Genomic DNA, 72,089 nt, shown 5'->3' on the forward strand with positions numbered 1-72,089 from the left:
ATGGTTCTCCTAAAGTTTTAGAGTGGCAGGGAGGCTGTTCCCGAGGGAGGCCCCAGCCAAAGACAGAGATCTACCCCCAGCTTGTTTCTTTGGGAGTTAGTGGTAGAGGAGAGAAGAGGTCGAGAGGGGAGGTATTGGCAGAGGGATAGCTGAATGTATTTTGGACTCAGGCTCCAAAAAGCCTTGTGGACAATGCAGAGGATTTTGAATTCAATTTCTTGCATCCAAGGGAGCCAATGGAGAGATTTCAGAGCTGGAGAGATATGATCCCACGGCTTGAGGCCAAGGACAAGTCTCACAGTCCTGTTCTGGATTAGTTGCCGAGGACAGAGAGTAGAGGCAGGTACATTTAGAAAGAGGCTGTTACAATAGTCCAACCTAGAGAGAACCAGAGCTTGGGAGACAGTGAGCTTCTGGGGGAAGGAGAGGAATGGCAGAGTACCTCTGAGGAGGTGAAGTAGGAAGGTTGACTTTTTAGAGACAGCAGAGATCTGGGCATAGAAGGAAAGTGTGGAGTCAAAGATGACCCTGAGGTGAAAGGATGGTGAAGCTGTGCCAATCAGGAGGATCTCTGTCTTGCTAGCATTCAGACATAGATCATTGGCGGCACACCAATCTTGAATGGCAGTTAGGCAATCGGAGAGGGAGAGGAAGTGGCAGAGGGCAGCCTGAAAATGAGTTGAGTGTCATCAGCGTAACACTGGAAATTTGAGCAGAACAGGCCAATGCTGTGGGCGAGAGTTGACAGGTATTGGTTAAAAAGCCAGTGCGATAGATTAGACCCCTGAGGAACACCACATGTAGAGAGGGAGATAGATGATAGGAAGGACCAAAGTTGGACCTGGGAGGGTCGATCAGAGAGGAAAGAGGTCAGCCAGGCCAGAGCCTGATCGTGATACCCAGGTTGTCATGGAGGCAGTTGAGCAGGATTGTATAGTTGACCGTGTCGAAGGCAGAAGAGAGATCGAGTAGGATGAGGACAGAGGGAATGTTAGAGTCAAGGTTGGAGAGCAGATCTTCACGAATGTTCAGGAGAGCAGTTTCCGTGCTTCTGGCAGATCTGAAGCCAGACTGGTGGTCATGGAGAGAGCCAACAGATTCGGAGTGAACGTTGAGCTGAGAGATGGGCAGTTTTTCCAGGAGTTTATCAAGAAAGGGAATAATGGAAATTGGGCGATACTTACCCGGGCAAGAAGGGTCGGCTGTGGGTTTCTTAAGAAGAGAATGCACAAAGGAGTGCTTCAGAGGAGAGGGGAGGAATCCGGAGGCAAAGGAGAGGTTACAAAAATCAGCAAGGGCCAGAACAAGGGTATCAATGTGGTCCTTGATGGTTTTAGAGGAACAGGGATGAATCTCTTTTGATGAGGCTTTCATAGATCAGAATTGTCTAGTGACCTCATCAGGGGAGAAAATAGAAAAGGATGTGAAAGAGGGTGGGTGGTTGGTTGAAGTAGGGTCAGCGGGCACAGAATGAGAGGGGATAAGAGGGGGAGTGGAGGAGAGGGCGGACAGGTTGTCCTGGGTTTTGAGATAAAGTGAGAGGAAGGGCATTGCAGAGACCCTGGGAGGCAAGAGGAAGGGTAGAGACTGCAGCAGGGTTGGTCAGCTCCTTGCAGATTTTAGAGAGTTCAGCCCAGTTGTTAGATGCTGCAGAGACACAGGCTTGAATGTGGACTCTCTTCTTGGTGAGGACACAGAGTCGGTATTGCCTTTGGAGCAGGTGACAGGCCATTTAGTCAGAGGATGAACAAGAAGCCCTCCATTTCCTTCTCATCCACCCTACACTTAGGTTAAAAAAGTGTAGGTAGGTCAGAGTCATACCAGGAATTGCACTTGGCGTTGGACTTCAAACAGATCCTCATGACAGGGGCAAGAGCATCAAGAGTATCTGCAATACAGTAGAGAAGGGACAGGGCTGTGTCCGGGTGTGAGTCAGCCAGAAGAGGTGGGGGTGAGAGAAGGTGGCAGCGAAAGCCTCAACTGAAACGTGCTTCACGGGCCAGATATCCGACAAGGTAGGAGGCAGTGTTGGGGTAGGCTTGCCTTGGGGGGAAGAGAGTGAGAGATGAGAGGAGAGGAGGAAGTGGTCACTTCAGGAGAGAGGAGTGGTTAGTGGGATAGAGAGGGGGAGGCTAGAGGAGATAGACATCACGTGTGTGACCTGCAGAGTGCGTCGGACCAGAGGGGAGGATAGAGAGGGAGAGGGATTTGCAGAGGTTGCGAAAGAGCAGAGTTGAGGGACAGGAAGAATTGAGGTGGATGTTGAGGTCACCAAGGAGGAGGAGTTGAGTGGTTGAGGCCAGGAGGGAGGAGGAGAGGTCAGCCCACTCAGAGACAAAATAGTTAATTTGACCAGGTGACCGGTAGAGAGTAGTAACAGTAAGAGACTGGCTAGGAGAGATTGAGGGCCTGCAGACAATGCATTCAAAAGACGGGTACATCTGAGTGAGAATGATAGTGGCAGTAATCCACTCAGGAAAGATCAGGGCTACACCACCTCCAGGCCGGGTAGATCTGGGTGCGAAGAGGATCTTGTAGCCATCAGGGAGGAGAGTGTCAATGCTTGTGACAGAGCTGGCCATGAACCATGTTTCTGTAAGACCGAGGACATCAAGGTCCAGTTCTTCCAGGAGGTGTCAGATGTCAGAGGAGTGTTTGACAGCAGAGTGAGAGTTGAGAGTGGCAAGATAAAGAAGGTTGCCAGCCTTAAAGATGTTCCAGGGAGGGGTAAAAATCAGAGGTATCCCCTGCAGTGGTGTAGAGGTAGCCTGAAGTGGGGCAGAGGAGGAGGGAAGAGTTGGCAAGGTAGACCAGGAATGAGAGGCGGGGACAGCAGGAGATGAAAGGAAGTTGATGAGGGAGGGTACCGCCTATCAAAGAGGAGGAGATTGGCCTGAGGAGCTTGGACCATGACACTGCCAATTAAAGTAGACATTAAGGATGTCTCTAGAGGAGTCAAAGGAATCCATGAGGACTTCCCAGCGAGTGCCACAATTAAGGGAGGAGGAAGAGACAGGACAGAGCACAGAGATCATATCCAGGCTCCATAGATCTGGCAAAGTAACGACAAAGAGGATGTCGGTGAAGGTGTGTCTAGAAGAGGCGCTGGAATAGGTATCAGAGATTGGGAGACCTGGGGTCCAAGATATCCTTTTCAAACTTCTTATTTCCAGACTTAGTGAGAAGGGAAGGATAGTTGGTAGAGAAGCAGTTGGAATAGATGAGAGAAACAGAGAGCGCCATGGGTGGGAAGAGAGAGGAGGCAGTGGGAGGAGTATGCAACTACAGCGGTATGGAACAGTCACTGAGCTAGCAGTTTACAATCAATGGGCAAAGTGAAATGTAAAATACACCCAAGTTTGACTTTCAAGCTGAATGCAGAATACACCCAATTTTGACTTTCAAGCTAAATGCAGAATACACCGAAGTTTGACTTTCAAGCTAAATGCAGAATGCACCCAATTTGACTTTTAAGCTAAATGCAGAATACACCCAAGTTTGACATTGTAAATTGTCTTTAGAAAATCCCCCCACATGCTGTGCGATTCACGTGTACTTATCCCTGCTTTTCTTTCAGGTAACAAGGACCTTCACTGAGTTGGTTTTCTCGTGGTCAGATCAGGTGGAGTAACCCGGAAGCCCAGTAAAGATAAGTATGTCATGTTTAGCAAAGATTTCATGTCTTACTGTGCAATGAACATTAACTTCTGCTTGTACTGAGGAGCGGGTGTAGCTGCTCGTAGTCGATCAAGATGGAGAAAGGATCACTTGCAGGTAGGCCTGTTAAGTTCCTCAAATGCTAAGCACATGAGCGATAGTGGGCATGGCTTAGGTATCTTTGCTCACCAAAATGTCCCCTATGAACTCAGAAGACTCACATGATTATGTGGACTTCTGCAGAATGCAGTCCAGCATCCTGCCCCTCCATTTGTCCACCAGTGTGGTCCATATGGAAGCCCCCAGTCTCTGCAAATGCCTAAAAATGGGGTTTTATGTGACAAAGGTTAGTGGTTTGGTTTGAGAGAAGGGCAAGATTGGGGTGTTGGGTTGCAAGCATGACAACAATAATATGGTAAATTTGTCTTGGAAGGTACATTTGACCCTTTTGTGCATATCACATTACAGAAAGCAGCTTATGGAAGATTTGCCAGTGTTAGGAAGGAAGGGACGTATAATCAACCCCAGAAAGTGTAGCAGTTTAAAACCCATTCCTCGCAAAACTGGAACTGGAGAAAAACAATTGTAGAAATGACCTTAAAGTTGGTGGACTGGCCCACATCAACAATAAAACCTGGCTAGACATTTATGGGGGCAAATTATTACCAGCAACCATATTTAGGAATTCTCTAAAAACCAAATGAGAGATGCCTTTTTTACACTGGCAAGAGACATGAAGAGATGGAACCGCTCAGCCATCTCGATTTGCAGAGTTTGCCAAATGGATGATGAAACCCTGATGCATTTCCTCCTGCAATTGCCAAGATGTTACTTTTTATAGTCGAAAAAAGGTTATCGCCCTAGTAGAGAAGGGCTGCTGAATAATGATGATGCAGCAATGACACTCCTATTGGTGGATTTCCACCCAGGTATCACTTAGTTGACTGCTGCTTTTTTAAATTTATTTTATTTATTTATTGGTCATTTATATTTATATCCCTGCAGTCACCTTACTGCCCCACATCAGGTCCATTGAATCCCACTCAGCCTTTCGCAAAGTCATCAAAACTAACCTCTTTGTCTGACTGTTTTAACATGGATTCTATGACAATTTGCACCTGCATGTACTCTGTGTTACGCTGTAAACACTTTCTCTGAACTGAATAGTAACAAGTAATACTGGGCGGCTTCTTTGTAACCCTCAATCAAGCCTTCTTAAGCTCTGACATAGCGCCTCAATGCCTGCGGGCTGCCGTGCACTCTACAAATTTAAATAAATACATAAATAAATATATAGAGCCTATACACTTAACAAGCCTTTCAATTCACTACAACGCAGGGAGGTTGAGAAGCTTAACAAAGATTAACATTCTTAAGAGGGATTGGTATATTCAGAATGAGCAAGTGCTATGCATTTAGTGGTATAACATAAAACACGAGGAATACAAACCGTTACCACATATAACTAAAAATATTGCACATGCCTGACAGTCATTACAAAAATGGAAGAGCTTTACATGAAGAATGAGAGAGGGGAGGCGGGGCGTAGGGTAAGACGAACAGAGAAAATAAGTGCAAGAGACACATTGAAGGAGAGGAGGGGGTGAGATGGTTGGAAGGGGGAGGCTCACTGCACATCTAAATGAAGAGTGGCTGCAGATGTATAAAACAAAAACACCAAAATGTGATTGTAAGCAAGGCACACTAAACACATGAAAATGAAAAGTGGCTGCAGGTGTAATGTCAAGGTGAGTCGAATTAGGTGAGCTGCTTACTGACAAATAAATCTGCAGGGTGCCGTGAGATCTGGTGTGCTGGGCAAGAGGAGTCACAGACAGCCTCTAAGACCAGGTGACTTCAATGATGTGCTGCAGTGGAGGATGGAGAAAGTGGGGGGGGGGCTTACAGTCCAGCCATGCTCGGAAAGGCACAGACAGGAGCCTTAGGAGTGGGACTTGGGTGAGGGGGGACCGGCGTTCACCAGCCGTCTTCAGGATTGCCCAATTGGTTGTAAAACAGGCCAATCAACAGCAGCATCAGGCTGCCTCAGGTAAGGTTATGAAAGTCATTCTTCAGGCAGCCATATTGAAATGATGAATTCGGAAAATAAAGTATAGCCAGTCCACTAAGAAGAAATGCCCCAGTGCACACTCACACTGATCACATGATGGGGGAATATCAGTACTAAATGTGGAAGGGCAAAGATATTTAGAGCACATTAAAAGCACCCCACGAGCATTGAGCTCCAGCGAGGCCTAACTGCTACAGAATAGAAGGATGCAGTCCCTGAAGACACAGAGCTGTGTGGTGTTGGTGGAGGCTCTGAGAGGTCTGCTGACCTTCATTGTCCGGCTTCAGAGGGGAGAAGGAGGAAGTGAGGGATAAGCTTCGGGGAGGGGGGCCGGTGTTCGCCTGATGGTTTCAGGATTGGTCAATTAGTTGTAGAATCAATCAACAGCAGCATCCAGCTGCCTCAGGTAGGGCTATGAAAGTCATTCTTCAGGCTGATAAATTGAAATGAAGTATGACCAGTCCACGAAGAAGAAATGCACCCAGCGCACACTCACACTGATCACATGATGGGTAAAGATCATTAGTAAATGTGGCAGTGCAAAGATATTTGGAGCACATAAAAAGCGCCTTGCAAGCATCTAGATCCTGCGAGGCCTACCTGCGGCAGAATGGAAGGCTGCAGTCCCTGAAGACACCAGCGCCTCATGGAGTCAGTGGAGGCTCTGAGAGGCCTGCTCATCTTGTAGAGTCTCTGAGAGGTCTACTGATGGGACTTGTAAACAAAGAGAGAAATGTGTGAGGGGCTTTAAGGGTGGGTTTGACACATAATTACCTCTCCCGTCCCCTCAGATTTCATGCATGTTGATATAATGTGTGGGGCTGGGGGAAATTGTGAAATTCCACTCTGCCAGCCGCAGAATTGAAATCTGTAGGATTTTTATATGGTTCTCTGCAATCTGCAGTCCGCCACCAGTGTGTATTGAAAAGGGAGGTTTGCAGTTTCTCGTGCCATCTTGTGAACTGAAATTAGCCACTCAAAGTTTCTTATGCCAACGTATGAATCTAGCACGGATCAAAAAGAGCGACATAAAGTTTCTCATGCCACTGCGTGAACCGAGTATGAACCTAGTATGAATAAAGTTCCTTTTGCCACTGCGCAAACCAACCATTCAAAACAGTGGCACAAAGTTTCTTGTGCCGCTGCATAAAACTAGTACAAATGGAATCGAATAAGAAGCTGCGCAAAGTTTTATTGTGCCGCTACGTGAACCTAGCATAGTTCAGAAAATCATGAAAAAGTTTCTCGTGCTGCAAAACAAAACTAGCACGTATCTAAAATAAGCCTAAGCGAAGTTTCTCGTGAAAATAGCATGGATCCTGGAAAACCGTGCAAAGTTTCTGGTGCCAATGCATGAAACTTCCACTGATCAAAATAGAACAGTACAAAGTTTCTCATGCCGCTGCATGAAACTAGTCCTGATCAAAAAATGTCCTGCATGAATTTTCTTGTGTCGCGAACTTAGCACAGACTGAAAAAAGACATGCACGAGGTTTCTAGTGACACATCGTAAACCTATCACAAATTGAAAAAAAATGGTGAAGTTTGTCGTGGCATTGTGCGAAACTAACATGATTTAGACAAAAGCCACACAAATGTTCTCGTGTCACTGCACGAAACAAACACGGACATAAAAAAAAGACCCCTGCGCAGTTTCTCATCGAGCTACAAAAACTGACATGGAAACGAAACACCACGCTCCATGCAAAACCACACAAAACCGGGTGAAATTTCAATGGCGGCGGAACTGCAATGCTAATGTTGGGGGTAAAGGGAGAAGCCATTTTTTGCATGTTAAACTTTTGCTCACCCCTAGTAATAAATAGCATCATGGCCAGTGCAAATACTTAGGCCCTCATTCTGAGTATGGTGGTAGCCATGGAGCAATTAGCTCCATGGCTGCCTACCATACCGGTACCGCCTCCAGCGTTGTTCAATGGGGAATTACCGGTCCATTCCGACCTTGGAGGGACGAGTAAGTCCCCATTCAAAATGCCTTTCCCCATTCCCATTTGAGCCCCCATAGGGCTCAATGGGAATGGGAAGGGCGCAAATAACGGCCTCGCGAATGGCAAGCCCGTTATTTGCACCCTGGTCCCCTAACAGGACCCGTAAGGTATGTTTGGTCTGGCCAAAAGTACCTTACGGGTCCTGTTAGAGGACCTTGGAATCGGGCAGTAGGGGATTACCGGCACCGATCTCCTTACCGGTGCCCGGTATCCCCTAACGCCAAACTCGGAATGAGGGCCCTAATCTCGATCTGTGATTTTAAGTGTGCTACCTTGGAGGGTTTGTTTGGCACAGTGTACATTGCATCAAACATTGAGGGTTTTTTAATTTTATCCTTATATTGAATTAAACTGTTTTATCTTCTCTCACGAAAGGCTTGATTACTAAATACATCCAAATTTAAATCTAGTAGTAGCAGTAGTTGTTTTTGTACAAGTACTATTGTTAGTAGTATTTTATCATTGTTATTAAAAATTCAGAATGTGCACAAAGCAACTTCTTACTGTTGATGATCAAGCTGTGGTATTAATCTGGTGGCCATTGGATAAACATCAGCATCTATGTACCACAAAACCTGAAATAAATGTTTAACTGCACAGTATCTTCTCACTTCTCCAAATGCACTCAGAAAGACTGACACAGAAGGGAAGTTCCTGTTTTATGAGAGGTTCAAGCTGCTATGCTAAGTAAAAATTCCCTGACACGTCCTCATTTGTCATTATAACTGGAGTCACTCTTTGTCTGAATAACTTCTTCCTCCTTTTCGTGTCTTGTCTGTGTAGGAGGAACATTGAAAACTGGAAAATAAAACCAAGCTTAGCTTGCTACATTTTCCGCGCAGGTTTCATCTCCTGCTAAAAATTGCTCTTGCTTTCTGTCTGTGTTTCCTGCATTCACCAGAAATTGATTCTTCTAATGAGTGACTCATTAACTGTGTGATTTACTCCCTAGTGTGGTACACTACGTCATTAACATTGACTTTCCTTGACCACCCACTGACCATTGTCTTGAAATCTCGCATAGGAGAATTGCATGATGGTGACACAGACATAGCAGATGTTGTACCCTTTTACCTTCAAAGTCCCCTTCATGAATTGGGAACTTAGGAGAGTACATATGTTGAGCCGAGGTGCAAAGCAAAGACACCCTGTATCCCTTTGCAGATCTTTGTAAATCATACCCCAAGTTTTCAACATGTCTTTGAATCATGGACACGGGTTTCTATCATACTTCAATTGGTGCAGAGAGAAAAAGGAGCAAACCGTGCTTTTGTGATCGACCTGGGTATTCTATGCTTTTGGCAGTCTTTTGGTATTCAGTTAAGATGGTAGGCAGCCTGTGTTATTACCTCTGTTACGTCTTCATATTTTATTAGTCTTGTTATATTCAATCAAGGAGTGAAATACATTTGTTATCTGCACAGTGTTACTGAAGAATATTTCCCTAGGTACACAGAGCTGAGAAAATGAAACCGTGAAAAATTGCTCATGAAACAAAAGATGACTGTTGCAATAATTTTCTCCTAATCTGTTACCAATAATAGTGCTCTTGTGTACCTGCTGAGACAAGCTCTAGAGATTATACCAATTCATTTGCATCATTTGACAGGCATTTTCATCTCTCGGTTATTCATCCTTCGAGAACGCTGTATCAGGCAGTGTATGCTGCAGACTGTATACTGATTCGGCTTCGAATACAATAATACTGTGTATGAATGTGCTCACCATTTGTCAATTTTAGCCTACTGCCCTGGTGGGGTCAGTAAGCAAATTTGCTCTGACTGTCCTTACAGTGCCAACCACTGCAAATGCATTATTTTACATATTGTATTGTATTTATTTGAATAACAGAGATGTCAATTTTGGTCAGACATTGCTTACAATAACACATTTATAGTTGCCGGAGGCATTCCCATGAATGGTTCCTGTACAACAGCACACGGATGAGAACAAGTGGGGAGCCAGTTTAAGAGGACATATAACAGGGTTAAAACAAAACAAACAACAACAAACACATATGAGAAAACAGGCGGCTTACGAAGTTAATATTAAGATAATTGGCAAGGGCTTCAAAGAGCAGCAATATATACATTGGCAAAAATATATTTTTAAGCATCACAGGAGGGAGTGGGAGGAACAAGTAGGGAGGATGTGGAAGAGAGCAGACTGAGCTGTCTATTCAGCAAGCAAGTGAATTTTAAGCAGAGTTTTGAAGAGATCCACAGGTGGGCTGACTTTGATTGTTAAGGGCAGAGGGTTACAGTGGACGGAAGTGAGCAGTCAGAAAAAGTGGAAATGGGAGGAGGCAAAGGGGGGCTTGGGACAGTGCAGTTGAGTACAGTGGAGGGTCAAAGGCAATGTGATGGTGAGTAAACAGAGTTACAATCCGACAGGTACTGAGGAGCAAGGACATTGATAGTTTTGTAGACTAGGAGAAGGACATTAACAAGGTATTGGTTGTGCATGGAGAGTCCACGTGCATCTCTGGTTGGTAGAATGGGGAGGCTCTGGATAGGTTGTAAAGAGTTCGGGTAGCAATGTTGAGGACTTTCTCCTGATAGAGGAAGGAGTAGAGAGGAGGACAAAGGAGTAGGCTTGAATAGTTGTCAAGTTTGCTGAGCACAAGGCTGAAGATTAGAGTTTTTGCAGATTGGTTAATGAGGAAAGGACACATTTTCTGATAATTGAGAAGGTTAATATGAGCAGCAGAGACAGTGGTAGTGATTATTTGCCAAAGTCAGAGGATGCGATCAAAGAGGACCCCAAGGTTATGAGCCTTGGGTGAGGGAGCAAGAAGGTCAGTTGGGAAGGAAATAGGTGACGGGATGATAGGGATACATTAAAAGCTGGGGGAAAGATGACTTATGATTTTGAAGAGTTTGGCATTAGGTAGCCATCCAATGATGAATTATAGTGAGGCAGTTGGTAATCTGTTGCAAGATGGCTGGGATGAAGGAATGTAAGAACAAAACATGTCTCACAGGTGATAGTGAAAGCCAAAGGATGAGATAATTCTTCCTATTATAGAACCATAGAGGGTGAAGAGCAAAGGTCCAAGGACTGATCCTTATGAGGGAAGAATGAGTGCAGGGTGCGCTCAAAGAGTTCCCAGTTCCAGAAGATGTTAATAGATTGACCTTCCAGGTAGGAGGAGATACATACTGGTGTGTGAGGACGTAAGAGAAATGGCCGACCATGTCAAAAGCAGAAGAGCGGTCCAAAAGGATGGGTACTGAGCATAGTTTGGAGTGATAAGCTTCAAAGAGACAGGTAGGGACATGAATGAATGCAGTCTCAGTGGAGTGTTTTCTATAGAAGCCAGACTAAAGGTCATCTCCAGGGACATTATACTCAAGGTGATCCAGTTGAAAGACACCCGCTTAAGGACCTTTGGTTAATAGGGAAGGGGAGAAACTGGCTATGGTTCACTGGGGTGTTTGGGTCAGAAGTGGGTTTCTTCAATATTAGTACGACACTTTCCAATTTGAAGAACGCAGGGAAAAGTTTAGCAGGGAGATTGAGGTTGAATTCACCTACATTGGAATTAATATTGCAATGAGCAGATTATGATGATATTTGAATAATCATTGTGCTTTTGCCTTGTTTGCAGAGAACACGTGCTCATGCTGTAAAGACTGAAGGGAGGAGTCTGTACCTCTGCTCTCTATATGGTAGAGGATAGGCACAGAGGACCCCTGCCAAGATTCTCTATTACGGTAGCAATGGACGAGCAATCAAGGCCTAGCTCCTCAGGAGGTGATGCAGGCTGGTTCTTAAGTACAGTGTAGTCCCCAAGCCCCCACAAAGGAATGTCCACACACTGTATTAGTTAAAACACAGTCTTTATATGATTAATATTCATGGTTATTTACACTATCACAATAACTCACTTTGTGCTCAGAACATCTACAATGGTAAATATATATACAGTTCTAAAGTGGTACCACAATTATTATCAGATCTCATTAAAGTGCATCAACTATACTCTGGTCAAATGTCACACAGATCACTTAATAAAGGCAACCAATAATAGACATAGGAGGAAAGCAGTTGGTTAGAACAATTGGCAGAATACTGGCCCCTACCCACTGGACACAGTTCTGTGTGGAGATCCCCCAACCTGGGCAACCTGTAAATCAAAGATGCATCACAAGCCCAGTCCATATATTGTTCTATAAGTCTTATTTCCTTCTATAATGTTTCTACCCCCCAATGCAACTGGTGGAGCAGAGTTCTTCGAAGATGCGTCGATGGATCCTTCTTGAGTGACTCCCTTTAGTGCAGGAGCCATGGATCATCTAGATGCGTTGAAGAATGCGAAATTGGCATCAACGGCGTCGATGAAAGGTTCGAGGGTGTCGAGACTACGGCGTCGATCCAGGCGGTGCTCGTCGGCGATGTCCTGCGAGGATGAGGTGTGCCAGGCACCTCGGCGATTGATAGTTCAGGACCGCAAAGAGTTCTGAAGAACTGTGGCACGACCAGGGCGTTGAGTCATCAAAGTCTTTGTGGTCTTTGGGTGGCGGGAAACCCACTGGCGGATTCTCCTTGGCGCGTCAGCGTCCTCAACTTTCTCCGGCGGCATAAAGCGGTCAACGGTACGGACAAAGGAGTCCTTCAATTCAACAGCCTTAGACAAAGGAGCGGGCTGCTCCGGTCATCGATGGCACGGCGTCAAGCGGTCCCCTCTTCTTGGCAACACGGCTTCGACGGGCCTCCAGTGGTTACAGTGATACTCCGAACCCTGGTCGACGACAATGGACTTCGACGGTGTCGGTGTCCGGGTGCTTAACTTCGTTCTCCTCGGCAGTCCTCGTCTCCGGTCGGCAGCCTTTCGAGGGTCTGACCTCCAGGGAGCTTCGGCAAAGTTTAGCGATGCCCGATGGTCCCTCAGAGCATGGGAAGAGGGCGCCTAGCCAGGTCCTCTCTCGGATCAGTCCTCGACAAACTTGGCAGCTTTCGGATTGGGTCAAAGCAAATGTAGCAGCAATTCTTCTTCTTCCAGCTGGGCGTTGAGGATAAGCAGTTCCAGTTACTCTGCAAGTGTCAACTCAGCTTCTGAACAATTTCAAGTGGTGAGAGGTCCCCAGATATACTATTCTGTCTCTCATCCACACTGCTGGGTCACACTCAGCAGCCAATCATACAGAAGGGCATTCATGCAGTCAGTCAGCCAATCAGGCATACAGTGCATTCAGGCCATACTCCTCCCTCTCAGACACTCACAACAAGGAATGTGTATTGGGACAAGTACACAGCCATTCAACACTACACACTGCATTCATGCCAGTTTTGGGCAGGGCTGTCTCAGTCTTTTGTCTCTCATACCAGAAACCAGAAATCCACAACATGAAGTACACATTGGCCACACACTGCATTCACCCAGGTAACACCCATAGGGTGTACCCACAACATAGAGTCACTGGGAAGGCTCCAGCCAATCTGGCCTTGGCTTCACAACAACACCATATATGGAACTTCCATCCAACAGCCAGTCAGAGGGAAGGGGCAGAGTCAGGGCTTCCCAGGACTCTAGGAAAACAAGGTAACAGGCAATAGAAAGCAAGAGGCCACAGGGGCTTTCTTGTTTCCTATCAGGAATCAGCTGATTCACATGGCAGTGCCTGGGTATCCCAAAATGGAGGATACTCAGAGCACCTGTCAAATCCAGCATGGAGCTTCCACCAGCCCATACCCTGCTCTGTGGGCCACACACAGGTGCCCAGAAACATACACTAGGGGCACAGGATTGCACCCCCACCCATGAGTGTCATAAGGGTATCCCATGGGTCTGTACACCAAACCAAAAACAGGAAGAGCTGCACTGCCAAGAATCCCACATGGACTCCTGGGCAGAAAACAATACAGAACACAAATGAAAAAGGACTACAGGACAAGGACAGGGAGGCCCTGCCTCTCAATGCATTTCCAGCATCACACATACCATTGCTCAATTGTGCAATCCAGTGTTGAGAGGTTTACATATTTATTCATTCTGCTTCTATGAGTATTTTTTTATTTGAGTTTTGATCAATACAATGATCTTTCACAAACACATACAAGAAATTACAATATTCAAATATAAAGTATATTAATATAAAAATCCAACAATATTACATTACAACATATTAATTACACATTAAATACATAAGTAGAAAGCAAAATAAATAAACAGTTACATTTTAAGACAATTAATTTGCTCTAAAAACAACCAATTCATCTGTCTTTAATAAAAATCTAATTGAAACGACATTCTTATAACGTCAGCAGTTAAAAATGTTTCATTACCTGTATTCAACCAATTCCAAATGTCATCAGTTGAACTCACTTCTCTTAGTAAGAAGAAGCGGCTCAGATATTGTGTCCTGATTTCCCTAAGCATTGGACATTCGACCACTATGGGGGTCATCACGAGTTGGGTGGAGCAGTAAAATTCTGCAGTAATGCTATTACTGCTACTTTTCCAGCTCCACCCAATCTCTAGTTGGGCGGAAAAAGGGAGTTTTACCTCCAGCTTTCTGCTGGAGGTAATAATCACCATTTTCCACCCAATTTCGGCGCTATTAATCAGCACCTTGTTAATTCGGTTCCCGCAAGTTGATTGGTGCTGATCGTAAGTTTAGTGATGCTGATTGTAATTTACAGAGGGGATGCAGGTTGAGTGATGCTGATCATAAATTGAGTGATGCTGATCGTAAGTTGAGTAATGTTGATCATAAGTTGAGTGGTGCTGATCGTGACTTGAGTGCACACAAATTATTGGGGATTGCACGCAGTTGGTTGGGCAACGGTAGGCGCAAAGGTTGTGTTGTTTGTGTGGGGGCGTGCTGTGGGCATTCCGGCCGTGACATGCATATACAGTTACTTTGTGTGAACAATTCCATGAATAGGCGGAACGTGCATAAAAACCAATGCATGCAGGATCGCGAATAGAGATGTTCTCGGCGTGCAGGATCTGCGGGATCGATGCACCTTTTTCAATCAATCGAGCTCCAAGTCGGTAGCTGAAAGTCATGGAGTTTAGGTTGGGTATGGCTTTTTAGTCTTTCAAGAGGTGCACTCATGGGAGAGTGACATCTCTCATGACTTCTTGTCTTGTAGGAGTCCCCTGGAGGCTCCTTTGGTAGGCACTCATTTTCGGCCATCTTTGGGTACGAATCAAGGATCACAGCTTCTGCCTTGACTATTAAAGAACATTGCTATGTGGTCTAAATGTCAGTGTGTGGAATGTCTTTCATCCTCTGAGTGCTGTTCCATGTGACTGTGAGCTCGTTCCAGGATGGTGTTGGCCTCCTCCCTTGATGATTATTATGTATAGGGAAGTAATGGACATTTAGAATCTGCCAGTAACCCCCACTGCCAAGTTCTTTCTCAGGAATGGACTTATTTGAATGAGAATCGTGAACAATTTACCGAGGGCAAAGACATACTGAGTCAGATCCTATGGTCCTTTCTCTGGGAAAAATGCATCCAGACAATCAAGTATTGTATGCATCATCTAACTAGTTGAGAATCTCAGATAGGTGTAACTTCATTTGCAAAGTAATTGGTATTCATAATTGTAACATAAGGGAAGTTATTGATACAATTCTGCATGGCGGTATTTTAACAGAATTCTGTCAACCAAATGCATTACTCCCTAACTAGCTGATCCTGGGTTGGTCCAGTTTCCAGGCAGCAGTAGCAGGTATAGACCATGTGGGAGGTCCTGTGATTGAGCAAGCGTGGAAACTTGCACCGGTCTGTCTGCAGCACAACATTGAGGAGGTAGATGCAGTGAAGACAGTCACTGACAAAATAGAGGAAATGTTTGGTCACCGTGAAAGCGGCAAAAAAGAAATGTACTACCCTGTCAAGCCAATTGAACAAGGTTATCTGGGCAACATTTGGGTTAAAAGAGTTTCGACCAGTGGAAGAATAATTAACTTTTCTCCTGATGAAGGCCATCTGGAAACAAACAGGGAAACCTTATCTGGGATGGTGTCATCCTTGGAATAACAGGCCACACAATACTATTTCTACATCCTTTGAGAAATAAACAACGGGGATATTGGACATTGATAGTCCCACAGAGATTAAGAGAGATAAAAGAGACAGGACAGTAGGAGGGTCAACACACAGGAGGAACGACAATAGAAAAATGACTGTATAGAAATACACTGTCCCGGACGATAAGGGAAATAGAAGTACTGTGTTCATTCCCTCTCTTTTGTTTTCTGTCCTCTCTGACAATAGATGCTCATGCATTTTTTGAACATCTACACTTTTTGTTAAGATTTCTTGCTACACTAACCCGTGATTGATGAAGTATTAAGTATGCATTTCATTATCATCATTATTATTATTATTATCATTATTATTATTATTATTATTACTACTATTATATTATTATTTATTGTTTGTGAAGTGATATCATCCTTTTAGATAAAACACTCTCCACAGCGGATGTGTCCGTGTGTATGAAGTAGCAAAGGTTTTGTATGAAAAAGACACCAGGGTCTGGGACCTTTTATTGATTGTGTGTGAATGTACTTATCAGCATACATGAGCTAATTTTGGTCTTAAGCCGTAAGGAACAGGAGAAGGGGGTAGTTTGTGATTGTCTGTACGAAGTAACTAACTGCTACAACAGGAGAAGAAAAAAACAAGTGGCCATGGGTGAAATAAATTCAAGTAACATTTCTTGTCAGACTGAGTAGCACATCCCATAATTGCTTGGAGTCAGGCAGATTCAGTGATTGTAACTCAGTATATCTTGTTTTTTGTGATGTGATAAAAGACTTATGTCAAGAAAGGTTTGAGGGGAAACTTCTCTAAACATTTGAATGGCTCGCACAGGAGGGGGAATGGCACAAGGGGGGGGATATGGAGGAAATTTTGAAACAATGCTTGCATCCGTACGATTTGTCAAGCCATTGAATGCACTTGTGTGGCCATTATACCCCCTTATTACAGAACAACTATACAGGAATAGGATACACTGCCATTCTTTGAATGCACCGATAATATATGACAGAGTCAATATCAAATTGTTATATTAGGTTAAAGGTACTTATATAGCGCACCGTCATCAACGGAATTGGTCCCAAGGCGCTCTATATTGTATGTGTATGCCATTACATGATAAGTCCAGATGCACAATCTTCACCATACTTTGACATGGACATATGCCATCAGACATTACATGATGCGTCTCACATCTACTGGCTACAGTGGTTACTCCCTGAACAGACACGAGTCACCTTTTACATGAACTCATTGACTAGAGCCCGACAGTGTTACACCACAGCATATGCATCGTATGTACCAAGAATCCCGTGGAGCATACAGTTCGGGTACTCAAGTCATTCTTCAGTTGCGTAAAGCCCTTTGGGTGAGTGCTACTTTACAACCCAGTGACAATCTGCAGCATAGAGCGTGCTTGTGCAGTGCCACATAATATTGCTCTCAGTAATGGCATGCACAGGAAGATCTGCCTCGATGTGTGGCACTGCTGCCTGACCCACATGATGCAGTTGATGGACAGAGGGATACATCAGGGGTCTTACTAGATAATGTGGTTGAATGATATTTAAAATGTCTAAGCTGGAGACCAAGAGTAGTAGATGGGACTCGTGTATATATAATTATGCATGGATGCATGGATGGCCATTCCAATATGGTGCTTATTTATCTATTATTCTATCATTCCTGGTTCTACGTGCCTAGCTTGCGCATCATAGCTGGACGCCCGGCACTACTTGCATGGCTACGCAACAGTTTCACTGTGTCCTCGGCTTGTAGCTTCAGTAAGTTTCCATACACTTGCTGCAGAGCTGTCTTCTCTTTATGATCGTTATATATCTGAATGTTTTTTTTTTTATGGTTACAGTGTTCATACGAAATGGACTTTAAATTGATCTTGTTTTGTTCTGAATCTCCGTTAGGTACATTATGACACTGGTGTGCCACTATGGGTGTGTGGGCAATTTAAGCATGTGGTCGGTCTTGCACAGGTGTTCCCTTCCTTTCATATTTTTCAGATGACGGATTCTTGAAGTACAGTTTCATGCTGGTGATGTGTTGGTTACGTGTTGCTTACCGGACAGTTTGTCCGGTTTAGAAAATCAAAGGTCCGTTGACCAACACAGGGCAGGTACTAATTGGTTGCTCCCCAGTACAATAAGATGCACATTGGGCCTCATTACGAGCTTGGTGGTCCGGATGCATTGGTACTGGTAAGCTTGCTGGTACCGTTGTAACCAGACCGGCAAACTCTGAGTTGTGATCGCAGGTGCCTTTCATTCCGCCAGGTCTAACCTGGCGGAATGAAAGGCACCCGCGAGCACAGCATGCCTGTAGCGCAGGCACCGTAATGATTGATGCCGGTGCTACAGGCATCCCCAATCCCATTGAGCCATATGGGGCTCAAATGAGAATGGGGATCACCTGATTCCGGCACCTGCGAAAGGGCAGTTACCGGGTCCGGCGGGGCCAGAATTCCCCAGTAATTGCCCATTCGCGGGTGCCGGGCTTTCTTGCAAGTTTGGAGGAATCTATGGGTTTAATTCTGACTGTACCGTATGTATTACTTATGTAATTTTTGGATCTGCCAGAGTGCTCAGAGACCATGCAATTGGCAGTGATGGGCGGAATATATGTCAGAAACATGACAACCTTGCTATTCGCTCAATTGCAAGTGTCAAACGTCCTCGAGTCCCATCAAATTTACTGGAATTCAGCCCCCCTACGGGCGCATCCGAGTGCAGGGAATCTCTTGCAGTCATCAGATGTCTTAATGGTGGATTCTTGCTTTTAGATTCTGCACTTCTGCATAAAACCCTTGAACAGCATTGATTAACCTTGCATTTGAGCCATCGGGACAGAAACCTCTAGGTGTTGCAAACTCTCACCTGAGTCTGAGTCTGATGAGTTGGATCCTTTCTGAGAGGTTTTAGATGTGTCCTTCTTGGTCTTATTTTTGTCGCAACTATGGCGTACTGTGGATGACTATACAGAGGGCAAAGCGGCGTGCATGAAGTATATGTCCAAATACAACTAGGAAAAAGCCAGATGGCACAAAAACCTTGTCCAGACAGATTGTATGTGCAGCTGTAGGTAATGGAGTAAATGGAGTCACAAGAGAGGACCAATGAGAAAGGTCCACAGCGAACTGTCAATGGTATTAGTGTACAGAGAGAATTCCCCAAGGAAAGCAAGAGAGAACCAGGAATAGGGTGATTAAACAGGACCAGAGAAAGATAAAGCAAGGCCAGTAGAGATCCAGCAGGGGAATCCAGGAAGAGAGGAAAGATGGTAGCAGGAGTGATGAGGAGCAAGGTGGAGTCAAGGCACAGGAGAAGGAATGCTGTGCAAAAGCAAAATTAGCATCTTACCCAAAACCGGAGCGAGGAGTGTTGCAACGCGATGAGTTCTGTGGCTTACCGGCTAATGAGGAAAGTTGCAGCTGTGAGCCACCAATTTGGAAAAGAGCTAGACCGCTCGCAGCAGAATGTGATGGAACAAACGCTGCTCAGAGAGGAACAACCGCTTTGCGGGCCATTCGCTTACCTCTACACCACCAATGCCACAGCGAACAACGGGCAGCTGTGACAAAATGTCCTATATTTTGGTGATAAATAAGTCAGACAGAGAGCTACAATGCCCTTTTGAAAGAATCACACCTACCAAGCAGGAAATGTTAGATGAAAGTGACCGAACCAATGAGAATAACTCTTTAGGTGGTTTATAAGCAGTCTCAACTTTCTTAGTATAGAAGGCACATTTAGCTTCACAAATGGCTTGACAGCATTGCTTAGTGATTGAACCTAATAACAGTTTGTGATTTAGCCTGTAAGAGTAGCGCCACTTATGTTCTGCTTGCCTCTTTTTAATGCGGAATACCCTATTATCTTTGAACCAAGGTTCTGTGTGTCGTTCATAGTGTCTAACAGATTTTAAAGGGGCAAATACATCAGCTGCTGAGTTGAACACCTGTTTTAGAAATGACAGGTCAACTGAATGGGCACCAGCGTATGTATCTCTAACAAAGTAGACACTCGCATCTGTCTTAACTGAATGCCAGAGCTACGTTTGAGTGCATTCTGTGTCTGAGAAGTGACCGGTGCAGGCAGAGACTGCATCAGAAATGGCACCACCAGATGATCAGACCTTGGAATTTGGAAGGCAGGAGAAACAGAAGTGAACTAATCTACCGAAACAATAAGGTCTAAGGTATTACCTAAAAGATGAGTAGACTCTAAAACATGCTGTTTAAGACCCAGGTCAGACGTTGCTTCAACACATTGGGTGGCTGCAAGGCCTTCACAATATACCAGTAATTGACATAGTTTGATGAAGTATTCACTACAATGTTATGTGTATTCGGGGATTGCAGTGACATACACATTGTTGCAAGCATATTTTTGCAGAACTGTGCATCTCCAAAATTACACATCTCATTGAAGGAAACACTATTTTTTGTTCAGAATCTCCGCTAAGAACTATTTTGAAGTGGGTATAGTTTATATTCAATGTTTGTTAATATTGAAAATCTGTAACTGAGTGCGCCATTTTTTTTTGTGACAAGAGAAAATGCTAGTTGCTGAGAAAATGTGTTGACCCTTTTTGCTGAAGAAGTGAATTCAATTCATCATCAATGCCATGAAGATACAACCTGGAGAAGCATTTCAACCCATCTCAATACATCACAATGCACTCTGCTACAAAGTGATAATCACGTTTTGCACTACCACAACATGCAAAGCGTGGTAAAAAAACCAATCAAAACGCGCATTGGCAGAGATATTTTTTGCTGCATTTTGCATTTGAATGGCATTTACAATATACCAGTTATTGGTATTGTTTTATGTCGTATTCACTAGTATGAGAGGTATTACTATCACATGTCAGCTGCTGCCATAAAAAGCAAGCTACTGACTTCATTAATAGGTTTTGACACCAAATTACCAAATGCCCAGTTACTCACAACATTAACCGGAATTAGCCTCAAATGTGCAGATACGTGTTATATTTATAATTATAAGTCTGTCAATTTACACACCAAGAGACTACAAATTAAAGTCTAATAACAACTCTTACAAAGTATTACTTACGGCATAGCAGAGGAGGTGGTACGCAATTTGTCTATTGTCATCCTGCATCTGTACTCAACCCATCTCTGTCTCTGAAAGCTCAGACAGAAAAGTAGCACATTCACATCTGACCTTATTAAATCTGCCGGTGCCGGTAATTCCAGCAATCCCCTCCATGGAAATTTACAGTGCTCCCTGGAATGGGGATTTACCACGATTTCTGCCACCTGGAATATCCCAGTAATACCAGGATATAAGGCAGTGGAAACAGTAGGTCAATTTGCTGGTATCCCGCCAGAATTACCGGTAGGATACCATCAAACTTATAATGAGTGCCTATGTCTCTTACAACGTTACAAACATGTGAATCACAGAGCTCATTCAGGATCTCGAACCTTGGTATTTTACCAGTTTAGATTTCTGAGAGCCGTGACTGCTCAATCTTCTTTATTCACATGATGCGAATCCAGTGGCATTCACATCAACTGGTGATTGACAAGTGAAGGAAATGCTTTACTTTGCAACGTTAGCAAGAGGAGAACAGCCTAGTGAAATATGGGTAAGAGTGAGCATTGATGCACTGTTCTGCCTTGTGGCTGCAACTTTCTACACATTTTGGAAGGGAGGCAGCAACCTCAAAGCCTGTGGCTGGTGCCACCACTGCTGAAATTGTCAAAACAAATCATATCAATAAAGGCATTTTTCTCCATTTTTAAAGATATAAAGAATAATGAATGCATCCTTTTGCTCTCCAGATGTTTTGGACACCAACTCCCATCAGCCCTTTTCAGGATTATCAATGGTGAGGTATCACTGGGAGTGTAGTCCAAAATATCAGCAGAGTCACAGGTTGCTGACCTTCACACAAAAGACAAAACTAGCTTTGCCAATATTTGCTTTTGATGCTTTTGTAACAGTATTGACATGATTGTAATCAATCCTACCTCCAGAGCCTTCCCTCCACCCCCATGGGAGTGTCCAAGAACCCCCCGCAGAGGCTTTGGTAGGAGTAGTGAAAAGCATGTACCTGTCATGGTGCAACAGTACAGAGGCCAGGCAACAACCCCTGCAGTAGGCGACTGTTATCAATTGCCAACACAGCAGAGGTTTATCAATGTCACCTTATATTTGTATTGATAGTCCACTGCTCACACCATCCACTAACCCTTGGATGTATTAGAAGACATGCGCCACATATAACTGTTGGGTGTCCTGACCCACGTTTAAGCTATCATGCCACAACATTTGGTGCTGTGGGCTTAGAAAATTCAAGATGGCGGAAAACCCACATGTGCGCCGAAATCCAGGAAAGCTGCGCAGTTTGTGCGCCCAACAAAATGGTTGCCTCACTTGCCACCCACCAGTGCGAGAATGAAAGGCCGGGTTGCCATGAGGGAAATGGGTTGCCAAAGGAAAAACAGTAGCGCCGGTTAGCTTCAAAGCGCTTTAAAACCACCATTGGACTACCCGCACAGTAGTCTGAAACCATTGGGAATGGCAATGCTGATTGCCAAATGCAACCTAGAATGGTGGGGAATTCATTTCTTAAATCTCAAAAATGGGTGCAGTACCAGTACTCACCACTATCCAAAAGCCGGCATTTTAAAACCACACCAGATTTTACTTTTTTGTGTAAAACTGAATGAACCCAAAGCAGGCCAAAGAAAGACTTACTGAGAGGTGGATACAATGTAAAGTGATATTCTGAAGTGACTTGAAGGTTTATAACAAGACTGGCTGAGCTGTGGATTGCAGCAGTTTAAGTTGCACTGGATTTAAAGACACTAAAATCGAAAATGTTTAGATTAAATGAGTGACCTATGTTTGGTGTCACATGCCTTTGTAACTGTTGAAATGTCATAGTTTTGCACTTAGAATCAGCATTCTAGCTGCTTGTGTAAAATTGCAAGTTAAGTTAAAAAGCAACAAAAAAAACATGACAGTTAGCTGAAGGTCTGGCTTAAGGAACTTGATTTTGCTTGACAGCTACCCCCATCAGGAGTGAAACTTGAGTCACAACTGTGTTCCCAGGCCAATCTGCCTTTTGCTGGCAACACTAAGGATATGCCATCTTTCTGATAATTGAATTACCTGTGCTCTGCAGGAGAGTGAACAATGCAACTCCCTTCACCCAGGCAGAGGGTTTATTGAGAGGATCATAAATGGCTTCCTCTTGAACAATGAGCCTTTCAGGACTCAGGCAAAGGTTTTATTACAGCAGTCGTAAAAAGTAGCTTACTCTTGGCAGAAACTGGGAGGGGGAGAAACTGGAGACAGAAGCTGGCTTGGCAGAACTGGATAAACCAGTATTTCTACCTTGTGCTGAGAGGAAACCACACCCCTTTGGAGCCAGAACATAACTTTAAAAAGATGGATCATTCATAGAGCGGACATGTGAAAATTTTATAAATGATACCATAATTCTTGTGATTTTTCTGCCCACAGTTTAAGAGGTTTTTAGAACCGGTGGTATGTTCAGGAGGGTTTTAGCGGAAAAGTGGATATTACTCTAAATGTATGCATGTTAAAAATCTGAAACTTCATCAGTTAATGTCCCTACTCCCTGCACACATGTATGTAAAGTTGGGTCCATGTCAGAAATTGAAAAATCAGTTAAAAAGTCAATTATGTACCATCTCTGAATGCAAGCTCCTAGAAAGAGCAGATTTGGACAGAGACATGGCTAAATTCAGCCACACCATGTATATGTAATTTCAAACAACTGTGTAACTCTGAAGTATGTATTTTGATCATATATAGATTTGGGTGCACAGATGATAAGGGAGGTTCTTCAAGAGATCATAAATGGCTGACATCACTCTGACACAACTTAGTTCGCCAATCAGGGGACGAATGAAAGCTTGACCAATGACAAGTGAGAGGGGCGAGTTTAGTTATGACCAAACACACACACCCACTTGCAGAACATATAAATGGACCACTGAAACTTAGGTAGAGACTTTCAATTCCATTTGCTGCAACGCACTCTGCCGGAAAAATCCATACTTACCTCCATCAATCTTCAAAGAGCCAACCCTTAGACTCCAAGATAAACAGAGACTTCAGAACCTTAACCAAAAAGGCCACTGCCAGCAAGAGTTTTTGTCAGCAGGCCTCAAAATATTTTTGCAACTGAACTCTTCAGACAGCCGGGCGAGCCGTCTGAATTTTGCCAAGAACTTTTGCAAGAACCCGGTGACAGAGATATCCAAAGAGAAGGCAGGACCCGACCCAGAGAACCGGTGCCTAGCAGAGAGAAAGCAGTGCTGTACCCAGAGAGACCCAGACCAGACCGCTGTGAGCAGTTCCAGAGGCCAGGCGCTGTGAGCAGAACCCGGGAAGACCTGACCAGACTGTTGACCAGATTGTGACAAAGCCGCTTTCCGGTTCAAAATCTCTTGTGAGTACTCAGCAAAACTCAGAACACATCTCTTAGTTAAAATCATATAATTCAATCCATTGTTAATCTAAGTAGAACTGCAGCGTAGCAATTGTGTTATCCTGCCATCATTTTTAAAGCTGAAAAAGTGTGCGTTTAAAATTTGCAAAACCAAAAACGACCTCTATTAAATCGCTCATATCTCCGCGACCGTTGCAGCGATTTGCAAATTTCTCCACGTGTGAAAACAGCAGTTTGCTTGCCTTCCATTTGCCAGAAATTCGTTTAACCTGCTAACTATCCCTGCATCATTGCTAGTGTGAGCCTGGACTAATATTAACTAGATACCACTCACCCTGAACCTCTGAAAGGGAATTAAAAAGCATTTCCAGCATATTTCTCATCCATTGCTAGCACATATCAAAGCATTTGGGCCTGTGTTTTCAAAACTCCTATCTGTGTTTTAAACTTCTGTTGTCTAAGCTTGGGGGGGATTGAACTGATTTACATTGATTGCATTTCTGAGAACTGTGTGCTTCCTTCCATTTCCTTGCATTGCATCAAGGGGGGGAGGGGATTGCCAGAGAAAAGTGATTACATTGTTTTGTTGAAATCGTATTGAGTATTTTCTATACTGCATTTCATTCATTCAACCTTGCATTTCCTTGAACCCTATAAAGCATTCTCTACCACATTATACTTCTGTACCTATTTACCAGTGTGCTAGTGCCAGATTCTCTGTTGTTAATCTTTATCATATCAGATTAAGTGTGCTATTCAATTATTAATTTATTATAAGTGGGATATATATATATATATATATATATTGTTTAAATTATCAAATAAACCTTTTAAACTTGCAAAACAGAACTACTTATTGGCTCAGTGGGGTCAGGGGGATTCCAAGAGAGGGGTGTTATATAGGGGTAGTCATCCAGAACGCATGAACTGGACCTAAAGATATATCAATAAGGGTTTTCATTCAGTATTATAGACTAGGCGTTGACTTAGCTGTAGTGTTGAATTGAATCCTCTTACAAATTGGGGGCTCGAGCCGAGACGTTGGGTTAGATTTACCACTTGTGCAGCTTAATACAGTGTGCTAACTGACGGGATACATACATCCGGTCGGATCATCACGCTGCATTACGCTGTGAAGCATTCCTCAAAAGGGACACTCCAAGAAAAGTTCTGTTCTGCAAAAATAAAATACTAACTTCTGTAAGTCAGGACAGAGACCAATCTCTAGAATGACGACCTTGGTAGATATGAAAATAGCCAGAGAGCACTTCTTACATAAACTATTTGTGAGAGGTGAATGGGCTGAGCAGGGCCAGGATGCCTGGTTGCAGGCCATCACGCGACAGGTCACTGAAACAGGGTCAGACTTATGGAGGGATCAGGGTCCATTACATGTGGCCCTGAGTGAACTATATATGGCTCCTAAAGCCAAAGAGGAACACAATAAGATTGCCAGGATAGCAGCATACCTGTACCTATATATGGGAGACATGCAGGATAGATGTGCTGAAAGCCAAAATCTGGCAAATAGGCAACAGATGGTGTTAGAGAAGGTCCAATCTGACCTGGTCTCTTCTGAGCAGAGGCTGCAGAGGAGCCAGGAGTCAGAAAATGACAGCAGACTGTACATCACTAAAATAAAGGAGGATATGGATGTGCTGCAAAAGGAAAAGTCAGAACAGGATACCAGATTTCTGGCCTTGCAGAAGGAACACCAAGAAGGTTTGGACTCCCTACTGCAAAGCCAGAAAAAGCTGGAGCAACAACTGGACTTCAACAGGGTATGTGCTGAGCAGGTAGTCACCCTGCAAGGCCACCTAGATAGAGTGAAGGCAGAGAGCAATAAACTGATCCTGAAAGACCTGGATACCCAGGCAGAGTTTGATCAGGAGCGCCAGAAAGCTATTGCCTTCCAAAGGCAAAGGGACGACCTGGCGGCACAAATGCAGGCTCTTAGTCAGGAAAGAGACGCCTTAGGCCAGGAAGTCTGCCATTTAAAAAGAAAAATGGAAGAAAATCACCTGGCCCACCAGGGACTGGGCAACCTCCAAAAAGAACACCAGAACTTGTTATAGCACACCAGGAGGGTGGAGGATGCTCTAGCAAGAAAGGAGCAGGCCAATAGGGACACAGCTCAGGAGGTAACCCTCCTGCAGCAAAGACTGGCCCAGTTCTCCAGGACCAGCCAGGAAGCACAGAGGGAAAATGAGGCTCTCTGCCAGCACAATGAGAGGCTCCAGCAACAGGTAGCGATGCAGGTGAGACTGATAGAGTCCAGTAAGGCCTTAACTGAGGAACTGAAGGCACAAATGCAGGCTCTTGCATTGCAACAGGGAGCAGGGGCGGATAGAGATGAGGTTCGCTGGGAAATGGAAACTCATGAGCATAACCTCAGGAGCCCTAGTACCAGAGGCCCTCATACCTCTCAGTCCCTGGACTCTGCCACCCCCATGTCCCCTATCGCACATGAGCACCGGGCCACAGGGATGGCAGATTACTATCCAGCCAGAAGCATGGGGCTCATAGGCCAGTACCTCCCAGGAATGGGTGGGCGGGCATCTGGGCATGGGCACCCAAGCATGGTGCAATTCAGTGGGGAACCCCGGGAGAATAGGCCCATTAAGGGCATCCTGAAAACCTCTGCCCAGTTAGGTCAGTGGGGGGGTACCCAGCAAATCCTGGCAGCAAGGAGGAATCTGAAGACTCCTCTGAACTGCGCAGGACACAGGAGACCAGGTCCCCACATTCTGCCAGCCATTCCCAAGCTCGCAGAATCCGGGAAAACCTGGAAGAACAGACGGGAACCTCTGGGAGCAGTGCCTCTGAGTCCGAGGAAGAATGGACAAGGGTTACCCGAACCAAAAAGGCCAATAAGGCAAAAAGGGCCTTGCTTAAGGACCCCTTAAAGCAGATTAAGGCGATCAGGAGCGTCATCACGCCTTACCATAAGAACGCTAAGTATTCTGTTTGGGAGCACTTAGAGTTGTTTGAACAAATGATGGAGACTTTCCATTTGAAGGACAGCCAAAGCTGCATTCAATATGTAAAGTGGACCTTCTCCCCGGAATACTCCAGTTTCTTTGCGGGGCTGGAGGACCAAAATCATTTAAGATGGTCCACCTATAAGGCGGCCATCCTGAAACATTTTTCTGTTCACAGAAATCCTCAAGAGGCTCGCAAGGCAGCCTACAATTTGCAATGTGGGGAGGATCAGGCCCCACAAGAATTTGTGCAGGAGTTAAAGCGTGCTTTTGCACAGACCACAAGAAGGGTGCGCACAGATAGTAGAGAGTTCATAAATACGTTTTTCCATGCCTTGCCCAAATACATCATGACCCAGCTCGTGAGGGATTTTCATGAGAAAAGATCCTTAGATTGGGTCATTGAACAGGCTACCCGGATCTATGAGGTGCAGAAACCGATAGATAGCAAAAGTAATGCCCAGAAAAACCCCAAAGCCAACAGCACCCCTGCTGCTGCCAAGGTGGCAGAGGTAAAGGTCACCCCCGTTTTGGATTTGGAGATGGGGGGGCCTAAAAACCTACCTGAACCTAATAATGCTAGGCCCAGGAGGTCCTCGGGTCAGTCACAGACAGGGAGCCAGGGAGGCAGCCCCACAAATGGGGTCCCTCGCTCTCCTGACTATGTAAGTCCTCGCTACAAAGGTAACAGACCCATCCTGGGTTATGTGTGGACTCCTCCAGCCCAAGGGGGGGATCCAGCCAAGCACCTAACCCAGGGAACTTCCCTCCAAACTTCCCACAGGAGGGCAGAAATTTACCAAACCCTGGGCAGAACTTTTTCCCCAGATATCCACCCGACTTCCAACCCCAAAATCATCCATCCTTCTTTCCCCAATTCCCTGAGCCCAGACCACTGAATCCGGGAGAGGGGAGGCCAAGGGTGGAGGGGTACCCAAATCTTCCCAACCCGGGGTATTACCAGAGGAGGGACAGCTACCCTTCCCGGGATCAGCCCAGGGGGGAAAACAGGGCCCCGTATCAGCCTGAGCGGGTTTCCCAGTTAGAGCGCCAGGTTCAAAACATGGCGCGGGATATGGGTCACATACTGAGGGCTCAGCAGAACCCTCAGATCGGCATGCCGGCGCAGAACGTACCCAACTCTGGACCTGGTGCTCCAGAACAATGACGGGGGCAGCACCCCGATAACACACCGGTTCCCAGGGAGGAGGCACAAAGGGAAGGGGGGTGTAAAGCCTTGGAGGAAGCTTCCTTCCTCACTTGTAAACAGCCCCTGGAAACCCAGGAACCGGCAACAAAATCTCTTACCCCTGAAAGTCTGCCCCCTAAGGAGCAGAGGGGGGGTGGGAGAAACAAAAGACCCAAACAGACTCAGTTTGAGGAGGAGGTACAGATCTTCCAATTTGAGGGAGAGGGATCCTCAGAGGATCCTGGGAAAAGGATCTTCTCCTTCAGAGAGGGGGGAACTCCTCCCAAAGAAAAATGGGTCCCTAGGGATGCAAATCCAGACTGGGGATATGTGGAGACTGAGCTACCGCCGCCCACCATCTCATCCCAGAACCAACAGCAAGAAAATCCCCTGGTTCAAACCCATCCTGGGGACTGCCTCCAAAAAGGGGGGGGCGGCCCAGAACCGGAACCAGGGGAACCCACAATGGCTCTGATCTCCAGTTGCCAACTTTTTCTTTCAGATTCCCAAGACTCTCCACAGAATTCTGCCCAAATCTCTTCGCTAGCGATGTCCAAAACCAGAAAGTTAGCCCACCAGTTGTCCAAAAATGTGCATTATCTGTGCCCCCTTGAGGAGAAGGAGGGAAGATATTATGCCCCGGTACAAGTACAGGGGCAGGGTACAATCTCGGCACTGGTGGACACTGGATCTCAAGCTACCCTTCTGTCCAGAAGGGCCTTTGATGAACTGAATGCAGGAAGGGGAGAGAATTACCAAATTCCTCTCACCTCTCTTCCTGGACAACTGCAGAACTTTGACGGGAAGGAAATTCCCGTTGAGGGGACTGCAGACTTGGACATTAAGATCGGGCGACACAAGTTGAAACACCCGGTCATAGTTGTGACCCCAGAGGGCACCCCTTGTTTACTAGGGAATGACCTCCTGAGAAGGTTGTCACCCCTAATAGATTGCGTAAACAAGGTCCTCTGGACCCAGACTAGCCGACCAATAAAATTAAAACAGAGTGTCAACCATATTAGTTTAAACGGCACCTGCCACATGGTTGAACAAAAATCTGACCAAGTAGAATTTCACTTCCAGAACAACCAAATTCCAGACGTGACAGTAATAGCAGTAGGACAACAGACTGGTGATGGGGGGTCCTCTCTATTTCTGAAAATCAACCTTCCTTCCAGTTTAAGGTGGTATTCCACACTGGAAGGAAACACTCTGAAATTCTTTACAAATCCACAATCAGAAACTCCCACTCCTATAGTCCAGAAAGATGTGAAATCAGCTCAGAGCCTGGCTGATATTCAGCAAATTGGAGAGCAGTTGTTCATCCCGGTTCAGTTAAATGATGGGAAGGACTCTGTTCTCGCTCGAGTGTGTGTGAACAACGGTAAGAGCTTCATCAGCGAAGCCATGTTTCGCCAACTCCCAAAAGATCCAGCCATTCCCACCTTCAAACTGATAGACAAGTGGGAAATGGACCTGGAAGCACCTAATTCCAAACATCTCCTGCCAAGCAGGTGTATGCTCAAAATCTCCATTGGCAACAAGAGCATAGTCCACAATTGTTGGGTCGTGCGAGACGTCCCTGCCGCCTTTTACTTAGGCAGTGACATTCTCAATCGCTTTGCCATTAGTTTGGACCTAATAAACTTCAAAGCTTGGTCCCGATTAGCGGATAATCCCATGGGCTTTGTTGATCCAGAAAAAGCATTTAGGTCAGCTCAATTGCTACCTTATGCAGTTGAAATTCAGGTTAAAGAGGAAGTCACCATCCCAGAAAGGACCCGACAATTCTCCCTGGAAGTGAAAGTTAAAAGGGGACAAGAGTTGCAAAACCCTGATGCTTATATACATCTAAATGCTTCTCTCCAACAGCAAGGGTTGGGGGTAAACCCAACTCCATTAGTCAACATAGAACATGACACCATTCCAATAGAGGTGGATAACAGTGACTTAAAGAGTATTACTCTAGCCGCAGGCACCATTATTGGAATGGCGGTCGATGACCGACATTTTTCCATCGACTTAGTAAATGAACTGTTAGGACCAATCCCCAAGGACTGTTTTGACAGTGACAGTGAGGACAATAGAACACCAGACAGGATTTTCACCCGGCATGGGGGGAACTTCCTGGTGTACACTTCCTGCCCCTATGGTAAGGAAGATGTGACGTGTGACTTCAGGAGGGATGAGGTGATTTTCCAGGTACATGAGGGCTGCCTTTCCCACCTGAAGCCTCCGGTCCAAATCAGCACTCTGACCAGGGACTTCTCCACCCAGCTGGAGGAGGCCGCGGAGATAGCCAAACCAGAAGTCTTTCCAGGCTTCAGGCAGATGGTGGAAGAGAGAGTCAACCTAGCTGATGCCTGTGTGACTCTGGAACAAAAGCAAAAGTTGAAACAAGTTTTCTTGGATTTCCAAGATCTCTTTGCGGTAGACTCATATGACTGTGGTCGCACTGACATCCACACAACAACAATCCCCACGGACCCTGGCATGACTCCTGTGTTTGTGAAGCAATATCGCTTGCCTCTCGCATCAATGGAGTCCCTTACTGAAATAATTAAGAACCTTGAGTCCCGGGGAATAATCCGTCCAGTCCACAGCACCTTCAATAATCCGGTGCTGGGAATATTGAAGCCAAACGGCCAGTGGAGACTCTGCTCCGACCTCAGGGAGCTCAGCAAACGGGTCCATACTTCCCGATGGCCACTGCCCTACATTGACCAGGGGCTGGCCCAGATCCAGGGGTCACAGGTATTCACTGCAATAGACCTGACCAATGGGTACTGGACCGTGCCTGTCCGTAGGGAGGACCAATACAAACTGGCTTTTACCTTTGGGGGCCAGCAGTACACATGGACCCGGACTCCCTTCGGATACCTCAACTCCGGCAATGAATTCAACATTTTTCTACACAAGGCCATGCCCGACTTGGGTGCAAGGGGTAACCTGGCTTATGTAGATGATGTCCTCATCAAAAGTTCATCTGTGGAGGAACACATAGCGGAGATCCGTTATGTTCTGACACAGTTGAGGGCCGCCGGAGCAAAACTTTCCTTTCAGAAAGCACAGTGGTGTAGAACCCGTGTTAATTTCTTGGGGCATGAGATTACTCCTCAGGGCCTCTGTCCCCAAGAAAAGAAAGTGGAAGCACTTCAGAAACTGAAAGACCCTACAACTCTGCGGGAACTAAGGAGCCTCCTTGGACTGACTAATTACAGCAGAAAGTTCATTGAGGGCTACGCAGAGATCACTAGACCCCTGATTCATCTCCTGAAGGGGGGGTCAAGTGGGAATGGGGTCCAGAACAAGCCGAGGCAGTAAAACAACTCAAAAGAAGCCTCTCACAAGCGCCTTGCCTAGCTTACCCTGTCAGAAACAAGGAGTTCTTCCTGGAGACAGGGTTCTCTAATACGTGCTTGACGGCAGTATTATACCAAAAGCATGACAAGGTCAATAAAGTAATCTCCTATGCGAGCAAAACTTTATCCTCTGTGGAGGAAAAATTCAACGATTGTGAGAAGGCACTCCTGGCAACGGTGTGGGCATTGAAGAATTACCGCCCGTTTATCCAGGGGGAACACATCATAGTGGAGACTCCACACCAGCCTCTGCAATATCTCCAAAGTGACAGAATCCGGGCCGGAAATGTGAGTAATTCCCGAATTACTTCCTGGATTCTGTCAATGCAAGGCTTTCCTGTGGAGGTCCGATATGGCCAAAACAAGAAGAGTCCCCTCGCGCAAGGTCTGGCTGACTTGCATGATTGTGCCAGAGAAAACTGTCTCGAGGACGAAAGTCTAAAAATAAAGGACAACATGGAGGCATACCTTAATTCCCCCCACAAAGTCTTTGAAGAGGACAAGTGTGAGGGAATGCCCACTGTCTATGTGGATGGATGCTCTTACCATGTTGACAACGACGGGGAGAAAGAACTGGTGGCTGGCGTAGGGAATGCATGGGTGAATGAGTCCCCATAACCCTCCGCTGGATACAAAATTGGTCCCCGAAGTAGTCAGGTGGCAGAATTGATGGCTGTGCATCATGCCATCCTCACTGCTGTCCAGCATCAACTCCACGAACTGGTCATAATCACAGATTCGGATTATGTACGGAACAGGTTCGTGGAGCACCTGGTTAATTGGAAAACCAGAGGCATGTTATGTGCTAACATCAAACCCTTGAAACATGGGAAGTTGATCCAAAACATTGATGATCTGGTCACATCGAATGGGATGACCATCTACTGGAAAAAGATCAAGGGTCATTCCAAAGTAGAGGGACCAGACAAAACTGGAAATGACTTAGCTGATCAGCTGGCCAAAACCGGGGCCATCCAAGGGGATCTAATTGAGATTGAGTCCCTGTTGGGGGAAATCCAGGTCACCGCTATCACTAGGTCCCAGACAAATGCTCACAACGACCTCTCAATTGCACAATGGAGTAAGGAGACCCCTGATGCTGATTTGATTACTGCTCATAAGGGGGATCCAATAATTGGTAAATTTTACCAGCACCTTGAGGACCCTGAGAACTTTCCCCTGACGGATACCGATTACATTGGGAAAGAGGACCTAAGAGTGTTGATGAAATGTCCAAAAATGTTCCGGATCCAAGACGGTTTGCTGGTAAGGAAATCCAAAGCTGGCCACGATCAGTGGGTGGTTCCTACCTCATTCCGAAGCCTGATGTTAAGTCACGCCCATGATGCGGCCACTGCCGGTCACAGGGGGTTTCACACAACATTGGAAATCTTAAGAGAGGTTGCCTACTGGCCACACATGGGCCAGGACCTCAACCAATATTTGAAGGGTTGTCTTGTGTGTGCACAATTTCAGCCGACATCCCTCACACACCGGGCGCCTTTACAAAAGAGGGGGATGACACTACCATGGTCAGATTTACAAATCGACTTTGTAGGCCCTGTGATTCGCTCGGCTAGGGGGAATAAGTACATGTTGACTGTGACATGCTTGTTTACCAAGTGGGTGGAATGTCTCCCAGCCCCAAATTGCAAGGCAGAAACTGCAGCTGCCTTGATGATTAACCACATCTTTTCCCGTTTTGGTCTACCTCAAAGGATTGAGTCAGACAGAGGTAGCCACTTCACCAGTGAAGTAATGACAAAGATGTGGGAGATACTGGGGGTCAAGAGAAAGCTGCATATTGCTTATAGACCAGCTTCTTCTGGGGCAGTAGAGAGATATAACCGGACAATTGTGAGCATATTAAAGAAGTTTGTGGCAGATTCTGGGCCAAGTTGGGATATCCGATTACCTCTGGTCCTAATGGCTATCAGATCTACCCCTTCATCTGCAACCAAAATGTCACCATTTGAGTTGATGACTGGGCGCAAGATGGTGCTTCCCCAGCATTTGCTCTATAGGACCCAAGAGCAGACACTAATAAATGCCTCCACAACTCATGAGTATGTGGAGAATTTAAGGAAACACCTCCAACATGCTTTTGCTTACGCTCAGCGGAATCTAGAAAGATCGGCTGATAGCATGAAGACCCATTATGACCTGAAAACTTCCAGGAAGGAATATCAGGTGGGAGACCGGGTCTATCTATACAACTTCCAAAGGAACCAGGCCAAGCAGCGCAAATTTTTGCCTAAATGGAAGGGACCATTTGAGATCATCGACAAGATCTCACCTGTGGCCTACAAAATCCACATCCCCAAAGGCGGTTCGGCAGAGGGGGAAGACAAGTGGGTCCACATAAACCAGTTGCCATCCCAGGCACACTCTGCAACAACTGGAGGAATCCTCTGGAATCCTAGCGGGTACTGTCTCAGACTAATTCAGTTCCAACCATAAAACATACCACATCTAGTCTCTAAAATATTGTGATTTGCATGAAACTGTCTCTTAGTTATACTGTTTTTATTTTTTCAAAATAAGAATGTAATGTTTCGTGATGATGAAATGCATATGCTGCCCCACTATCTCAACAGTGGTGGAAAAAGTCTATGAGTAGGTATTGCCGCTCTTCCTTTGTCGTCCTAGGAGAAAGAAAACCTGAAGACGGGCCAAGGAGGATGATACGGAGACCGGGAACGAAGATCCAATGGGCCCAGTGGACCGCCCAATATTCCCATCAGGACCGGCGAGGAGAACTGATCGATCAGTACCGGATGGAGAAGAAATGCTGAACTATGCCATCTACAGAAGAGGAAGAAGATTATGCGGACAGACTGGTGCATGGGTCAAAACCCTTGGGCACGCGACTCCCCATCGACTCAAATTCAAAGTGCAGTCGCGTGGGGGGGCTTGTTGGGTGTCCTGACCCACGTTTAAGCTATCATGCCACAACATTTGGTGCTGTGGGCTTAGAAAATTCAAGATGGCGGAAAACCCACATGTGCGCCGAAATCCAGGAAAGCTGCGCAGTTTGTGCGCCCAACAAAATGGTTGCCTCACTTGCCACCCACCAGTGCGAGAATGAAAGGCCGGGTTGCCATGAGGGAAATGGGTTGCCAAAGGAAAAACAGTAGCACCGGTTAGCTTCAAAGCGCTTTAAAACCACCTTTGGACTACCCGCACAGTAGTCTAAAACCATTGGGAATGGCAATGCTGATTGCCAAATGCAACCTAGAATGGTGGGGAATTCATTTCTTAAATCTCAAAAATGGGTGCAGTACCAGTCCTCACCACTATCCAAAAGCCGGCATTTTAAAACCACACCAGATTTTACTTTTTTGTGTAAAACTGAATGAACCCAAAGCAGGCCAAAGAAAGACTTACTGAGAGGTGGATACAATGTAAAGTGATATTCTGAAGTGACTTGAAGGTTTATAACAAGACTGGCTGAGCTGTGGATTGCAGCAGTTTAAGTTGCACTGGATATAAAGACACTAAAATCGAAAATGTTTAGATTAAATGAGTGACCTATGTTTGGTGTCACATGCCTTTGTAACTGTTGAAATGTCATAGTTTTGCACTTAGAATCAGCATTCTAGCTGCTTGTGTAAAATTGCAAGTTAAGTTAAAAAGCAACAAAAAAAACATGACAGTTAGCTGAAGGTCTGGCTTAAGGAACTTGATTTTGCTTGACAGCTACCCCCATCAGGAGTGAAACTTGAGTCACAACTGTGTTCCCAGGCCAATCTGCCTTTTGCTGGCAACACTAAGGATATGCCATCTTTCTGATAATTGAATTACCTGTGCTCTGCAGGAGAGTGAACAATGCAACTCCCTTCACCCAGGCAGAGGGTTTATTGTGAGGATCATAAATGGCTTCCTCTTGAACAATGAGCCTTTCAGGACTCAGGCAAAGGTTTTATTACAGCAGTCGTAAAAAGTGGCTTACTCTTGGCAGAAACTGGGAGGGGGAGAAACTGGAGACAGAAGCTGGCTTGGCAGAACTGGATAAACCAGTATTTCTACCTTGTGCTGAGAGGAAACCACACCCCTTTGGAGCCAGAACATAACTTTAAAAAGATGGATCATTCATAGAGCGGACATGTGAAAATTTTATAAATGATACCATAATTCTTGTGATTTTTCTGCCCACAGTTTAAGAGGTTTTTAGAACCGGTGGTATGTTCAGGGGGGTTTTAGCGGAAAAGTGGATATTACTCTAAATGTATGCATGTTAAAAATCTGAAACTTCATCAGTTAATGTCCCTACTCCCTGCACACATGTATGTAAAGTTGGGTCCATGTCAGAAATTGAAAAATCAGTTAAAAAGTCAATTATGTGCCATCTCTGAATGCAAGCTCCTAGAAAGAGCAGATTTGGACAGAGACATGGCTAAATTCAGCCACACCATGTATATGTAATTTCAAACAACTGTGTAACTCTGAAGTATGTATTTTGATCATATATAGATTTGGGTGCACAGATGATAAGGGAGGTTCTTCAAGAGATCATAAATGGCTGACATCACTCTGACACAACTTAGTTCGCCAATCAGGGGACGAATGAAAGCTTGACCAATGACAAGTGAGAGGGGCGAGTTTAGTTATGACCAAACACACACACCCACTTGCAGAACATATAAATGGACCACTGAAACTTAGGTAGAGACTTTCAATTCCATTTGCTGCAACGCACTCTGCCGGAAAAATCCATACTTACCTCCATCAATCTTCAAAGAGCCAACCCTTAGACTCCAGGATAAACAGAGACTTCAGAACCTTAACCAAAAAGGCCACTGCCAGCAAGAGTTTTTGTCAGCAGGCCTCAAAATATTTTTGCAACGGAACTCTTCAGACAGCCGGGCGAGCCGTCTGAATTTTGCCAAGAACTTTTGCAAGAACCCGGTGACAGAGATATCCAAAGAGAAGGCAGGACCCGACCCAGAGAACCGGTGCCTAGCAGAGAGAAAGCAGTGCTGTACCCAGAGAGACCCAGACCAGACCGCTGTGAGCAGTTCCAGAGGCCAGGCGCTGTGAGCAGAACCCGGGAAGACCTGACCAGACTGTTGACCAGATCGTGACAAAGCCGCTTTCCGGTTCAAAATCTCTTGTGAGTACTCAGCAAAACTCAGAACACATCTCTTAGTTAAAATCATATAATTCAATCCATTTTTAATCTAAGTAGAACTGCAGCGTAGCAATTGTGTTATCCTGCCATCATTTTTAAAGCTGAAAAAGTATGCGTTTAAATTTTGCAAAACCAAAAACGACCTCTATTAAATCGCTCATATCTCCGCGACCGTTTGTGCTAGAGACTTGCAGTAACTTTTATTTGAAAGCTTAGAATCTTAGCTTTGAATCGCACCTAGAACCGCATTCCTACCCCCTATAGTTTTGCCGCAATCGCGTAAAACGCACGCGCGAATTTTGCCGCGATTTGCAAATTTCTCCACGTGTGAAAACAGCAGTTTGCTTGCCTTCCATTTGCCAGAAATTCGTTTAACCTGCTAACTATCCCTGCATCATTGCTAGTGTGAGCCTGGACTAATATTAACTAGATACCACTCACCCTGAACCTCTGAAAGGGAATTAAAAAGCATTTCCAGCATATTTCTCATCCATTGCTAGCACATATCAAAGCATTTGGGCCTGTGTTTTCAAAACTCCTATCTGTGTTTTAAACTTCTGTTGTCTAAGCTTGGGGGGGATTGAACTGATTTACATTGATTGCATTTCTGAGAACTGTGTGCTTCCTTCCATTTCCTTGCATTGCATCAAGGGGGGGAGGGGATTGCCAGAGAAAAGTGATTACATTGTTTTGTTGAAATCGTATTGAGTATTTTCTATACTGCATTTCATTCATTCAACCTTGCATTTCCTTGAACCCTATAAAGCATTCTCTACCACATTATACTTCTGTACCTATTTACCAGTGTGCTAGTGCCAGATTCTCTGTTGTTAATCTTTATCATATCAGATTAAGTGTGCTATTCAATTATTAATTTATTATAAGTGGGATATATATATATATATATTGTTTAAATTATCAAATAAACCTTTTAAACTTGCAAAACAGAACTACTTCTTGGCTCAGTGGGGTCAGGGGGATTCCAAGAGAGGGGTGTTATATAGGGGTAGTCATCCAGAACGCATGAACTGGACCTAAAGATATATCAATAAGGGTTTTCATTCAGTATTATAGACTAGGCGTTGACTTAGCTGTAGTGTTGAATTGAATCCTCTTACATAACACATCAATACACAACGCATTTAGATGGATGCCCCATTCTTTAAGTTCATGTTCAAATACTTATCACTCAGTAATGAACTTTGAATGCTTCTTACACTCTCGTATAAAAAATACATCTTTTAATGAGAAATTGTAGTAAAGAAACATTGACATTATTACCGTCACTATAAACAACACACTTAAAATGCAAAAAGTAATTAAAGAAAAAGCTGAAATAATTATAATTGACTCTACCTCAAAACAAGATTAAGACTGATCAACTTTCTCCAAGACATCATAATCACCTTAAAAAACAAATATCTGCCTCGCCAGGTCATGATAGGCAACATCAAAAATCATGCTATGCAATCTAGCACCTGCCTCACCAAGTCATGATAGACAAACTCACAGAAGCATCTATCGCAATGTGATGTCAAATGAAGGCTAAAAGACCTTGCTATACTCACTAACTGTAGAAGATAGGTGATTGAGAGGGCTAAAGAAGACTGAATGCCCAGCATTATCCACAATTCAAGGAAACATTGAAGATGGAAATGTTCCAAAGATATTAAAAAGCCACATATTCATTCTCTACAATCCTTTCATCAAAAAAGTATCCAAAAAAGAATAACATGTTTCAAAAAAGAATTAAATGCAGTTTGGGATTAATGGTGCCAGCATATAGCCAATCCAGAATAATGTGCTTGCTTTTAGGTGGCAAGCTGATTTGCCTTTGGGCTAAAAAGCAACATTGTTGCAAAGCAGCTCAAACAGAATACAGGTTCTTCTCAAAAGTCAATATGTCCGTTAGGGACACACAATGCTTCAAAACAGCCAGAATCCGACTTGGTGATTTTAGAATCCAGTAAAAGAAAAAAGAGGGAGTTGGCCCCTCCCAACTGGAAAGCCCTTGTGCTCTTTCTTCAGTCTTCCAGCCATCGGTGTCTTCCCCTCGTCATCTTGCCAGCTCCATTGCCCTGAACTGCTGTCTGGGCTTTAAGCCAGGCAAATGTATTCTGTTCGGGTGTTCACTGTTCCACGCCTACAACCGCCAGAGTTCATCCAGCACTAGAAATCTTTCTACACAAAAATATCAGTGAACAGAATCTGTCTTGTGAAAGCAATAGCAAGGATGGGCACATTATCCAGCACTGGAAACTTTCCAACAAAAATATCAGTGGACAGCATCGCTCATGTCTGAACTACAGCAGGACAGTGCTATGTAGTTCTTCCACTTGCATTGTATTTTGTGTTTACTATTTATTAAACCATTGACTTTTGTCCAAGAAAAAGCCTATAGAGCAATGAACAGCTCTGCATATATAAAAAGAATCATAATGTACTGTAAAGGTCGCTGGCACCGAGCCCGGACTATTGAGAACAACTCTAATGTACTGTGCTTTAACTGTACGTAAGCAAATCGTGCAGTGTGCATCTAACTAAATATGAACACGTTCACATTGTGGCTTGAACTGGAACACTTTCACATGGTGGCTTGTGCTGTTGCTCAAAATGACACTTTAAGCATGGTTAGACACAAAACTACATGTCAGTATGAATAGAAAAAAAGGAAAAGGTGCTCAGAGTGTCAAAGAGCATTGCTTGCTGTGCTACGGTACAATGAGAGTGTCACTTTGTAGTAGAGTCCATTGTGACATATGGGGAAAGATTGATGTCCTTCTACACTTCTCCAAATTTCATCTTCAAGATGGTAGTGAAGCAGTGGGAACCTTCGCCTCTTTTGGCAGGAAACCAGCTAAACTAGGTTTGAATCCCACTGCCAACACCTTTTTGAATTTGCCTTCCATAAAAGCTGTTTTGGTGCTTTTCTTTGGATGTCTTCAAGAAATTGAAATGCAAAAAAATAAAAATAGAATACACAATTGATTACTAGTCACTTTTTTTAGTACTGTATGAGCACTAATGTAGACTAATGGCGTCATTTATCACGGCACCTTGATTTGCTGAGCGGTTCTGTGCTCTGACTTTCTAGATAGAGTTAGTCCCTCCATACATTGCGATGACCAAAGATGTGTTATATAATCTCTTCAACAATTAAATAGCTGAATCTTGGATATGATTGACAGCCAATGTTGTGTTTGGTTTCAGGATAAAATAATGATAACAAAATTTCTCTTCTGAAATCGTGATTGAACTAGGTGCTAATGGATGGGATGCTTTTTTCATTTCTTACCTTTTTACAGTGTAGTACCTGTGTTGCTAAAGATGTTAACCTCTTGCAGAGTGTTTGATACTTGCTCTATTCACACTGTGCTCCTTGCCACATGGGTGGCATTTTACTGTCAGGTGTAAACAACTTGGAGAGGGGAGGTAAGTGAAAGGATGACAGCATGAGCACTTAAACACACCAGATTAAAGCTTACAAAAGCAAAAGACAAATGCCATACAATCAATTAAAAATGCCATTAAATGACGTAATCAGAGCCCAAAGCAGTGCATTGAATTTGGCACTGTTATAAAAAAGAAAATTAGGTTGCACTAGATCACAAGGGGTTTGAAGAAATGTGGCTGTCATACTGGGGCATGAGTTGTTAGCCATAATTTGATTACTCTCCATTCAAAGTCATGAGATTACATGCATATTGCATTGCCTATTTATTTATTTTTACATTTGTTAAGCGTGCTAAACCCGGAGGCATCAAGGCACTGGTTACAATTTTGCTTAGAGCTTAAATGCATATCAGGTACTTATGGCCGTCATCCTGTGGGAGTTGCCGGTATGCTAAGTGCAGAAAAAAGATTACATATGAAAGCTAGATAAAAGGTCTGTTGGCAGAAAAGAATAGGGGCTTGAGGTTTTTTTTATGAAGGTCCAGTATGATTGTTTCCGATCGCAATTTCAACTGGGGAGCATTCCACTTCTTAGAGGCAGTAATCGGGAAGTTAGCCCCACCAGACCTGTTTCATCTGAATTTGGGTATGGATACCTGGTGTAAGTAAACAGATCGGGTGGGTCTGTTGGATTGTGATTTGGGAAAGGACTTAGGGCAGTGTAAGAGAGACATTTATGTGTGATGGCTAAAGATTTAAAAATGATGCTCTCCTGGCCGGGGAGCCAGTGGACACCTCTTCTGATCGCAGAGATATGCTCATGTTTGTAGTTTTTTGATATTGCGTGAAGAGGTTCCTGTGAATAGGACATTGCAATAGTCCAGTCTTGAGTTTATGAGGGCTCTGGCAATGGTTACACAACTTTCTGAAGTCAGGAAGGGTCTGCAGGCATTGATTAATTTAGAGGTGTGAGCTACAGAAGAAGCAATTGCATTGACCTATCTGGAGAGGAAGAGAGTAGCGTCCAGGTAGACACCCAAGGTCTTGATGCTGGTAGAAAACAGGATGGGGATGCCCTCAATAGTAAAGGATTTATAGTCTGGGCTAAGTTTGTTGAGAGTGGATTGTGACCCGACCAGTATGATTTCTGTCTTTCATCATTAAGACAGAAGTGTTGAGACACCATACAAGCATGTATAGTGTGGTAGATAGCGAGGAGATTGTGAGAATCAGTGGCAGAGTTTCCTGTGAGGGGGGAGCAAGATCTGCATGTCATTCACATAGTTTGTGTAGGTGATTTGTTCATCATCAAGAAGGTCAAATAGTGGCTTTGTGATAATGTTACTAAGTGTAGGGGAAATACAAGATCCTTGCGTAACTCCACACGTAACAGGGGCTGGAATGCCAGTGGCACTGGATGAGAATACCCTCATGGTTCTCTTGGAGAGAAAGAATGAACTCCAAGAGATGGCGTCTGGTGAGATGTGAGCTGTTGAGGGCAAGTATTGGCATAGGATTTGGTGATCCACAAGATCAAATGTTGCAGACAAGTCAAGCAGCAGGAGGAAGGCAGACTTGCCAGCATCTTTAATGTCATCTAGATGAATTTGTATGTCCATTAAGGAAAATTCTGTACTGTGACCAGGTTAGAAGCCCGAGTGGCGCAGGCCTCTGAGATTGTAGGTTGCCGGGAAACTCTGGATCTGAAGATACACCACTTGGTCAAGGATTGTTAGCAAGAAAGGGACAGTGTTAATTGGGTGGTAGTTGGGTGGGATGTTAGGGTCCATTGTGGGCTTTTTTAGTAGGGAGAGGACAAATGCATCCTTGAGGCTGGGGCAGTACAGAACAAGTGGTAAACGAAGAGTTGATTAGGGTTACAAAGAGGGGTGTGAGTGGATCTGCACAGTCCTTAATAACAGCTGCTGGGGAGATGTACCCCTTTCGGCGTGATTGCCTATGACACCACACTGTTTATTTTAATATTTAAATATTAAATATTTAAATAAAGAAATACACAACCAACTGGAAATGGCACTGGACGAGATGGTGTTTGAAGCCAGCTTTCAGAACTACTCCTCATTCAGAGTGCCATGTCATATCCACTTGCCAATCCAATGCGGTGTGCATACAACCTGTAGAAATGCTGATGAACTCTAGCACATACACATATGACAAAATGCAGTGGGATCAGGCAACACCTTGTGCATGGGAAACAGGGTTTCCATCTAGTGCCAGGATGAGGAGAGAGTGGGGGGGCAAATAATTTCATTTTCAACATATCATGAGCTGGATAAAAAAGAAATAATGAAGCAGTGGTCACCAATCAGACACAGAAACTGACATTGGGGAAAGGGGAGAATTGCGTGTCTACTAGCATTGCAACTGTTGAGGAAAGGTACTTTATCTGGAAGGCAGGCATCTCATCAGTTATCCCATATGGGTTTATTGGTTGATCTGGAGTCCAGAGCTCTTTATACAATTTTTAGAAAAAGAAAGCAATGTAATTATTCCTACTGGCCAGTAAATGCGCTAAGCACTAGTTGTTGCCATCTTTACCCTTTTGTCACTAAACTTTAAGTAGGTGGTTAACAGTATTCTTACTTTATTATTCCCACTATAGTATTGGAACTTGGTATATTGACAGTGTAGCATAGATAACTTGTTTCCCTTTATATAACAGTGTGATTATCATAAAAGATAGCCTCTCACATGTTATTGTACTCCAAGTGAAACATTATTTGTGTACGAAACTCTTACAGGAAAACACATCTAGCTCTTTTGAAAGTCAGTTATTTTACATTGAACAATAACCCTTCTTCTTCCTCAGTGGAAGATAACACTCAGATACACTTGGGGATGATATGAAAGGACAAGCACCGCTAATGTGGAGTGAGCCAGTGTGCGTAGAATGGACTCCTGCGTAGAAATACCGGTTTTGGATTGCATGGCTTCTCAGCCTCCAAGTGCCCCCCCCCGCCCCCGATCACACTTCCTGTAACATGCCTAATAACCTCTTTCTAGATGTGTTATAGTTCAATATTGTCAGGTTTTTATAGACAATTGCTATGTGTACAATATAGTTGTAATAACTACAGAACACCAGGTCCTCCCCATCATTTTCATCAGGCTGCACCGCGTGTCTAGCTCAGAAAGGCCATGGATATTATTACGAATTGTCGTTGTTTCTATTTGTTATCTGTTAGCCAGGGTTGCTGCATAAGCCACACCCCCAACCAACTCATGTTCAACTTTAAACTCTCCCCACAGACTTTTTGGAAACACACCCTGGTGTAACTGAATGTATGGAGGGATAGGTAGGTGACTTGGCACCTTTCTGTCTTGTGAACAACATTACCATCTAACAAGATTAATGTTCTGAAGTATTCTTAGGGCAACCACAATCACAAAGGTCACCTGTAACTTCACAAAAGTAATACCCTTAACGCCATCATAAATAGTATATTCCAATCCCATATTCAGACACTATTTATACAGTACATCTTGTACTCCCTAGGTAGAGTGTTCCAAAGGTGTGGAAGAACATAGGGGGCAGTGTTCAGACATACACACATGCATGTAGACCTAAAGGTTTGGGGAAGGAGACAACTATGTTTGATAGGAAGTAACATGTGATTACGGTTTTATGAATGCAAAGCGTTCACATTATTTTACCTAAGGTCTTTGGAACGATGACACAAGCTGCAAACCACCAGAGTCCACTCTACTTCCCTAATGTAAGTAAACTAGACTGTCAGTAATGGATAAGAGATGCGTATAACAATCTGAGTAATGGAATTATAAAATCAAACAGGTGGACTGACAATCAGCGCAAACCAGAATTCACAAGGTTCAAGTCATGAAGTGCACTTGTCCTCATGCATGTGCCCTCAGATAACTTCCATGAGGCTCATCTGATCAGCAGAAAAGGTTGTCTTATCTGCCAATGGTATTTTGAATTAGCATGGTGCAGGAAGCTATACCGGATATCTAGTTGTTTTATTGGAGGGTGCAGAAAAAGAAAACAATGTTCGCCTCTTTGTTGTTGCTTTAAGAAAGTCCTCCAAAATGTGAATTTGAGGTCTGCCCCCTTGGAACTGAGGCTAGGAGAGGAAATTAAAATCAGCAGCATTAAGTGCTGTTGCCTCCCATCAGAGTTCTCCATAGGACCAACTCTAAGCACATTGTGGATGCTTAGTGAGCAGTCTGATGGATGATACCCTAGATTGAAGTTGACATTTTGGAAGAATTTTACTACATAATCCTCCACCTTGCCCTCTGGAAGAAAGGGGATGTCCATTCTTTTGTTATTCTCTGTCTTCACAGTGCTTTTGTTGAGCATTAGATGTGCATTACATTGCCAGGACTCTTTTGCAAACATCTCCAGCTTTGCTAATCCGAGCATAAATTTGCTCCAACTTGGACACATATGCCATAAGAGTTTATGGTTTCCGTAAATTATTTCAAGACATTAAAATCCTTCAAATGCGTTGTAATAATGCCGCCAGATATTCACAGTTAGGAGGGAACAGTATCGCCTCTGGGATTGTTTAACACTGCTCCTAATGCAGCTGCAATATTTTTCAGTGATTGGAGCAGTCATGATTGCCATTCCAAGCAATACAGCAATACGTCAGAGACCCCATGCTGCCACCTTCCATGCCATTAAATATGATCCAGTGACAGGAGTTGGCTAATTATTCCTCCAGACTCTACACCGTTGCTAGTTCAAAAACTTGCAAGCCTTGAAGATCACCATGTGCCTCACATCAGAGCTCCCTGGAGAGTGAACTTTGTCATACTAATTTAGGATTATTACCTCTCTCAACCAGTGATAACAACCTCTTTGTAAAAGCCAGCTACCTGCCTGCTACTTGCCTATATTTATGGGGGCCTACACCTCACCTCAGCTGGCCTCTTCCCATAATGTCACCTTAATTAAAGCACTTGATTCCAAAGCCTTAGTCTTCCTCATTCTATATCATCTTATGTTCTGAATGAGGAGAGACATGGTATGTGAGCATGGGTCTAAGGGCACTGAAAGTGGTGAATCCTACCTTAATGTTTCTCCATGTGGTACAAGGGTATGAATACAGGAAGCCCAGTCCCAATGGGTTGATATGTATGAACCAGGCCGGCTCCTTTTCATCTCCAACCCACAGAGCATACTCTTAGGGATGAGCAAAGAGGATAACAGTGTCCAAGTATTAAGCACACTGTCAGCACTCCACTCAGTCTCTGCCGCAACAATCCATCACATGTCTAAGCACTGGCAAGTCAGAATTTAGCTCATCCACCCTCTGCAACCCAAACCTCGAAGAAAGCAGTAGTTCCCACACATTGAAAGGAATTTTTTCTTCAGGAACAAAGCACATGAAAACAAGAATCCAATAAACCTAATGAGTAACAGGGAAAAGGATCACTAGATGGTGGCCATTCAGTATGCAGTGCAGTCACACCCCACAGCATTTCCACTGTGCATGGCAGATTTCCATCCAGTTAAAGTCCCAGGCATCCATCTGTGCTTTAACACTTAAAGAACAATGGGCCTCATTCCGAGTTTGGAGGTAATCATGGTGCTATTAGCGCCATGACTACCTCCAATACTGGTACCGAGTCCGCCCTCGTTCAATAGGGACTTACCGGTCTATTCTGACCTTTGCTGGACTGGTAAGTCCCCATTGAAAAAGCCATTCCCCATTCCCATTTGAGCCCCCATAGGGCTCAATAGGAAGGCGCGAATAACGGTACCTCATGATGTCATCATGATGAGGTCTGTTTATGATACAGAGAACCCACCCCTGTCAACTTTACACACAATATATATCTGATCCTAATAGACATATTTCATAGTTAGACAGTTGTTTGGCATTGCATACACGCATCATGCATTTACTGATGGTAGCCCCTGTTCAAATTCTGTCGATTCTAGGAGCTTGGGTTAAAAAATGGCAACATATTTCGCTTTTTGGTCGGGTTACCAATATTGGATTTGTCCCCGCATTTACACAAATGTTCGCAAAGCATGTGGGCATTAGGTGGTGGAGTGTCAGATTTTTAACAAACATACATTTAGAGTAATATCCTCTTTTCCGCTAAAAACCCCCCTGAACATACCACCGGGTCCTAACACGTCTTCAAATGTGCACAGAAAAATCACAAGAATAATGATATCACTTATAAAATTTTCACAAGTCCGCTCTATGAATGATCCATCTTTTTAGATTTATGTTCTGGCCCCAAAGGGGTGTGGTTTCCCCCAGCACAAGGTTGAATTTCTGGTTTTTCCAGTTCTGCCAAGCCAGCTTGCTCTCACAGGCAGTGCTCCTCCCCTTTCCTTCCAGGAGGAAACCACTTTTACGATCCCCCCCAATAAAACATTTGCCTGAGTCAGGACAGGGCTTTGTTCATTTTCCTGCAGAGCCCAGGTAATTCAATCAGAGAAGTGCCATATCCCTTTTGGTGGGAACAGCAAAAGGCAGCTAGGCCTGGGAACACAGCTGTTGTGCAAGTCTCAACTCCTGTCGGGGGTAGCTAGTGGGCAGAATTCAGTTTCATTAAGCCAGGTTTCAGATAAAATGTCACTTTTTGTTCCCCAGTTTAAGTCAAGACAATTTTTATATATGCAGCTAGAATGCTGATTCTAAGTTCAAAACTATGACATTTCAACAGTGACAAACTATGTGACACTCAAAAGTAGGTCACTCAGTTAATTTAAACATTTTCGCTTTTTGGTAGTTTTAAATCCAGTTTCAGTTAGGCTGCTGCAGACCTGCAGAGCTCAGCCAGTCTTGTTATGAACATTCAAGTCACTTCAGAATATAACTTTACATTGTATCCACCTCTCAGTAAGTCTTTCTTTGGCCTGCTTTGGGTTCATTTATTCAGTTTTACACAAAAGTCTGGTGGTTTTAAAACACCGGCTTTCTGATAGTGGTGAGTACTGGTAATGCAACCATTTTGGGGATTTAAGAAAATGAATTCCCCACAGTTCTAGGTTGCTTTTGGCAATCAGCATTGCCATTCCCAATGGTTTCAGGCTACTGTGTGGGTAGTCCAATGGTGGTTTTAGGCAGTGCCCTTCTGTGCCCATAACATCGGCAAAAATGGGTGGCAGCCTATTCTTCATGCATTTCCCTGGGCATTTTCTGGGAAGCTCTGGCTATCATGATGTTTTCAATGCCAGTACTGCACAGTTTTTGTGGTAGGACTCGGATGCATGGGTAAAAACATCCCACAAAACCACTTCCTTTAGAGGAGCATATCATTCTCAATTGTGATTGGTGTCACAAAACAGGCAACTACAGGGAATGAAATTAACAGACTTTTATGATCAAATGTGCACAGATTTGGTTGAAATAAACAAATAGTGTCTGAATTAAACTCAAAGTTGGCAGGATGTTCTGACAGTGCTCCTTATGTCCGGGGCTTGGTGTCCCTGGTAAATCCAACCAATACTTGTGACTTCAGTCACAGGTTTTGAAGGGTTTCCAGCAACCTATTTTTCACCATTGTTGGGATCTTGCTTCTTCTTCTTAGGCTTGGTGTTAAGGGTTTCCACACCATGTTTCCCACTGTTCTTAGAGTATTTTCTCCTTGGCCCTTAGTGCTGTACTTGGAGCCTGTAGTTAGATTCTATAGATGGGATTCGTTGAGGCAGGCCTTGACAAATGGATTGGTACCAGATGATGACAGAAGACTATCCTGATGCTGGGACAGGGTTCTCACCAGATTCCCCCTTCCTTCCTCCCTGCTAGTATCTAGCTCATCTATCCACTTGCTACAATCCCTCTATCTCCCTCGGCATCTCACTTCAAGTTCCACTCCCACAAATCTGTTTCATTCTTTAGCTGTCTACATAGTTCGTTTTCTCTTCACGTTTACTATTTACTCCTCATCAAATTTCACCCTCTACCCCTCTCTGTCCTACCTACTCCCTTATTACATTACTTGTCTTCCTTTCCACTTCTGCACTTCCTTCTTCCTGGAGTTTATATAAGATTTTCCCATCACTTATTTCTAATAAACCTTCCATCCTTTCCCAGTGATTTCTCCTCTACTTCTCCTTTATCAGCACTCTCTCTACTCACTCTGCTCCATTTTCCTCTATATTCTGTGTTTACCCTGTAAATCTCTCATGTATAGCTTCTCACACATGAGTTCTAATCTCCTTACCACTGTCTTAACTCCTTTGGGCACCTCCTTCACCCCTTTGCACACCTCTCCTAGAACAATTCAGGCTTTCTACTTACTTGTGTCCCTCTACCCTTCTTTACACATTTAGGTACTTCTTCTTTTGTGAGCACCTCTCTGAGATAAATTCAGGCTTCCTACTACACTGGCATCACTCTCCCCCTTCTTTACCTCTATGGGTACCTCCTACCCCTCTTTGGATAACTCCCCTAGAATAATTCATGCTTCCTGATTCCCTGTTATTGCACATTATGTCTTGCCCCCATTTGAGCACCATTCAGATTATCTAGTTCCAGACTATCTTTCTCTTCTTCGCCCCTTTGGGTTCCTTATCCCTGCCACTTCTCTGCCGCTTCCTTCTCATGTCCTCCCCTGAGGAATTCTGTTCCCAAACTCGGCGTCCTTTTCTGCCCAAGACATCTGGGTCTTTATACTTCCAGGCAGCATGTTCCCCTGATCCCAGAGTTTCAGGGACTGTCTTTTCATATTCTACCGGGTCCTCCATGCAGCCACTTGCCTCCTACATATCCCAGCTTGCTGGTCCTCTCCTACAGCTTTCTGCCTCCTGCTCTTTCCAGACTCCACAGGCTCTGCTCCAGTCTCTATCACCCCCCACTTTTCTCAGCTTCTGCTCTTTCTTTCATGAGCCAGCACTAAAGGCATGTTTCCTCCTTCCGCCTTCACCTATAGACTGAGCCCTTGATGTTTTATATGGCATTGTATCCATCTTCCTGCCTGCCTCTGGTAGAATGCGGATCGGATGTGGGAGTTTTACGTAGAGAGCTTGCGAATTGTAATTCTCTAGGCCTGGATGGGATAGGACTGTTGCTTTGTGATTCACGTCCACTATATTGGAATTACTAAGTCCCTCATTTAATTTAAGTGGAATCCAGAGCAGCCCCTGCACTGGCAAGAGGGGAGCCAGGTGTACCAATGCTGCCAGCCTGTATGAATGCCTTTCCCTGAGTGTATTAAGAGGCTAGTAGAGTTGACCATCAATCTATAACAAAAGGCTTGTTTTGAAACTCTACCATCCACTAACTCAGACAAACTGGGCACTTTGTCTCATTGGCAAGGCTATCTAACTGAACAGTGTGCCAAAAGTAAGTGCCATCACACTAAACCATCCCCTTCATACTCATATTATTGAAGAGGGTAGGCTAATGGAAGTAACTTCTTAACCCATTCCATCTACCATTTGATGTGACATTAAACAATTGTGATTTTCTAAAACAGTGTGTTCCACACATGTGATCAAGTTATTAATCAATTTTCCAGATTGCTCTCACTCAGGAGAATCAAATAATATGATTTTCATCTCAGCATGACATATGATGTACGTGTCACAGATGTTTGCTTTTCATTCTCTGAAAACTTCACTCAACAATCCTATTCCTATCTTTGAATCATGGCCACACCATCACCGACACTCGGATATACATATCACTGATGTGGAACAGTTTCTGTGCAAAGAATATCTACATTCATTAATGTGCATAATTAAACAAATATAAAACAATATTATTTTACATTCAGGCAATAGGGTTTTTCAGCCCAAACAATATTTTAAAAAAGAAAGTTGCTTTGACATTGCTGTGAAAAGATATTCATAATAATATGATCAAATATGTAAAATGTGGAAACTGAAATTATGTTCCTTCCCATGTGATGGATTGACAAAATAATGACATTTTCAATATGTGGCCTAACAACAGGCCACATAATGCTAGTGCATTTGAAGATTAGACCTTGGCTATTTGTATCCACGGAAAGGACAGTTATCAATGGTTCTCCTCATCAGAAAGTTTTTTGAAGCTCATTTGCTTAGAGCAATACCACCATCTGGCTATCCCAGATGCCAGACATCAGCTCTCTGTAAACTGAATGGTGTCCCCCCTAGAAGACCTGTTTTATGAAATGTGTTGATTACTTAGGGGAGGTCTGTGGTCCTGCTTCTCAGAATATATTCCTTGCATTTTTAAAGTATTGTTGGTTAGACCCAATGTCAAATGAAGTTTGTTAATGACTAGCATTTTTTCCCAGAAAAAAAGAGAATATGTGGCCATTTTTTTGTGTTCCAGTCAGTGGCATAACATTTATGGGCCAGCTGGACCCACTCCAGACATGTCTCCTTACACCATCCAAGAGCCTAAAATCTAAAAGAGGAACAGCACAACACTACAACAGTGAACATGTTTGGCCCAGTGCCCCAGAGAGTGGTGTAGTGAGTCCGAATAAAGACACATACTCTCTAAGGAAAATTTTGCCACACGTTTATTAAATAATCGAAAGAAGGCCTGTCTTTCCTTTTCACTATGGGGTGTTCGCTGCCTACTTTATTAAGGTGCATGTCAGTCATGAATAAATGTCTAAACAGATTAATTTACTGTCCAAAGCTAACCTAACTGGCTCTACCACTATTGTAATCAACTAGTCAGGAGAATGACTCCCTTCTCCTGGTAGTTGTGCTTATGCACTTATGTTCTCTTCTTTCCAGAGAACTGATCTATGTTAAAGCCATAAATAGTCTATTTTTATTCTCTGTATTAGTTCTGTCAACTCCCTTAGGGGGTTGCTTATCTTTTCCTCCCCTTTGTTAGGGTTCTTGTTTCTTCTCGTAAGAATCCTTCTCTCTTTATTATTGTATTCTGAATGTACCTGTTTCCTGTACTTTTCTCTGGAGTTTTTGTTCTCCACATGCTTATGGTTCCACTTTTCCTAAAGTGGTCTTTCTTGCATAAGGGTTATCTTAGAAACCTCTCTGGTATTTAGTTCCCAAGTATCTCTCTTTATTGTGGTCCAATCTCTGTCTCTTGGATAAAGGGTGGTCTTCCCCTTTTCCCAAGGTATCAACACTCGAACCAATTCAATCAATTTCACTCTTGGCACTTTCTGTATTTCTCAATAACACATTATTATAGTTAAAAGTTATCAACCTGTTTTTCACACTTTCGTTATTTGTACTGGGAGGAGTTTTCATACTTTGATAACAAGCCCCTTTTGGCTTCCTGCTATTCTCATTCTCCCTGTTACCTTCAGAATTGTAGGGTAATGACTCTGGTGGCATAGATACTTGGGATCTGCTCCTTGCTTTGGTTTGCATCTCGGTACACTTCCCGTGATATCCGCTCCATGTGCTTTTCGGTCTCGTGTTTGGCTTCTCAATACCGCTGTAGGTAATCAGTTCATTTGGTGCTTCCTATCTGAGGCACTGTTGGCATCGTTGAGAGGGCAGCCCATACACCATGATTGCTTTGTGGTCACACCACCACCGAGCTCTCCATTCCAGCCATCTCAGCTGCTACAGCATGATGCAGTTCTGAACATCAGCTCTGCCTCTTTCAGGTGTTTGCCAAACAGGGTGCTTCCCCTGTCTGTCTCTGCCTTCCTCTCTCCGCCTCTCCTTTGTGTCTTCTCTCTTTTCAAAGTACTTGGCACAATCCAATGGAAATTTTGACTTAAAGGGACATTGTCTTTTTCTCTTTGATGATGCTATACACTCATTTTATCTTCGTCCCAATTATGGACCTTGTAATGATTTGGTGTATTAGATAGATCCATATATGCCATCACATGGAGGACAACACAGAGTTCCTCATGGGAACAGCTGCCCTTGGCCCAAAGGTGGAGTCTCTACCAGTGAGTTTCCACTTGCCTTGACTCCTTGGGTAGAAGGGATGAATTCCCTCAATTTGTCACAGTGGGCACTTGAGTTTTGGAACAGCTACTTCAGCTCGTGCCTCCCTCACCTTGTGCAGGTGGTGCACTGCAGTACAGTTCAGATGTTCTTGGAAAAATGGTCATGCTGTGCTGCGTGTTGCACACTATATTGATCAGGTTGTGGCAGACAACTTGGGTAATATGATGCACGGAATTGACATATTGTGTGATGTATGTTACTGGGCATTTTCCTTGAAGCACACTTAGACACACTAGATGAGAAGTCACTTGTTTTCCTTCCACCCGCACTTTCTGTAAATACCACATGTTTTTCAACTCAGTGCTATTTCTCATAACAATTTAAGTTAACAGCCACCTTGCTAATTCACAACACAGGATGTTGCAATCGCCAACACCAACCTTTCACCTGCCCAATCCCAAACACACATCTCACAATCCCAAATGACACTTCAATACCCAGCAACCACCTTGCTGGCAACTAATACTCACCTCCTCAGCATCCATGTCTCACTGACCTGGTAACACACACCCACCTCCCCAATCACGAACACCCACCTCTCATCTCCCCATTGCCCAACACAAGTCCTGATCCATATCACTATCCCCCTTTCTGACCACCCCATCCCATGTCCAGCACTCATACTTCTCTAAAGCAATATGCACTCTGTCAGTGGAATGTTATGGATGCCTCTGACTGTATGTGTATGTAACATTATTGCCAGTGAGCAATCGAACTGCCCCATTCCTTGCAGGCGTGTTGCCCAGTGAGTTTGAATTATGTGTTAAATTGACCTGTTAAGTATTAAGGAATTAGGCTTTGCAGCGGGTAGATAAGCGTTAGTGAGCATTTCAAAGTGCATTCTGGGACTTGTAGGGATCCCTGTATGAGCTTGTTTTAGCAGATGTTCCAGATGGTAATGGAATGGGTGCACATGTGTGAGAGAGTTGGGTGGGTGAGTGCTTTCAGCATAAGCCTGTTTCGCACATGACTCACACAAGGCTCTCCATATTACGTGAATTCAGCTGCAGCCATTTAATTATTGGGTGCACTAGTGGGGGCTGAATGTATATGATTTGTATTTAGCACTGTCTGCAGACATTTCTTCTCCTACCTCCGGGGAGCCAAGTTCCCAGGCCCTCTTCTCTTATGATTTCAGCAGTTGAACACTTTCCCCATGCATGTCCATTTCTCCTAATCAAGCCCTGCCAAAAAAGGAGCTTGAGGTCACATCTGCTCTCCTCTAAGGCATGCTCGTGGGTGGAGATGGCAAATATAATAACAATAATAATTTGGCATTTATATAGCGCTACAGCCCTCAGGCATCTGAGCGCTGAAAGGCTGAGTTTGGCCTTGCCGGGATTCGAACCTGCGTCAGCAGGCTCTGCACGATGTCAAAGCGAGCGCTCTACTGGTTGCGCGGCTATAAATGTTATCTCGAATATCTTCCCGCTGGCATTTTCTCCCTCAGGCACTGATGTTCCTCATAAATGGGCCAAACAGCAGGCGTGCCTCCCTTGCCACATCTCCACCAGCGCCTTCAGCTCGTGTGTGAAAATCTAGCCTTGATGTTGGGCCCCTTAATATCAGTTCAACAAGCGCCTACTTCATGCCCTCCCGATTGGGATCGACCGCTCCTTTTACATGGATAACAACAGAAAGATTGAGAAAGTACCTGGATTTACATGTTCAAAATAACTCCCACAATGCGTTTTCCTACGCTTTCTTGTGGTGTCGTTCCCGTGTGTTCTTCAAAGGAATGCAATCAGTAACTGTCTGCATGCAGTAATATCTTTCCAATTTTCCAAATGAAGAATTTTTGAATTATCTGCATCCCGAGTGCCCCTAATCGGTACACATTTTTATTCCTCATTTGCAGGAGCATTCACTCACAAATCCACACGTGGTAACACCACTCACTGCATGCAGATCTTTTGGGGCCTAACACACTAAACTTCTAAGTACGCACTGAACAGAGCCCACCTGAAAGTTCGGTCACGAACAACTCACCATTAAAGGACAACGTCATCCAACGCCCGCTCTTCCAGAATATTCACCTCCATCAAAAGGTGTGTCCCGTTGGCGACCACAGAAGACACATTTTCCCAAACGTTTGCAGTGTCCATTGACTTGAACGTCAACCTAGAATACACTGTTCATCAGAGACTAGTGAACTTCATGAGTGTCTTCTTGTTTCCTTGGAATCTTGTAAATAATGTTTTAATTGACCATGCCTAATGTCGCATTAACAGTTTTGCTCGGTTTTATTGGACTGTTTTTTGTCAGCAGTTCTATCCCTTGTGAATGAGTCTCATCTGTTTAATTGTGGGCTGTGGCGTCGCTAGGGAGGGGCCTGGGGAAGGCGCCCCCCTGTTAAACCTTAAACCCTGTGCCCCCCTTCTGCCCCCCTACCTAAAACGAGCAGTGACCATGTTCTACCCCTACTTTTGTCTAAGGCCCCCTCTGTGCCCCTCCTAAATTTGATTCCTGGCCACGTCACTGACTGTGGGAGGCTGCACTCAATGCATTCGTGAAGCATTCTCCATCCCTCTCCCTCTCGCTACGTCATGTTCAAGCCAATGAGTCTTGCAGGTTGAGTTGTCATTTTAAACATTAATCTTTTGGGGCAAAGGTGAAAAAAGATGAGCAATGTATTTGTATTATTATTATTAATCATTAGGGGAGGAGAGAGAGCAAACACTCTTCACCTGTTAGCTATTTCCATTGAAATTGATATATGTTAAAAAAAAAGCCCGTTTTTGAGAATAATAAATGAGCTCCACGTTTGACACCTGTGTGTACATATATAGGGCGGGGGAGAGGTAAAATACGAGGCACATGCTCACTTAAAATGTGTCCCGCGCATAAGATCTTCATGTACCAGGCAGGAAAAATGCAGTTTAGAAAGTGGCACGGCGTTAACTTTTATGGGCCTGGAGGCATACACGAAACGCATTAACCTTTGCCTCGGTCCCAGCAATTTATGGATTCTGCTCAGTAGTAAAAATGAAACGTTCCAGTGCAGATGTAAAAAGCCAAGCACGTGCCCTATGCGGCGCTCAAGGGAGCACGCGAGTTCTGAGCTTCACAATGAACTTGGAGCAATGTGAGGGGGACAGAAAGAGTGCAAGGCGGCGTCTTATCATAATGTGCACGTAATCGTGCAGCCAGCGAACCTTCAATGTGGAGTCTTGAAGTGCACTAGGAAGGAATGCTTGATTGCCTTGTGTCTGCTGCTATGAATTTTAGTCGAGCGAGGGCTGCACGTGCTCTTTAATCCCTTACTGCAGGCAGGTTATATACCCAATGATTAACAGACTTCCACAAATGCCTCAGGCACACGTTATCTTTACTTCATTGTGAAACTGGTTGAAACAAGTCAACCTTACATAGACTTGTACATTCACAAGTGTAACTCGAAACTCTTTGTTACACCGTTGAATAGTGAATAAAAAACAACAGATGGATCACAAGAATTGCACCAAATGTTTACCACAGTGATGGGCAATTGTGCACCGGAATTTGCAGAAAAAAGAAAAAAAGTGTGGTTCCTGCATTTGTCAGTGATTGCACTGTATATGTTCCTGCTATTGTCACTCGGTTCCATTTTTGCACTGTTAAGTCTGCGCAAATTTCAGGGACAAATTGGTCGTAAGGTGAGCAAAATTGCACATGAAGCATTGTTAGTTGCATGTCACTCTATGTGCTTGAGGCCAAAACGTGCTGTTACTTTTCATATGAGTCTAGCAGGAGTCTGACACCGGTGGCTCTCCAGATCTTTTGGACTACAACTCCCATGAACCGTCACTATTGGGTGCCTGGGAGTTGTGATCCAAAACATCTGGCTGGAAAGCCAAAAGTCAATGAACCCTGGTCTAGTGCACCACAACTCGCCAGCTGCAAATCAATTTTTACAACAACTTGTGCACAACTGAATACTAACTCTGATGTTTGGTTGGGTTGCTGCACATGCACAAGGCTGGTTGCCATGTGCTTTGCATTTACTTCGGTTTCCTTGCTTTTACTTTCTTTCACCTGCAACTTTTATCTTAATCCAAAGTATCTCCTTCAACACGGATCTCTCATTTCGACGGCAGTTTCCCATGCGGTATCTATTCCCCAAATACAGGAAATCAAGAGTGCAAACAAGGCAACAATAGAAGTCTTTTAAATAAAATATTCAAATCAATGAGGCGGACCGTCTTGATTTACAAATGCCCTCCTTTTTTTCATTTTGTTTAAGGGCACAGCTGTGTGTCACGCTACCACTCAGTGCCACCGTTGGGCTTAATTACAAGAGGAAAGGTTCATACATTGTGACTCAAGGCTAAAGATTGGATTTAAGGACCTCTATGTTTGCATGGAGCTACATGAACTCAAATGCCATGCACACACCAACATGATGCAATCTAATTGTTAATCATGGTTTTACATTAGTTAATTATAAATGACGTCTATTGAATTGCATTAAACTTTCAAAATGCATCCCTCCAGGCACTACTTAGAAAGTAGCTACGAACACATTTTGGAAATACATTTCTAAGTATGTCTGAGTTGAGTACAACTCACACAGCATGGCCTGTATATAGATGTTCCCCTTGTAAATGTCTCATGGAGAAGCAAAACATGTGTCTTACTGCAGCTTGCCACTATAGTAAAGTTACCAAATACGTCCCTCATTACGGGGTTGCCAGTAACATCTGCTGGTAGGCGACGGGTTACCAGCAACTGCATAACACTGTTTCTGCCGCCTGACATTCCAGAGCCACCGGGACATTATGGCAGGCGGTATAACGGTACATTCCTGCTCCTGTGGAGTCCGATAGGACTCTAGTAGCAATGTAATCAATGTAACCAACACACCACTAGTTTGGCTAACATTACAGTTCGATGTTTTAATATGTGTGGACCAGGACCCAGAGCCCAAAAAGGTAAGCCATACATAGGTGTACTATCAGATTGCTTACACTGGAGCACCTTTTCTCAACCAGTAGTATTTCAGCTAACTAAGGGAATGCTTTGCAAATCGGAGCCGCTTGCATTGGTTGCTATTTCTAGCGTTTGCTAAATCTGTTTCATTGTTAAATTAAGTACAGTCAAATCATCTGTGCAGGTCGAATTTTGGATTAACATATCATCTAATCTTGGGGAACCTTTACCTGCCTTCTAAATGCATTGGTTAAAGGATGTACAAAAAAAAAGAATCAGTACGGATGTCAATAGGAAGACTTGTTAACACCTCTATTAACAATTGTCTCTGATGTATTTTGTTCATGCACCCCTGCCCCCCTCCAAACATGAGCTGTTTTTATGTATATGCATGAATTAAGGCTAAACGATCAAGTAAGGTTAGAGCACCCCCACATTTGTAATTTATGATGAGAGGTTGTATCTATCAACAGTGTCAAAGTCTTGCAAGAGAACCAAAAGCGCCATGTCTAAGTGACCACCTTGGCCTCTCACCTACATTGACATGAAATATCAAGAACAGTGTCTTATATCAAGAAAACCAATTTAGTCCTTTGGAACCTTTTCATGAACTCATGTGCAGTCTTTTACTTTTATTAATAATCATTTGGCTTTCGTTTTTGCCTGTATATTGATAAGGCTAACTGGGTGATTTCCTGGTACTAAACCACCAAGCTTTTATTTTGTAAATGAGTATATTAGTAGTTAAGGCAGCAGGGGTGGAGGGAGGAACGAAGATCACGTCTGCAATTGGAATACCCACCATTAGCAGCACATCAGCACATTGAGCCAGATCTGTGAGAAATGTTTGACTCTTAAGCACTGGAACATTTCCACTGTGTATGTGCCTAGCCACCAGCACGATCCCAATGTAAATAGGAATCTGTTTAAAAGATGGTTTCCCCATGTCACAGTGGTACAGTTTCCTAAGTGGTTACCAGCCCTGGTTTCTAGAAGGCCGGTTCAATTTTGGATTCTGCTGTCCGTTGGTGGTGATCGTTTGGATTTTTACTACATTAAACTTCTTGTTCTTTAGGGCAGCCGTGTATTGGCATTCTAATAAGGTTAATTCTATAGACTATCCCTTACTGGTATGAATTATCATGTTTTAATCAGTTTTCCTTCGAAGACAATGACTAGCTTTAAGTGGCAATTTCGACACTGTTAACCATTTAAAAAAATCAAAACCCACAATTCTTCAAAGGAAACACGATAAAGGGAAAGTTCCTCTCCTGGACTAGATAACATCAGATATTAGGTTTACGGTTACCATTAAGACATTACGACTTTAGTGGCTCATAATAACTCTTTATATTAAAGTTCACAAAGAAAGATTCAATTAGTTTGAAAACACAGGTATTAGTAATTAGCTAACTCACGGTCAATCCATGAGGCTCTTTTGGTGATACGTTAGAAGAGAGTATTGCTTTGAATACCAATATGAAATATTTACCCACCAGCCTTGCCAGACGATGCTCGTCTTGATCTGAATTGGCTACCTTTAATTTACTAAGGGGTGGAATTCCTATTGTCTCTTCGATAAGTGAAAAGTGGTCAGAGGTTATCCCATCATTCGAGAATATTGAATTAAAGTCACCTGCAAGTAAAATTCGAAGGTTCTTTACCATCTTGTACGTACTCTCTGGTCTCCCACCTAGGTTTAGATGGTTATTCGCTTTACATAGGACAATATATACTTTTTCTTTATGAACAATCTATCTGGTTCATGAAATGTTGAACAACTCGTACTTGGTTAGCAATAAAAATACGTATTTGTTGTGTAGCAAATTCACTGTAATTTGTAAGTAGCAACATGTGTCTGCAATTCTGAGAAATGAGAGAGCATAAATAAATAATAATGCACATCCCATACCTCTAATTACCAAAGGAGACTACATGCAAATCTAGTCAGATTCGATATATTCCAGTGCTCAGGAAGGATGCCCCAGGCTCCAATTAATGTAACGTTAATTGGAAGTTGGAAAGGGTGAGTATGGTCTGGCACTTGTATTAACGTTTTTGAATTGTGGTAAACACTTCTGTCTGGTCAAGCATTATACAGGAGAGGATACACAATAGATGCGTCAATAGCATCCTCTGGATTCCCTTGGGCCATCAAGGACATCATCGTATATCAGCTGGCGCCTGCTCACACTCACTGAATCTGCTGGAATGATCACACCTTCTGAGTTGATAGCTTTGGTTTATGAAAACTCTCTTGCCATTAAAGAGATTTATGGTTCCTTCTCTGTGTCAGGTGCTGCTCTGTTGACCGTTTTTCTGTCACTCTCACGTCTCTTTATGTGCACCTTTGTGATTGTGAATAATTCCATAGAAAGGTGTTACAACAGGGAATCCTGCCAGCACGAATATTTGAATCACTGCAAGAAAGTTTTAATGCATGACCGGGTGATTTTAATTCCTAGATTGATGATTTCGGGAACCACCAAGTCAGTGAATTATAGGAAAATAAGGAGGAGTGTGAGTTACATCAACAATTAAGAAACACTACCATCTTTGCCATAGTCTAGACCTCATTGCTTCCAGAAGTCTCTTCATGTAATGATGTCATCAGATCCAGATCACTCTTTATTTTCTCCAGTGTTTCCTTCTCATAGGACCTAGACAAGTCCCAAGCTTTTTATGTATGTGTTTTGATTAGATTTATACTGAGGCTATATGTAAAAATACAATTTGTTAATGGCACAAAGGTAATCAGTAGAGGGCTTCATTTTCCAAATCACGACAACCAATAGGAACGTCCTTCAATATTGTTTCTAGGAAATTCCCGGACATGTAAGTTAAGTAATTTGTAAACCTATATAAAAAAAATACGATTTATGAGAGAAGAAACACGATAATTACAATTGCCTCGAAAGTAACTACTTTATAATTAGGGATTGTAAACAAAAAAGCTGCGACTGGAACAGTGAGAACTGGGCTAAAACGTTGTTTCAAAGCAGCACTATAAAGTCCAAAAAGAATGACTGCCTGAGACTTGCCGTGGATGGGTTGCTCTACAGAGAGCAAATTAGCTTGATTTAATCTAACGCAGGCGTGCATGGCTAGCCCCTCTAATTAAAATATTAATCAGTGTGCATTTCCAGCGAACATTTTAAATATTAATCAGGAAGTCTTCCACTCAAAAAAAGCAGAAAGGTTCCCATAACTGAAGGGATATGTGAGGTGAATACAAAGGCAAAGGAATTTAATCGTGTAAATGATTATAATTTGAGAAAAAATAGAAACAAGGAAAATAATTATATATGTAAGTATGTATTAGTTGAAAAATTTAAAAAATCAGACGGACTAAAAAAAAACTCATATTCAAATCTCACCGTAAAAAGTACAGTTAACATGAGGTGGATATAGATTTGCTTGTATTCATAACAGATGCCAATACCATTGCTGAATAGATATACATACAGAGGAGAATGTTAAAATACTACAAAACTCTTAGGGTTTAGTAAGCAATAAAGGCCAAGCAGCTAGGTACACTTTCATTTTGTAGGTGCAGAAGAAGTTCAAAATGCTGAGAAGCCAACACACTTTTAGTAGTTGAATGACAAGTCCATTTGCATTTAGTAGGCAGAGAAAAAAGGCTGAAGCACTGGCAACTCCATATATATATTCAATGAAAAAACGTTGTTAAAGGAACGTTATGGTTCCAAGTAAAACCGAAAACCCCTGAAATTCGCCAGTTAGAAATGGTAAGCTAAGCAACCATAACTCGCGCCACCACCGTGCATTGCTAAGACTAACACCCAGGACATCAAAGATGACATCACAAATGTCATTGATGACATCACTGATGACATCACATGCCTGGCTCCCCCTTTTTTCCTTTATTGCGATATTTTGGCCACATGGTTTCCTTCAGTAACAGTCAGGAATTAAAAATTGAAAAGGTACTCTATTTGTAGACTTATCCTTCAAGTATGTTCTTACAGTAATTCCCTTAGGGTCCAGTCAAATCATGTGATACATATGCATGGGGTAAGTGGCACCTTCCAAATAGAGCAATCATGTCTCTGCATAAACGTAATCAGTTACAATATGAACACTTTCTGCTACTACTGCTGTTTTTTTCCTTACTTCAAAGTCCTTGTATATACTCAACATTGTATGTGTTGTTGTCTCTTTGTGTTTTGTCTATAATAATGCAATTATGTAGTAAGTGGTTTTTATTACCTACTTATCACCTGTTTCACAGTACACAAAACTCTAATAAGAAAACAGTTATCATTTCACTATTCAACATGGCAAGCTTATGAATATTGCACCTCCATCATATATGATGCACACAATGCCTATATTTCTACACGAGTAGCTTAGTATACTGGATAGAACTTCATAATAGAATGCTATTTATATCAACGCATTGCTTAATGTATGTACTAATTAACACTTGATATTTATTCCAATATTTCTTGCCACATTTTTGGTCAACATTATAATGAGAATACATTCTACAGAGTGTTCATGAAAAGTAAATGTACATGTGATGTCATCAGTGATGTCATTAATGACATTTGTGATGTCATCTTGATGTCCTTGGTGTTAGTCTTAGCAATGCACGGTGGTGGCGCGAGTTATGTTGCTTAGCTTACCATAACTGGCGAATTTCAGGGGTTTTTACGGTTTTACTTGGAACCATAACGTCCCTTTAACAACATTTTTTTACTTAATTTCATATGTTTTTATTAGTGCAACTTTACCATAACGTCCCTTTAACAAAGTTTTTTCATTGAATTTCATAGGTTTTTATTAGTGCAACTTAACCATAACGTCCCTTTAACAAAGTTTTTTCATTGAATTTCATAGGTTTTTATCAGTGCAACTTATCCATAACATCCCTTTAACACATTTTTTTTTGTTACTGAATTTCATAGGTTTTTCTTTGTGCAACGTAACCATAACGTCCTTTTCAATAGATGAAGACCACTAGCATCCTAGGTCCTAAATGTGGGAACCCCAGTGGTATAAAAAAGATTTTTCTTCCCAAACCGGTACACCTGTGGCTTCCCGGTGTAGGAAGGAAAATCTTTTACAAGATGGCCACCATGGAAAGGGAAGGCAGGGTGTATAAAGAGAACACAACAGGGCATCAGCGTGGGTTGGGGGGAACAAGAGGTCAACAAGGGGCATCATAGGAGGGGGGGACAAGAGGAAGACACGGGGCTTGAGCGGGGGGAAACAGGATGAAGACACGGGGCATGAGCGGGGGTGGGGGAACAGGAGGGATACATGGGTAATGAGCAGAGGGTGGGGGGGAACATCAGGTAGACACGGGGATGAGCGGGGGATGGGGGAATGGGAGGGAGACAAAGGGCATGAACGGGGGTGGGGGGAACAGGGGAGACACAGGGAATGAGCAGGGGGTGGGGGTACAGGAGGGAGACACGGGGCATGAGCGGGGTTGGGGAGAATGGGAGGTACACACGGGGCATGAGCGTGGGGTGGGGGAGAACGGGAGGTAGACACGGGGCATGAGTGGGAGGTGGGGGAGAACGGGAGGGAGACACGGGGCATGAGCAGGGGGTGGGGGGTACAAGAGGGAGACACGGGGCATGAGCGGGGGTGGGGGGTACAGGAGGGAGACACGGGGCATGAGTGGGGGGTGGGGGAGAACGGGAGGGAGACACGGGGCATGAGCGGGGGTGGGGGGTACAGGAGGGAGACACGGGACATGAGCAGGTGGTAGGGGGGAACAGGGGAGACACGGGGCATGAGCGGGGGGTGGGGAGAATGGGAGGTACACACGGGGCATGAGCGGGGGGTGGGGGAGAACGGGAGGTAGACACGGGGCCTGAGTGGGGGGTGGGGGAGAACGGGAGGGAGACACGGGGCATGAGCAGGGGGTGGGGGGTGCAGGAGGGAGACACGGGGCATGAGCGGGGGTGGGGGGTACAGGAGGGAGACACGGGGCATGAGTGGGGGGTGGGGGAGAACGGGAGGGAGACACGGGGCATGAGCAGGGGGTGGGGGGTACAGGAGGGAGACACAGGACATGAGCAGGTGGTAGGGGGGAACAGGGGAGACACGGGGCATGAGCGGGGGTTGGGGGGTTAAAGGAGGGAGACACGGGACATGAGCGGGGAATGGGGGAACAGGGGAGACACGGGGCATGAGCAGGGGTTGGGGGGAACAGGGGAGACACGGGGAATGAGCTGGGGGTGGGGGGGAAGAGGGGAGACATGGGGCATGAGCAGGAGGTGGGGGGAACGGGAGGTAGACACGGGACACAGGGCATGAGCGGGGGGTGGGGGGAATGGGAGGGAGACACGGGGCATGAGCGGAGGGTGGGGGGGAACAGGGAGACACGGGGCATGAACAGGGGGTGGGGGAACAGGAGGGAGACACGGGCATGAGCAGGGGGTGGGGGAGAACGGGAGGTAGACACGGGCATGAGTGGGGTGTGGGGGAGAACGGGAGGGAGACACAGGGCATGAGCGGGGGGTGGGGGAGAACGGGAGGGAGACACTGGGCATGAGCGGGGGGTGGGGGGTGCAGGAGGGAGACACTGGGCATGAGCAGGGGGTGGGGGGGAACGAGAGGGAGATACAGGGCATGAGCAGGGCGTGGGGGAGAACGGGAGGGAGACACGGGGCATGAGCGGGTTGTAGGGGGGAACAGGGGAGACCCAGGGCATGAGCGGGGGCGGGGGGGTGCAGGAGGGAGACACAGGTCATGAGCAGGGGGTGGGGGGGAATGGGAGGAGATACAGGGCATGAGCGGGGCGTGGGGGAGAACGGGAGGGAGACATAGGGCATGAGCGGGCGGTGGGGGGGAACTTCAGGTAGACACGGGGCATGAGCGGAGGGTGGGGGGAACGGGAGGTAGACACAGGACACAGGGCATGAGCGGGGGTTTGGGGGGAACAGGAGGGAGACTCAGGGCATGAGCGGGCGGTGGGGGGGAACTTCAGGTAGACAAGGGGCATGAGTGGAGGGTGGGCGGGAACGGGAGGTAGACACGGTGCATGAGCGGAGGGGGGGGCAGGAGGTAGACACGGGCCATGAGCGGGGGTGGGGGGGAGCAGGAGAGACACGGGGCATGAGCGAGGGGTGGGGGGAACAGGGGAGTCACAGGGCATGAGCAGGTGTTGGGGGGGGACAGGGGAGACACGGGGCATGAGCGGGGGGTGGGGGAGAACAGGGGAGACACAGGGCATGAGCGGGTTGTGGGGCCGAACAGGGGAGACACAGGGCATGAGCAGGGGGTGGGGGGGAAAAGGAGGGAGACACAAGGCATGAGCGGGGTGGGGGGAAAGGAAGGAGACACGGGGCATGAGCGGGGGTGGGGGGAATGTTAGGTAGACACAGGGCATGAGCGGGGGGTGGGAGGGAACAGGGGAGACACGGGGCATGAGCAGGGGGTGGGGGAAACGAGGGAGACACGGGGCATGAGCGGGTGGTGAGGGGAACAGGGGAGACACGGGGCATGAGCGGGGGGTGGGGGTTAATGGGAGGGAGACACGAGGCATGAGCGGGGTGGGGGGAAAGGAAGGAGACACGGGGCATGAGCGGGGGTGGGGGGAATGTTAGGTAGACACGGGGCATGAGCGGGGGGTGGGAGGGAACAGGGGAGACACGGGGCATGAGCAGGGGGTGGGGGAAACGAGGGAGACACGGGGCATGAGCGGGTGGTGAGGGGGAAAGGAAGGAGACACGGGGCATGAGCGGGGGTGGGGGGAATGTTAGGTAGACACGGGGCATGAGCGGGGGGTGGGAGGGAACAGGGGAGACACGGGGCATGAGCAGGGGGTGGGGGAAATGAGGGAGACATTGGGCATGAGCGGGGGGTGGGGGGGTACAGGATGGAGACACAGGGCATGAGCGGAGGATGGGAGGGTACAGGAGGGAGAGACGGGACATGAGCAGGGGGTGGGGGGAATGGGAGGGAGACACGGGGCATGAGCGGGGGTGGGGGGAACAGGGGAGACACAGGGCATGAGCAGGGGGTGGGGGGAAAAGGAGGGAGACACGAGGCATGAGCGGGGTGGGGGGAAAGGAAGGAGACACGGGGCATGAGCGGGGGTGGGGGGAATGTTAGGTAGACACAGGGCATGAGCGGAGGGTGGGAGGGAACAGGGGAGACACGGGGCATGAGCAGGGGGTGGGGGAAACGAGGGAGACACGGGGCATGAGCGGGTGGTGAGGGGGAACAGGGGAGACACGGGGCATGAGCGGGGGGTGGGGGTTAATGGGAGGGAGACACTGTGGGCATGAGCGGGGGGTGCGGGGTAACAGGGGAGACACGGGGCATGAGCAGGGGGTGGGGAAGAAAAGGAGGGAGACATGGGGCATGAGCGGGGGGTGGGGGGAAAAGGAGGGAGACAGGGGGCATGAGCGGGGGTGGGGGGACAGGGGAGACGGGGCATGAGCGGGGGGTGGGGAAACAGGGGAGACACGGGACAGGGGGTGGAGGAACGTCAGGTAGACACGGGGCATGAGCGGGGAGTGGGGGGGAACGTCAGGTAGACACGGGGCATGAGCGGAGGGTGGGGGGAACAGGGGAGACATGGGGCATGAGCGAGGGGTGGGGGGAAAGGAGGGAGACACGGGGCATGAGCGGGTGGTGAGGGGGAACAGGGGAGACACGGGGCATGAGCGGGGGGTGGGGGTTAATGGGAGGGAGACACGAGGCATGAGCGGGGTGGGGGGAAAGGAAGGAGACACGGGGCATGAGCGGGGGTGGGGGGAATGTTAGGTAGACACGGGGCATGAGCGGGGGGTGGGAGGGAACAGGGGAGACACGGGGCATGAGCAGGGGGTGGGGGAAACAAGGGAGACACGGGGCATGAGCGGGTGGTGAGGGGGAAAGGAAGGAGACACGGGGCATGAGCGGGGGTGGGGGGAATGTTAGGTAGACACGGGGCATGAGCGGGGGGTGGGAGGGAACAGGGGAGACACGGGGCATGAGCAGGGGGTGGGGGAAACGAGGGAGACATTGGGCATGAGCGGGGGGTGGGGGGGTACAGGATGGAGACACAGGGCATGAGCGGGGGATGGGGGGGTACAGGAGGGAGACACGGGACATGAGCAGGGGGTGGGGGGAATGGGAGGGAGACACGGGGCATGAGCGGGGGTGGGGGGGAACAGGGGAGACACAGGGCATGAGCAGGGGGTGGGGGGAAAAGGAGGGAGACACGAGGCATGAGCGGGGTGGGGGGGAAAGGAAGGAGACACGGGGCATGAGCGGGGGTGGGGGAATGTTAGGTAGACACAGGGCATGAGCGGAGGGTGGGAGGGAACAGGGGAGACACGGGGCATGAGCAGGGGGTGGGGGAAACGAGGGAGACACGGGGCATGAGCGGGTGGTGAGGGGGAACAGGGGAGACACGGGGCATGAGCGGGGGGTGGGGGTTAATGGGAGGGAGACACTGTGGGCATGAGCGGGGGGTGGGGGGTAACAGGGGAGACACGGGGCATGAGCAGGGGGTGGGGAAGAAAAGGAGGGAGACATGGGGCATGAGCGGGGGGTGGGGGGAAAAGGAGGGAGACACGGGGCATGAGCGGGGGGTGGGGGGACAGGGGAGACGGGGCATGAGCGGGGGGTGGGGAAACAGGGGAGACACGGGACAGGGGGTGGGGGAACGTCAGGTAGACACGGGGCATGAGCGGAGGGTGGGGGGAACAGGGGAGACATGGGGCATGAGCGAGGGGTGGGGGGAAAGGAGGGAGACACGGGGCATGAGCAGGGGGTGGGGGAAAGGGCAGACACGGGGCATGGGCGGGGGGTTGGGGGAACGGGAGGGAGACACAGGGAATGAGCGGGGGCTTGGGGGGAACAGGGGAGACATGGGGCATGAGCGGGGGTGGGGGGAACAAGGGAGACACAGGGCATGAGCGGGGGTTGGGGGGAACAGGAGGTAGACACGGGGCATGAGCGGGGGTTGGGGGGAACAGGAGAGACATGGGGCATGAGCGGGGGTTGGGGGGAACAGGAGAGACATGGGGCATGAGCGGGGGGTGGGGGGAAACAGGGGAGGCAAGGGGCATGAGTGGGTGGTGGGGGGAACAGGAGGGAGACACGGGGCATGAGCGGGGGTGGGGGTTACAGGAGGGAAACACAGGGAATGAGCGGGGGGTAGGGGGAACAGGGGAGACACGGAGCATGAGCGGGGGGTAGGGGGAATGGGAAGGAGACACTGGGCATGAGCAGGGGGTTGGGGGGTACAGGAGGGAGAGACGGGGCATGAGCGGGGGGGAAGGAGGGAGACACGGGGCATAAGCGGTTGGTGGGGGGAACGGGAGGGAGATACGGGGCATGAGCCGGGGGTTGGAGGGTACAGGAGGGAGAGACGGGGCATGAGCGGGGGGTGGGGGGAAAGGAGGGAGACACGGGGCTTGAGCAGGGGGTTGGGGTGGAACAGGGGAGACACGGGGCATGAGCGGGGAGTGGGGGGGAAAAGGAGAGAGACACGGGGCATGAGCAGGGGGTGGGGGGAAAAGGGGAGATGCAGGCATGACCAGGGGGTGGGGGGTACAGGAGGGAGACACGGGCATGAGCGGGGGGTGGGTGGGGAAGGAGGGAGACACAGGGCATGAGCGGGGGGTGGGGTGAACAGGGGAGACACGGGGCATGAGCGGGGGGTGGGGGGAAAAGGAGGGAGACACGGGACATGAGCAGGGGGTGGGGGATAATGGAGGGAGACACTGGGCATGATTGCGGGGTGGGGGGAAAAGGAGTGAGACACGGGGCATGAGTGGGGGTGAGGGGAACAGGGGAGACAGGGGGCATGAGTGGGGGGTGGGGGGAACAGGGGAGACATGGGGCATAAGCGGGGGTGGGAGGAACAGGAGGGAGACACGGGGCATGAGCGGGGGTTGGGGGTTACAGGAGGGAAACATGGGGCATGTGCAGGGGGTGGGGGAGGACAGGGGCAGGGGAGAAACGGGGCATGAGTGGGGGGTGGGGGGAACAGGGGAGGCAAGGGGCAGGCGTGTGGGGTGGGGGAACAGGAGGGAGACACGGGGCATGAGCGGGGGGTAGGGGGTACAGGAGGGAAACACGGGGCATGAGCGGGGGATGGGGGGCACAGGGGAGACACGGGGGAATGAGAGGGGGTTGGGAGGGTACAGGAGGGAGACATGGGACATGAGCAGGGGTGGGGGAACGGGAGGGAGATACGGGGCATGAGCAGGTGTTGGGGGGAACAGGGGAGGCACGGGGCATGAGTGGGGGTTGGGGGGAAAGGGAGGGAGACACTGGGCATGAGCGGGGGGTGGGGGGGAACAGGGGAGACATGGGGCGTGAGCGGGGGGTTGGGGCAAACAGGAGGGAGACATGGGGCATGAGCAGGGGGTGGGGGGAAACAGGAGGGAGACACGGGACATGAGCGGTTGGTGGGGGTGAACAGGAGGGAGACACTGGGCATGAGCGGGGTGTAGGGGGTACAGGAGGGAGACACGGGGCATGAGCGGGGGGTGGGGGGAATGGGAGGGAGATACAGGGCATGAGTAGGTGTTGGGGGGAACAGGGGAGAAACAGGGCATGAGCGGGGGTTGAGGGGGAACGGGAGGGAGACACTGGGCATGAGAGGGGGGTGGGGGGTAACAGGGGAGACATGGGGCATGAGCGGGGGGTGGGGGGGAACAGGGGAGACATGGTGCATGAGCAGGGGGTGGGGGGGAACAGGAGGGAGACACAGGGCATGAGCGAGGGGGTGGGGGGAACAGGGGAGACGCGGGGGTTGGGGGGGAACAGGAGGGAGACATGGCGCATGAGCAGGGGGTGGGGGGAAACAGGAGGGAGACACGGGGCATGAGCAGGGGGTGGGGCGAATGGGAGGGAGGCACGGGGCATGAGCGGGGGTGGGGGGAACAGGGGAGACACGGGGCATGAGTGGGGGTGGGGGCAACGGGAGGTAGACACGGGCATGAGCGGGGGTGGGGTGATCAGGAGGGAGACACAGGACATGAGCGGGGGTGTGGGGAAGAGCGAGACACAGGGCATGAGCGGGGGGTGGGGGAGAACAGGGAAGACACAGGGCATGAGCGGGGGGTGGGGGGAAGGAGGGAGACACAGGGCATGAGCGGGGGGGGTGGCGGAAAAGGAGGGAGACATGGGACATGAGCGGGGGTGGGGGGAACGTCAGGTAGACACGGGGCATGAGCGGAGGGTGGGGGGAACGGGAGGGAGGCATGGGGCATGAGCGGGGGGTGGGGGGAATGGGCGGGAGACACGGGGCATGAGCAGGGGTGGGGGGAACAAGAGGAAGACATGGGGCATGATCAGGGGTGGGGGGATTGTGAGGGAGACACGGGGCATAAGTGGGGTGTGGGGCGGAACAGGGGAGACACGGGGCATAAGCAGGGGGTGGGGGAATGGGAGGAAGACACGGGCAAGGGCTTACTGTGCAGGCGGCAGATCCCACTCCTCGGCCCTCCGCAGGCTACCGTGTGGCGATGGCGTGAGCGGGGGGTGGAGGAACAGAAGAGAGACACGGGGCATGAGCGGGGGTGGGGGGGACATGAGGGAGACACAGGGCATGAGAGGGTTGTGTAGGAAAGGAGGGAGACACGCGGCATGAGCGGGGGTGGGGAACAGGAGGGAGACACAGGGCATGAGTGGGGGGTGGGGGGAATGGGAGGGAGACACGGGGCATGAGCGGGGGGTGGGGGGATGTCAGGTAGACACGGGGCATGAGCGGGGGTTGGGGGGAACAGGGGAGACATGGGGCATGAGCCGGAGGTGGGGGGGTACGGGAGGGTGACACGGGGCATGAGCGGGGGGTGGGGGCAACGGGAGGTAGACACAGGGCATGAGCGGGGGGTGGGGGTGAAAAGAAGGGAGACACGGGGCATGAGCGGGGGTGGGGCGGAAAGGAGGGAGACACGGGGCATGAGCGGGACTGGGGGGAACGTCAGGTAGACACAGGGCATGAGCGGGGGTTTGGTGGGTAATGGGAGGGAGACACGGGGCATGAGCAGGGGTGGGACGGAAAGGAGGGAGACACGGGTCATGAGCGGGGGTGGGGGCAACGGGAGCTAGACACGGTCATGAGCGGGGGGTGGGGGTGAACAGGAGGGAGACACAGGACATGAGCGGGGGTGGGGGGAAGAGCGAGACACAGGGCATGATCGGGGGGTGGGGGAGAACAGGGAAGACACAGGGCATGAGCGGGGGGGTGGGGGGGAGGAGGGAGACACGGGGCATGAGCAGGGGGGTGGCGGAAAAGGAGGGAGACACGGGACATGAGCGGGGGTGGGGGGAACGTCAGGTAGACACAGGGCATGAGCGGGGGGGTGGCGGAAAAGGAGGGAGACATGGGACATGAGCGGGGGTGGGGGGAACGTCAGGTAGACACGGGGCATGAGCGGAGGGTGGGGGGAACGGGAGGGAGGCATGGGGCATGAGCGGGGGTGGGGGGGATGGGCGGGAGACACGGGGCATGAGCAGGGGTGGGGGGAACAAGAGGAAGACATGGGGCATGATCGGGGGTGGGGGATTGTGAGGGAGACACGGGGCATGAGTGGGGTGTGGGGCGGAACAGGGGTGACACGGGGCATAAGCAGGGGGTGGGGGAATGGGAGGAAGACACGGGCAAGGGCTTACTGTGCAGGCGGCAGATCCCGCTCCTCGGCCCTCCGCAGGCTACCGTGTGGCGATGGCGTGAGCGGGGAGTGGAGGAACAGAAGAGAGACACGGGGCATGAGCGGGGGTGGGGGGACATAAGGGAGACACAGGGCATGAGAGGGTTGTGTAGGAACGGAGGGAGACACGGGGCATGAGCAGGGGTGGGGAACAGGAGGGAGACACGGGGCATGAGTGGGGGGTGGGGGAATCGGAGGGAGACACGGGGCATGAGCGGGGGGTGGGGGGATGTCAGGTAGACACGGGGCATGAGCGGGGGCTGGGGGGGAACAGGGGAGACATGGGGCATGAGCCGGAGGTGGGGGGGTATGGGAGGGTGACACGGGGCATGAGTGGGGGGTGGGGCAACGGGAGGTAGACACAGGGCATGAGCGGGGGGTGGGGGTGAAAAGAAGGGAGACACGGGGCATGAGCGGGGGTGGGGCGGAAAGGAGGGAGACACGGGGCATGAGCGGGGCTGAGGGGGTACGTCAGGTAGACACAGGGCATGAGCGGGGGTTGGGGGGTAATGGGAGGGAGACACGGGGCATGAGCAGGGGTGGGACGGAAAGGAGGGAGACACGGGTCATGAGCGGGGGTGGGGGCAACGGGAGCTAGACACGGTCATGAGCGGGGGGTGGGGGTGAACAGGAGGGAGACACAGGGCATGAGCGGGGGTGGGGGGAAGAGCGAGACACAGGGCATGATCGGGGGGTGGGGGAGAACAGGGAAGACACAGGGCATGAGCGGGGGGTGGGGGGGAGGAGGGAGACACGGGGCATGAGTGGGGGGGTGGCGGAAAAGGAGGGAGACACGGGACATGAGCGGGGGTGGGGGGAACATCAGGTAGACACGGGGCATGAGTGGGGGGTGGGGGAGAACGGGAGGGAGGCATGGGGCATGAGCTGGGGGTGGGGGAATGGGCGGGAGACACGGGGCATGAGCAGTGGGTGGGGGGAACAAGAGGAAGACATGGGGCATGAGCGGGGGTGGGGGGATTGTGAGGGAGACACGGGGCATGAGCGGGGTGTGGGGCGGAACAGGGGAGACACGGGGCATAAGCAGGGGGTGGGGGAATGGGAGGAAGACATGGGCAAGAGCTTACTGTGCAGGCGGCAGATCCCGCTCCTCGGCCCTCCACAGGCTACCGTATGGCGATGGCGTGAGCGGGGGTTGGAGGAACAGAAGAGAGACACGGGGCATGAGAGGGTTGTGTAGGAAAGGAGGGAGACACGGGGCATGAGCAGGGGTGGGGAACAGGAGGGAGACACAGGGCATGAGTGGGGGGTGGGGGGAATGGGAGGGAGACACGGGGCATGAGCGGGGGGTGGGGGGATGTCAGGTAGACACGGGGCATGAGCTGGGTTTGGGGGGAACAGGGGAGACATGGGGCATGAGCCGG

Source organism: Ambystoma mexicanum, chromosome 6q (assembly GCF_040938575.1).
Source record: "Ambystoma mexicanum isolate Mex_15411 chromosome 6q, UKY_AmexF1_1, whole genome shotgun sequence".
NCBI classification, from domain to species: domain Eukaryota; kingdom Metazoa; phylum Chordata; class Amphibia; order Caudata; family Ambystomatidae; genus Ambystoma; species Ambystoma mexicanum.